General features: G+C 33.9%; 1 protein-coding gene, 1 long non-coding RNA gene, 1 other non-coding gene and 1 pseudogene across 16 annotated transcripts; 2 read left to right on the forward strand and 2 right to left on the reverse strand.

Moving 5' to 3' along the window:
• The first annotated feature begins 226 nt into the window (after positions 1-226).
• On the forward strand, positions 227-34,522 carry LOC143253284 (protein GVQW3 pseudogene; annotated as a pseudogene). 3 transcript variants are annotated; one of them, XR_013029488.1, is made up of 3 exons: positions 227-388; positions 25,671-25,861; positions 28,508-30,848. The product of XR_013029488.1 is annotated as a protein GVQW3 pseudogene, transcript variant X1 (transcript). The 3 variants fall into 3 exon arrangements; XR_013029491.1 differs by lacking the exon at positions 28,508-30,848 and adding an exon at positions 34,045-34,522 and having other exon boundaries at positions 245-388; XR_013029489.1 differs by lacking the exon at positions 227-388 and adding an exon at positions 11,140-11,283.
• On the forward strand, positions 11,561-11,634 carry TRNAT-AGU (transfer RNA threonine (anticodon AGU)). Its single transcript has one exon. It is a non-coding gene; the product is annotated as a tRNA-Thr (tRNA).
• LOC143253293 (uncharacterized) lies at positions 12,737-27,449 on the reverse strand. The gene is made up of 3 exons (XR_013029494.1): positions 27,258-27,449; positions 18,238-18,403; positions 12,737-13,901 (listed from the first exon to the last, which is right to left on the reverse strand). It is a non-coding gene; the product is annotated as an uncharacterized LOC143253293 (long non-coding RNA).
• Positions 31,771-47,289, reverse strand: LOC143253249 (protein phosphatase 1 regulatory subunit 3C-B-like). Of its 11 annotated transcripts, none has more exons than XM_076506880.1 (5): positions 46,584-46,738; positions 45,442-45,526; positions 43,410-44,739; positions 38,662-38,758; positions 31,771-34,521 (listed from the first exon to the last, which is right to left on the reverse strand). In XM_076506880.1, the coding sequence occupies exon 3, from the start codon at positions 44,712-44,714 to the stop codon at positions 43,836-43,838; it is 879 nt and encodes a 292-aa protein (XP_076362995.1). In that variant the 5' UTR covers positions 44,715-44,739; positions 45,442-45,526; positions 46,584-46,738; the 3' UTR covers positions 31,771-34,521; positions 38,662-38,758; positions 43,410-43,835. The 11 variants fall into 11 exon arrangements, with proteins under 11 accessions (XP_076362995.1, XP_076362961.1, XP_076362942.1 ...); XM_076506846.1 differs by lacking the exon at positions 38,662-38,758 and having other exon boundaries at positions 31,771-31,873; positions 34,209-34,521; positions 43,410-44,722; positions 46,584-46,735; XM_076506827.1 differs by having other exon boundaries at positions 43,410-44,722; positions 46,584-46,735.
• Between the last annotated feature and the right edge of the window lie 3,805 nt (positions 47,290-51,094).

Genomic DNA, 51,094 nt, shown 5'->3' on the forward strand with positions numbered 1-51,094 from the left:
AAAATTAAATTAGAAAATGCAAAAGACATACGAAAAAAAACAATTTTGTCTGAACACAAAACAAAAATGACGATTCAATTCATGTAAAGAAAACTTAGAAAAACTACCCACAATATAATTTTGACCCTCCCTCATATTAATTAGCGTAATTTGGTGTACCACCCTTTAATGACAGAAGTATAATATAGTCTAGGTTCGAGATACCGGAAATGTGGGGGAGAGTCGGGTAAGTCAAATCCTCCCTTCCCACGACGCGCAATCCTCTCAGTTGTTCTATTGTTTTACATTCGGGAGGTCTTGTTTTGACACCTCTCCATTTAAGAACTGGAAGTTAGTGAAATCACTTTATCATTAGGGAAACTGTAATGGCATCAAGCGTTGTGTAAAGGTAGGATTCTGTTTTCAATTATATTTGTATGTTTATAAAATAAATAAAGGCTGAATCACTTGTTAGAAAATGCACGCATTTCCTAACTTCTCTTCTGAAACCCAATATATATATGAAATATAAATTTGGAAATAAAACGTAATAAATTTGATTCCCCCACCTAAAAGTTTGTTTGTTTTTTTGAATTTCGCACAAAGCTACTCGAAGGCTATCTGTGCTAGCCGTCCCTAATTTAGCAGTGTAAGACTAGAGGGAAGGAAACTAGTCATCACCACCCACTGCCAACTCTTGGGCTACTCTTTTACCAACGAATAGTGGATTGACCGTCACATTATAACGCCCCCACGGCTGAAAGGGCGAGCATGTTTGGCGCGACGGGGATGCGAACCCGCGACCCTCAGATTACGAGTCGCACGCCTTAACACGCTTGGCCATGCCGGGCCACCCATCTAAAAGTATTTACTCTGAAACCTGAATATAATAATTTCAAAACTATTTCTTTAGTGTGTAATCTGCCTGAGGTAGGTGGTAATAACAGTAAGATGACTACACCTTGCTCATAGGGGCACTAGCTAAACATACATAAAAAATAAAGGAAAAGTTTGATAAGTTTCACTTAAGCATACTGGAATAAAAATATAATCATATTCTGTTTAAACAATGGTATCTTACCAATTGCCACTAGCCACTCCACCCTTCATTTTATCAGGGCATTTCCAAAATTGAACTTTAAAATTCTATTTGAAGGCCGAATTGTGAAGACTAATTACCCAAGAAGAAATTTTAATAAATACTTCTTAGGTGACAAGCAAGTCACTACAACATTACAAATTAGGTAACAGAAGTATATGAGGCAAATTAAATAGGTTGGCAAGATTTATTTGGCTGAGCAAATTAAGTGAATATGCATCACAGGAGCAACCATTACAGCAGGATCCAGGACTTGCATAAGGACCCTGGAAGCTCTTGGGTTCTGGATGAAATTTATGTATTTTCCAGCTTTACCTGATAGTAGATATCTTTATTATTTTTTATACATTTTTACTGGGACAGAGCGAAAAGTGGGGTCACGCACTACCCTGTTTCTTTTGTTACTGAAAAACTGTAATGAACAATAAATCTCTACACTTTCAGCCAGTGTGGCATTATAATGTTATGGTCAATCTCATTATTTCTTAGTAAAAGAGTACACTAAGCATTAGCGGTAAGTGATGAAAACTTGTTTCCTTCTCTCTGGTCTTTCACTGCTAAATTAGGGATAACCAACACAGATAGCCCTCACATAGTTTTTCATGAAATTCACACCAGGCTAATTAAATCTTCAATAGCCAAAGTTAACAAAATAAAGAAAAAAGTTTATAAAAACTGGAATTGAACTTAGGGTATTATTCAAAAGTAAACATGGTAAAAAATTTAAAGCTTAGAATTACAACAATAATTTAAAATAGTAAGTGTGTTTATTTATATAAAAACCAAATTCAAGGTGATGAACAAACTAAAACATTTAAAATCTTAAACACAAGAAATATTACATAATAAATTAAAAAACCTAACAACAGAATGGTAAGTAAGTGAAAGTCAATACATTATACCAAAATTAAAAAGTTTAGAAATTCACAGAATTTAAATTCAAAATAAGCACAACTTGGCTCATATTTAAAGAATACATTAAATGTGTTGAGACAAAGAGTAACTAGATTATCTTGTTATTTAATGTTATTTAATGGTATCCCACAACTCAAAGTTACCTATGTCAAAAGTCATGCTTATATTATATGCAAGGGAAGATAATTTTCCTACACGTACTGATCAGTGAAGAATACTGTACAACACCTAAATAACTAAATGCATAAAAATTTAAACTCAAGATATGTATACAGCCAAAGATTTTGCATCACTTCTATAAAGCAACATTAGACAATTCCAAAATGATACATGGAATACACTGCAAATAAAACAGTACTGTTATTATGGCTTCTGGTAGACTTTCACAATATAATTTTGCAGTTTATTTGATTAAATCATCTTAAGTAAAATATATTAATGATATCCATATGTATATATTTCTTTCAGTATACCTTAATCCTAAAAATTCTGAGATGATACAAAACTTTTGGTCATTGCTCTACAGAATGAAACTAAACATAGAAAAAAAAAACTAAATATAATGAGGTACAAAATAACAATTACAATAAACGTTTATATAAATAAGTATAAAACTCAAGAGATAAATAAAGGAAATCTGAGACAAAACATTGAATAATAAAACAGAATTTATATAAAATAAACACTAAAATTGAAAGAAAATTTACCATTACATTAAATACCTTCAACATGTAGACATTTAAACATAAATTTAAAGATCTCAAAGTACATAAAACAAGTAACTCTTCACATATATGTAATTGAACACCAGTGAACTTATGGAAAACAGTTGCATTTAATGTAATATCTGGCCAAATCCAGAAATGTATTAAGTACATAACAAAACACAACACAAAATTAGTTAATTAAACTGATGCTACTCTAGCCAAGAGAGACAAAACATAAAAATAAGATTAAATGCACCATAAAAGATTCCCTATCATAATACAGTAGAACCAAACCAAATCAAAGTGATATAATAAAAAACTGAACTGTCAAATTCATTAAATTGCATATAAATAATTTTGAGAGAGAAACTGAAGTAGTATAATGCAAACAACTTAAAACCTTAGGTAAACACCCAATTCATGAGGACTGCAGATAGTTATTGAAAGATTCTTTGGATAATCATTGTTTGGTGTGTTTTATTAGGAGTTTCAAAGGAAATCCTACATTTTCTATTTTTCTCTGCTATGCAGCAAAGATACTTGGTGCTATAAGAAGCAGTTCTTTGCTGCTAGTTGCCAGACCATTGTGTTGCTCCATCCTTGGTACTGATCCAGTTCTCACTAGCAAACTGGATGGTCATGGATCCAGGCATGAGATACACCATGATCAAGAATTAGTTTTTATAACAAATCATTGTAATCCACATTTCCAGATTCTTGAAGTTCATCACCCATTATACTGATGTACAGTCCACTTTAATACTGAACTTTCCAGCTTACAGATAACTGCAATAATGTTGAAAACCCACAACTCTGTTATGGAGTATTAGCACTCAGTGGCTATTAACTGAGACTAGCATGCTACACACCTTCATGCATTTGAAACAGTACTGCACCTATTTCATTATCACTGATATTGGTATTCCAGATGTATGGAACATGTCAGAAATAAGCCAACAATGGAGCATTATATAAAGCACAGTACGTTGACTGAAATGTTTGATCAGAGTCTTCAAGCAACTTCAGTAATACACAGCTACCTTGGAGAAGTTGGCCACAAACCAGTATTAATATGCTTTGAAATCTTAAAAGTCACACAAACGCATCAGTAAAGCCCAGTAAAGTTAGCCTCAGACTGTTAGCACAGTCTTCTACTAGTTCTTTCAGATGTTTAGTAAAATGTGCACAATGTTTAGACATTGTGCAGATTTGGTGATGCTATCTACACAGTTGACCTCCACAAACATTTACTTCCATTAAGAGTTAATAACTATTCTACTAAAATATGACTAGGCGAGTACAGTTACAGGTCAGTACCATAATAATGCTACCCCTCAGAAGGTAACCACTCGTACAACATAGTTTCTGAAAGGAAAACAGCGCGTTTATTATATTAGTTATCTTACCACAAAAGATATCAACAGTTTAACCAAATTTAGCAGCAGTTATCTTTGTTTGTCAAGAAACAATTATGTGCGAGATATAATTAAAAGTAAGATATGGACGTTCAAACTGAAGTACACTTGTCAATGTACAGTGTCTTATACGCACCAACTGTTCCGCGAAGCCATGTAATTACCAGATATACTTGAAGTCTGTATGTCGATTACATACATTTTAACCCTGGCACGTGGAAGAACACACAAAGTTAGGTGATAGAAGTAATGACTCATCTAACCAAAGTCATCAATAACTCCTTACACAACGTCCACGTCTTTAAATTTATGAAAAAAGTATACATTATTATAAGCATACCGTCAGGATAACGAATTTCAGTCTGAAATTTTCAGAAGCTGAATTTCTATTAAATATTGAGGCATATAATACAAAAATGTCTCAATTACAATTTGTACGACAGCAACAGAGTTTCTCGATCTTTATGACTGACCTTGAGATATATAAACAATCTTCAGTAGTATGCATCACGACCAACATGTGCAGTTGAATGACACAGTCATGTGATGCACAAAAAGAAAAGATATATAGTTAAATAACTTGTCTAAAGGCATGCAGCAGATATAACATAGTCTCACACATCGAGAATTAATAATTTAGCATTTTTCAAGATCACACTTAATAGAGTGATCAATAGACATTCATAATTACAGTTAAAAATAAGAGATAGGAACAATCTTATTTCGCTTTTTATAATACCACAATATAAAACTGTTAAACATTCAATAACATTATAGGTTCATAAAGCGTATTTTCTGATTAAGACGTTAGAAATAAAATCGTAGCACAAAAACAATCTTAAAAACAACAACAAATAAATAAAAGGTCACAGTTACATAAGCCTGACTAAATTACTTATTGTTATCACTCTGCTCTGAGAAAGATTGTTATACACGCGCTCACGCAACATGATATAGCTTAATTCACCTTGCTTATAATACTTGCTGAATTAAGAAATTAAGAACGAATTGAAACACTAAACTGTTTTCTTACAGAGTTTGGGTGGGATGGTTTTATTTCCAGTTGTTGGCCAACCGGATGGTGTCACTGCAAATTTCCTGTTATAACAAATGAAACTAGATTATAATTGCATGCTTAAATTTTGCTTCTAAAAATGTCACATGTAATTTAACAGAAGAGTTCACATACGTAAAATCTTGCTTTTTAAACCAAGCATGTTAAGCCTAACTTCCTGTAAATTAACACTTGCCGATTGATTATATTGGATATTGCTTGTCTGAAGTAATGTTTGTATGACTTCCCGCAAGTATACAGGTGGGTAGTCGAGGGGGTTCAGCCGAACCTCCTATTTTTGTGATATAAAACATTATGATTATATAGTTACTGTGCAGTTGATTCAGGTATCTACCTTTTACACACTCTACATTCTTATGATGAAGTATTATCAACTTTTAGCTTGAAATAATTACATGCCCCAAGATCCAACGTGTGTTGGCTCTTACTTTACAAATTTGACCCCCCCCTTCTGACATTCTGCGTTCGTGCCTGGACTTCAACAATGAATGAAAATTAATAGAATTATTCATCAACTGTTAAGATACATATGTAACTTATCGTGATACATGCGCAGGTCAAAAATGCGCGTACGTTAAGTTTTTAGATGAATTTTATCCAAACCATTACCTGTCGAAGGTGTGTGTTTGTATTCACTTTATAACTGGTTAACCGCTGACCAACTGCCACCGTAACTGGCATGTACTGTTAGGACATCCGGGACGAAGGAGGGATCTACATTGGGTTCTGGCCTCTATGTCACCACTGAGGGCTCCCGTTACTGAAGATGTTTATCATCTTTTCTGGTAGGATGTATGTATATACATAATCGAGCATATACATCAACTAGTTATCGTACTCAGTCTCAAAGAACTGTTTCATACGTGATTGCATTTACTACAAAACCACTAATTTCATGGTAAATGGATTATTGTAATTAGTCATCTCAGTTTATTTGTACAGGTTTATTTATATGCAACATTCAGATATCCATGAACATTTTGGTGACTTTTGCGGTACTATACAATATTGAAGTACTACATATATCTTAGATGGATGGAATATTTCCTTCATATTCTGATGTTAGTATCGTCTGATGGCTGCGACCCATGAAGTATTTCAGTAACGTGCTTAATTTATCTAAATCCTGTCATTTTACTTTGTCCACATTCATGAAAATAAACTAAACTGCGTTTATTAACTTTAAGTGTATTAAAATAATTCTTATTAGAAAAGCCATTTTTATGTATATGTAAAATATATACTTACTAATTTTTTTTGGAATTTATTATTTTACCTTACAATCTTATCGGTTTAAGAGTTATTTTGAAAAGCAATCGGAGATAAAGACAAAGCCATAGGATACATATTGTCGTCCAGTGGGAAAGCGGAAATTTATAGACTTACACTATAATCCGAGGTCCGATTCCCTGCGGTGAACACGGGATATAATTTAATAATGGTTTACTCCGAGAAACAACCAGCGGTACTTACATATATTTATTAATAACTTTCACCATAACTTCACATATACGTTTTTGTATCGCTAATTTGTTTGATAAATAAATTTTAATTGTCGTTTATTCTGCAACTTAACAGTATTTTCTCTTTCTGGAACAAACCAATGATTTATTTGGAATAATTAAGTGCAGCCTACCTACCACCCACCTCCCCTCAAGTACCACACAGAGTCAATGTACAGTAGCTTTGCTCTACAAGAAACAAACCAATACGGTGAATGATGCTAATATGTCTACTTTTAATATATCGTTGATTATGGTTCTGATTGGGAAGCACAGTGACTGATGCTGATATGTCTATAACGCTAAAAACGAGTTTCGATACCCACGGTTGGCACAATACATCCATTTTGTAGCTTTGTGCTTAATAACAAACAATTAAAATTAAAGGCAACTTACTTGATGGGTATAGTGTCACGTGACTAGTTCACTTACTTTAGTACATCTATAATGTAGGCGAGTATTGATAGTGCAGTTTGCAATAAAACAGTACCCTATCAAATGGAACACTTGTAAATTGTTCATATGTACTATTACTTTAACTTACAACAAAAGTAACTTACAGTGTAACTTCCTAGACTTCCCAAACATGTATTTCCAAGTACTGACATAATTACAAATTTATGCCTCAATCTGTTCACCACTTGCTATTTTTTGAGTGAGTAAATGAAGGTTAAAAAAATAATCTCAGTACTGGTGTATTTAGTACTAATAAAAGGCGCCTTGCGGCTCAGCGGCAAATCTGACAACGTTAAAAGCATGTTTCGATACCAGTGAGGGGGGAGGGGCACGGTACAAATAATCCATCGTTTAGCTTTGCGTTTAACAACAAACAATTGGTTTATGGAGTTGAAATTTATTAAATCGATACTTTTAGTTTCATTTTATAACTGCGTTCTTCATTAGTCCGTCTTTTCTGTGAATATTAATTTTTCACGATTGGTATAACTGTCAAGAAGACTAGTTTCTAGTATTGTAAATGCTATTACTTATTTTAATCAAGCTCAGATATCTGGCCACCCAACAAATGTTGAAAATATTGCTGTTTAATGAAACAATGCTTAATACCTCTACAAACTAAAATTGATGTTACATCGAGAGCATTTGGAACAAGTTTTTGTTTTTGGAAAGAACGGTTAGAAAACTGATTTCCATAGATCCATCCACGACTACTCTATAATTGGTTAGTGTAGGATGGGCTAGGAGCCGTTGTCATCATTGTCTCTCCAATAGGATGAGCTATAATGCTACAAATTATTTTCAAAAGTTCCAACAGCCAAATAATATATATGCTTGTGGTCCACTTATCTGAACATTAAAAACGTTTCTCTGTTTCATTTTGATTATTCTTATTGGATACTGTGTTTGTAGTTGTTTTATTTAGTAAAATTCTATATACGGTAGATACACATACATGTTTTCAAAACACTGAATACGTAATCAAATCGATAACAATAGTGCAATTAACACTATAAAACTACGCATTTATTTTCTAATTATTACTCATACTTACAAAAGTGGTTGTGCTTAACACTTCTTTTCTGCTAATAGCTATAAACATAAATACATTCAAATAAATGTATTCGAATGTATCTTTTTCAAAGTTTTGGATGAAAGATCTAAAATAGAGATTAGAAGAATATATATGAAACGACAAGGTGACCCCTTTACTACCTAAGATGCTGTTGGCATCAGAAAGTTATTTAACCGGGTTTTTTTCAAAACGACCATGGACTTTAAGCCCATATTACTGCCTTCCGTATAAGGTAGCAACAACGAGTGCCACCTCTTGGCTCTCTTTCCGACAATAAGCGTGACTCCGATATTAGGGCACAAATAATAGGTTTAAAAATCAGAGAAAAATATATTAATTGTATCGAAGTAGTCTACTTCTTTTTTCCTTCAGCACTCGGAACTTGGATGATAATTTTCTTTCGTTGCTTAAAGTACTTGATAAAATATTGTATAAACATTGTATTTTAAAAATTAATGCAATACTAAACAAAAAAGTTAAAATCGTCAACGTGTCAATTGTTAACGATATTAGGAAAGCACCAAAAGAAAATACTCAAAATAATATCCACTAAATAAAACCAAAATCTTTACTTGAAGATATACCCATATCCTTTGACTTACGAAAGGGATACGTTCTTCGAGAACGTAACGAGTAACGAAAAAATATAAATCTAAAACGCTTTTCCCATTATTTTAAACTTAAAGGTAAAAATGGGGAATACATTACTGATCCAAACTTTTTGGCCACATTAGCGTAACATTTTCTTTCACAATAACAGAAAAATACTGTTATAATTAACACAAACAAAAACCTGAACTAAAAAGACTTTTCAAAAATAAAATAAAAAAGGTAGTTCTTGATGACAAGAAACCCACTTGAATTAAAAATGTACCTGAAGATGACCTCGGAAGGTCGAAACATTGTTCTCTCCTTACCAGTAAATGTGTTAATACCCATACCAACCGTTCTGAGATACATTTTAAAAAAGGTAGTATACTGTACTTGTCAAGATGTAGTTGTTACTTTGCTTGGCGAGATGGCAGGGAGTAGCGCGCTGTTAAAAATTTCGTCTATAGCGATCTAGTGAATTTGAAATATTATACATGGCCTTATGAATAAGGTCGAAAGAAGTATTCATAATGCAAACTGTTAATTCAGCATTATCGTCTACTGTAACAAAACCAAACAACTATACAGAAGAAGAAGAGGTAAAAAATGTACCTGACCCCTTCCCTCCCAAATGTTGCAACCGAATGCTGATGCAGACCTTTGATTTGAATGATTTTAATTTGGATTTCGTAGTAGTGAAAAGTAGCTCAGTAACTAAAGGTATTTCAATATCATATCAGAGTAAAATAGGTTTTTAGTTATTTAAAATTCCTAATAGTGAAAAATTTATTCTTAACTTAAAACTTTTTCAATTACTTTTACGTAAATTTTCTTCATATAAAAAATCTGCGAATGCATATAATAAAAGATGCCTATAAAGTTAATTACGTTATAGCAGAATAAGATTAACTGAACATCCGTAAATCGAGGAATAGCTTGTTTGTTTTTTGAATTTCGCATAAAGCTACTCGAGGGCTATCTGTGCTAGCCGTCCCTAATTTAGCAGTGTAAGACCAGAGGGAAGGCAGCTAGTCATCACCATCCACCGCAAACTCTTGGGCTACTCTTTTACCAACGAATAGTGGGATTGACCGTAACATTATAACGCCCCCACGGCTGAAAGGGCGAACATGTTTGGCGCGACGGGGATGCGAACCCGCGACCCTCAGATTAGGAGTCGCACGCCTTAACACGCTTGGCTATGCCGGGCCCCGAGGAATAGATAAACTTCGTAGATTAATCGCCACATATTATTTAGATTTGATACTAATGAAGTATTTGGCGTTACATGATATGGTAGGTGGTATACGGACAATGTTTTACCAGGTTTTGGAAAACAAGAACAATGTCTCACCCAAATGATTTTTATCTAGTCTATCTTTTTATTTATTTTTTAAAGACATCTTGAAAGTCTGCATGTTTGCAATTTAGGTTTATATGTTTCAAAGTGAGAACTTAATTGTGTCAGGAAAACTACTTAAAAAGAGTGTTTGTTTCCCAGTGAGAATCTAATTTGATAGGCAATTTAGTAATTATAGCTTGTATTTTTCTATTCAAAAATTCGGCACCTTGTTGCATAAAAATGGCATCTCATTAGAAAGAAATGGTTGTGTTTCAATAAAATAAACGTCAAACATATTTTTCAGCTGAATACAACATTAAAATTTTTAAAATTTGGTCAAAAATATAAAAGACATATTTATACGAGAAAAAAAAACAATTTTATCTGAACACACAACAAAACTACAACAATTCAATTAATGTGAAAAAAAAAAAAAACTTAAGGGGAATTGCCCACAATTGAAACATCGTTCAAAAACTTCTTGTGTATTCATAAACATTAGAGAAATTTTGGCGGTCACCCTCATTTGATTACCGCATTCAAATCTTATAGCTAAAATTTTTTACAAAGTACACATTTTAGGCTTTATCAAAATAATGCGAAATGTTTGCAACAAACTGCCAAATCTTTACAAAATTGTATTGATGAATTGGAATGCAACATGAACATGTTATTTTGTTTTAAGCGAGAGTCAGTAATCTTTGAAGTTTGTTTGTTTTTTGAATTTCGCGCAAAGCTACTTGAGGGCTATTTGCGTTAGCTGTTCCTAATTTAGCAGTGTAAGACTAGAGGGAAGGCAGCTAGTTATCACCACCCACCGCCAACTCTTGGGCTACTCTTTTACCAACGAATAGGGGAATTGACTGTCACATTATTATAATGCCCCCACGGTTGAAAGGGGGAGTATGTTTGGTGCGATCGGAATTAGAACCCGCGACCCTCGGATTACGAATCAAACTCTTAACACGCTTGGCTATGCCGGGCCGTCTTGGAAGTGAGGCATTGTAAATCTGAAGATGACCTAAGAAGATCAAACTTTGTTCTCTGCTATATTTTGGTAAAAAGTTTTAATACTCATACCAGCTGAGATGCATTTTTACTTCAAGTGGGTCTTTTGTTATCACCAGGTAAGACATTGTCCGTTATCTGTGGAAGGCGACGAAATGCATTCAACATCTCGAATATAGCGAGTATAACTGTTAAGTTCACTATAGGTTATTAGGCCAAGAACACGAGTAATTATACGAAAATGAGATGAAAGAAAACAATTTTATACGCTATAACTAAGAGGTAAATAAAATGCTTGGATGAAATTATTTATTTCAAAATCAAATATCAGAACATTATGACATATTAATATTCATATTTATAGTACATTAGTATTAAGTAACGACCTGTAAAAATGGCGCCGTGGCTTAGTTGGTTAAAGCGCCTGTCTAGTAAACAGGAGATCATGGGTTCGAATCCCATCGGTGCCTAATATTTCTGATTTATATTTAAAGTATTAGAACAAGCAACAAAAGTGTTTTAAAAGTCTTTAACAATGATTAACCACAATTTTGTATTATTCTCAATTATGATACATCAGTTAATAGACGTAATTAAGTATAGCAATTATTTAAATGAACGGTTTGAAAAGTGATTTTAGCGTAAAATCTCTTTATCAAATTTCTAGTACACAATTCATTTTTGGACTACAATACTTATTTTGGAGGGTAACTAGTCGTTCACTCCTTTGAAGAGACTTGCGTTCTTTGCCATTTTGTAAATTATTGCATATCTCGTCCTAGTGCTTAGCTGCACATGTACGTTAAACTCACTTTCTGATGTTTCTGTAAGTGTGAAAAATGTGAGTTATTATTTGTTATGCGTGACCTAGGAATTTTAAGAAGAAAATGCAAACATAAAGTGTATATTTCGGGCTCTTTACTCTTTAATAGCCCTATAAATACCGCTTAAGTTATTTTAGTTGCTTCACACTAATATTTCGAATAACCTTTATTATCTGGTTGTATATTTTGAAGTTGCTTACGGCAATATCGAAGTTTAACTAATTACTTGAATACCACATTAGAAGACTGAATTGTCTTGAAAAAACCAACAAAAAACACACACACACACACACACACACACAATAAACTCTTTACCACTAGATGGTGCCACATAGTCTGATTAAAGAAATGTGAGTATGCTGAATCTATTTCGATTTAAAAGTAGTGTCCTCCAGACGGTTCTTATACTTATTTTTATTTTATTGTATAATATTTATGTTTAATTTATAACAACGCAATATAAACATTAGGTTTTTGTGCTTTATACTTTTGTATTTATTTAGATCTCGAACTATTAGTTTTTGATTATTTAAGTAAAAAGCATAATATTAAGAAAATAATCCTAAATAATACGAATTATTCCCAAAAAGTAATTTCAAATTTGTTCTATCGTTGGAAACAAATAACAATTGCCCATTTTCGTTGCTTGTTATTATTTATATTTAGTTAAAACTGAAGTAAACGTTACAAATAATTCGAGACAGAGATTACACACACACACATATAGTAAATAAAACAATCGTTATTCTTTTTGTTTTTCTCCATTTTTAATTTTAATTTTCTTCACATACAAATGTTTAATAGCATAGCTTTAAAATACAGGTGTCTGTGTCTTGTCGAAGAAGCTATTATTATATGAAAAAGAAAAGTGAACTTCCACTTAGTTTACTTGGAAATAATATCTGACTACACGATAAAAATATACATATTAATAATAAAATAGTTCGGTTAATATCTTTCTTATCTAAACCATATAAAAAACAATACTAAACGTTTGAGTAAACATTATATGCCCCTTCAAATACTTATGCCTCTATGCAGAGTTATTTCAAAAACTACTGAAAGGGTTACATTCTTCTTCCCATCCTCTGATGCTTCTCAGCGGACCTGTTGATACTCAATAAGTTGGGTATGTTTACATCCACAATAAATGAAGTTATACAATATATAAGTACAACAAAAGCAGAAGTTACAGGTCATAATGGCATCCATGTTATTCACGAAAAGGGCACTCAACAATTGTTTGAGCATCTAACTACTCTCTATAATTTATCAATAAACTCTGCATCAACCTCAATTTCTTGGAAGCAAGCACATGTCCTAATGTTCCTTAATGAAGGTAAGCCATAAAATAAGCCAAATAGTTGCCATCCTATCAGTCAGTCCAGTGTTTAGCCAAAATTGTCGAGAGCCTCCAGTGACACAGTTGTATGTCTGCTTGAAACCAAATTTTGATGTAGGCAGACGATGACGAAACCCTGGCAGGAGTTTAGTTTAGAGAGGGAGAAGTATGACGAATTCTCCCCCTAACAGGGGTGTTCAAGAACGTTATAGTTCCTCTTTGTCCCCACTCATGGAAGATTATTTATCTGTACGTGAGAGTTTTCCTGTATTTTAATTTGGCTTGTTTGAGGCAATGAAGTGAGATGGGGCAGTATAAAAATGTCGGGTGAGAACGTTAAGCAAGACCAAGGCGGCAAAAAGGAAGTGGACAAGTCCGGAGCCCGCCAGCAGAAAAGAAGCAAGTCGCAGACCAACCCCGCGATAATAATCAGTGGAACGTCCTGTGATCAGGGCCACGGGATCTATAAATTCAAGTGCCTCAGAATTTGTTGTTGGGGGAAACGGGAGCCTCGAGAAAACCCACTTTCACAGGACAGGCGCCGAATATTGTACCTGACCTGTGCCCAGAGCTGAAAAAAATATATATATAAACATATATACACCTTATTATTGTTGTGTTATTGACTGAATGATTCGGTACTGTTGAAACATGTTGTATGGTGAGGTATATTTTGTAGGAGCGCTGGCTAATTTGTATAGCGACGCAGTTAGTTCATTTCTATGTTTTGCTTTTAAGTAATATTTGTATACTAAATCAATTAGCCTATTCTTAAGGGTGGGTAGATTACTGATTTTGTGTAAATAGCTGACAGGTGTGTATGTTGGTAGTCGGTTTTCTGCTCTTAGTATTTTATTTTGTTGTGTTTGGATTTTCGATAGTTTGTTGTTAAACATGTTGTATGTGACCTGATACCCATATTCTTTTAACGGGCGGATGTAGCCTTGATTATTTTAATGATGGTTTCAGGTAAGCAGCTAGAGTGCTTGCTAGCTATGGTCAGCAAACGTGAAATACGTTTTTGGATGGATAAATGCGTGTTGTTGATATGTTTTTCCACGTTAATCTGGTGTCGAATGTGATGCCGAGGAATTTAATGTGCTTGCTCATGTTAATAGGTTCGTTGCCCAGTGAGATGTTAACTTTTTTATAGTGTTTTTCTGTGCCTCTTTAATTTCCTGTAAAAAGTGATTGTTTGTAGGGTTTAAAACCACTCTCCACCTGTTGCTCCAGCTCACGACAGTATTTAGTGATTTCTGAACGCGAGACATGACCATTAGCGGGTTTTTAGAAATGCTCTAGATAGCAATGTCATCAGCGCATTGTGAATTGTTAGACTATGTTAGACTATGGAATGATACGTCCACTAACAAAAATAATTTAAAAGAGTGGCGAGAGGACGAATCCTTGTGGCACACCTGCAGTGATTTTGAAAGATTTTGCTTTTGGATTTTGGAATTTCACACAAAGTTACTCGAGGGCTATCTGTGCTAGCTGTCCTTAATTTAGGGTTTTGGATCGTCGTGAACCTGACGATGACCGAAGAAGGTCGAAACGTTGTTCGCTCTTCTATGTAAAATATTTTCTCAACCCAAACGAGCCGTTTTTGCATATAAATTTCTCAACAAGTGGGTTTCTCGACATCACTGATTATCTTGTTGACTCTTATTTGAGCTGTTCTATCTGTAAATAAGTTTGACATCCATCTGATAATAATGTGATTTACTTTCAAGTTGTTTAATTTATACTTGATGGTGTTATGCCAGACACGGTCAAATGCTTTTTTAACATCTAAAAATACACTTATAGTTAGTTACCTGGTTGTTATTAAAAGCTTTGTAGACAGATTCAGTGAGTCGTGTGAGGTGATCTATTGTTTGTTTGTTTTTCCTGGCCCGGCATGGCCAAGCGTGTTAAGGCGTACGACTCGTAATCTGAGGGTCGCGGGTTAGAATCCCCATCGCACCAAACATGCTCACCTTTTCAGCCATAGTGACGTTATAATGTGATGGTCAATCCCACTATTCGTTGGTAAAAGAGTAGCCCAAGAGTTGGCGGTGGGTGGTGATGACTAGCTGCCTTCCCTCTAGTCTTACACTGCTAAATTAGGGACGGCTAGTACAGATAGCCCTCGAGTAGCTTTGTGCGAAATTCAAAAAACAAACACACAAACTGTTTTTCCTGGAGGCATTTTGAAATTTCGGAAGAATATTATTTATTTCACGGAAGTGAAGAAGACGATTTGAGATAATTTTCTCCATCAGTTTGCCAAGGCAACTTAACAGACTGATGGGATGGAAGTTATCACGATTTGTCCTGTTTGTTTGTTTCTTTGGAATCGTGGTGATAATAGCTTTTTTCCAGTTGTTAGTAAGATGTTCATGATGTTTGTGAGATGTTGTAATAGGAGACTGGCGTCTTTTTTTAGAATAATATTAGGTATTTGATCATCTCCGGGGAAAGTGTTTTTCAAGTTTTTAATGTTAATTTTGAGTTCAGTGGTGTTGATTTTTCTGTTAATTGAACTGGAATGGATATTTAGAATGTTACCGGGAAAATGTGGTGTGAAAGAAGATTGATTTGTATGTTTGTAGTTGTTAACGTGTTGTTGGTGTTGTGTGTCAAAGTCAGGAGATTTTAGGTCGCTAAAGGAAGATTCGTAATAGTCGGCTAGTAAGTAGGTCGGCTTTCTCCGAGTCCGTCCTCGCGATTGTGTTGTTGTGTGTGATGTGTTGGAATAATTAATTTGTGTTTTTGTTCGAGGAAATGCTCATAAATTGTTTCCAAAGTTCTTTTGGGTTATTCTTGGTTTTTTTCTAAGTTTTTATAAAAGTTAAGCTAACTTATTTATTTTGCTTGTTTAATTTTTGCGTTTGTTCTGGTGATCTGTGTTTTGATGGTTGGGTCGCGTATATATGGTAAGCAGAGCACAGATAGCCTTTTGTGTAGCTGTATGCTTAAATGCATAACAAACAAAAATATTCGAGCAAATAATAAGCAATGAACTCTCCACATTCTTGAAGATTACTGCTAAATCACCAGAAGTACAAAATGGTTTTAGATAATTCAGACAAACTACAGACAATTCAGTTAGACTGAATCAATAGTTAACCGCTACAATAGCTTGTTTGGTATAATGATCTCAGGTTCCCTACGTCAGAATCAGAACTACCTCCCATACAGCATTATTCACTGGTTATCCAATTTTCTCAAAAATAGAAAACGTTGAGTCAATATAGAGGGCACTTACTTGAAGTACTTTACTACTGAAGTAGGTATACCTTAGGGAGGAGTAATTAGCTTTATATTTTCATCATGTGTGCGGAAAAATATGCCTCTAAACCAGTGGTTCCCAACAAGGGGTGCGAGATAACATATAACATTTCAGTTTGTTTTTTTTTGTTTGTTTATATTAAGGGTACTGTTCTATATATTCGAAAATTGTGCCATGCTTTGAAAAACTCGTAAGAAATAAACAGGAACAAAAGAGTCATTAAATTTAAATTGGCTTATGAACATTTGAACATTTCAAATTAAAAGAAATTTCATTTTATGCATGGATGAAAATTTATTTTTTTGTAGGCCATGTAGGGTTTATGCAACTTTTAGTTTGTTGTAATATTTTTTCTTTTCCAAATGTTTCGTTTTTGTTTATATATCATTAAAAACTAATTATAAAAATTTGTTTTGGCCACCTTCACCTTTATTCTCAAATAAATAATCACTGCGAGGCGTGCGAGAACATATTAAAATTTTTAGGGGTGCGGGGCATAAAAAAGGTTGGGAACCACTACTCTTAACGTTCTAAGTCGCAAATATGCATCACACTTTGCTGAACGTGTTTGCCACTTGGAAGAATGCACATACCTCAACAACAACAGCCATAGATCTACAACCACAAATTAACAGAATAGTTTATTATTGCCAAAAACATCACTTTAAAATAAATGTTCCTAAAAACCCTCTACTAGTCTTTACAAGATTACCAAAACTAAACAAATATTCTCTAAATGATAACGTTAGCTACATTCCTATGCTAAATATATGGTTCAAGTTAACATGAACTAAACATATAAATAACATAAAAGCAGTTTTTGGCAATGCATAAACTACGTTAGGCATCTAACATGCAAAATTACTAGAATATCTGCAAGAAATATAATAAAAGTATATAAAATATATATCTGCCCAGTGATAGAATATGCACACCTAGCGCGGATAAAAAAGAACCAACACATTTTAAAAATTACAAACAATACAACATGCATTACTTACAACAGCTTATAGAGTAATACGATCCATAACATCAGCCTTCTTACACGAATATGGAAACTTACACACACTGCCTGATAGATTCCTACATAGCTCACTAAATTACTTGCAAAAAAACTGGCATAACAATGAATTGTTTTGTGAACTAGACCTTTTTCAAATACATAATGAATACAAAAACATGGATCACTGTGTAGGTTAGTCATTGGAGTTTTACTTAATCCAGGTTACAATGTGCTTAAAATCCAGGTTTTACAGTCATGAGTGGAGTGCACAAATCACTAACTCAAGAAAGTTTACTGCTAGAATAAAAAAATTACTCAGATAATGAGATTCAAAGCACAACAACATTTGAATGCATTAGATTAGGATACTTGACTACATCAAGACTGCCGATGGTATGTATCTTGATATGTTTCTGTGTTAAAATTACTAAATTCTTCACCCTAACCACTCTAATTAAATTTTCAATAGCAACCATTTCATTGATTAATGCTACCAATATGTTATCAATTAACACACTGATTGAAAACTGCTCAGACATAACTTTCATTGATTTGATTAATATTAAACATTGTACATTAACTTTCTAACTATGTTATTTGACTCTGTGAGAGATAGTAATGGTTACTTACATGGAGCTTGAGCAGGAAATGTTAGGCATCTTCTCACATATACTTGGATCAGACTGCATCCATTTTCTCCAACCTGCAGTACATTGTTTGGCTTCTTCACATAAGCCAGGAGGTTGTAAAGATTTCATTTGACAAGTTGACAGAAGGACCAATGGCTTCTTCATACCTTTAGTCAAAAATATGGATTATAAAGTGACGGTCAATCCCACTATTCGTCTGTAAAAGAGTAGCCCAAGAGTTAACGATGGGTAGTATTGACTAGCTGCTTTCCCTCTAGTATTTGACTATTAAATTAGGGACGGTAGCGCAGATAGAGCCCTTGTGTAACTTTGTGTGAAATTAAAAACAAAACAAAACAGGTCTACTAAAACACCTAAAAATGGACCAGTAAAACTTCCTTCGCATTGCACTCCAACACACGAGTTTCTCATATAATTCCAGCTATTCCACAAATTAGCAATAAGTGTACACATCTTATAGTCGGTTTTGAGTGATCATTGACCAATAACACGTATCGTCGATCTCGAACTCCATCATAATAAACCAATAAGAAAAAGAAAATTAAAAAAAGCCAATTGGGGAAAGTACGCAAATTATGTAGATAATGTATTACCAAAAACGACAGTAAAAATTGAAGAAAAATAATCCAATATTGGAGATTACTCTCAAACAACCACTGAGTGCCTTACCGAAGCTGCAGAGAAGATAATACCTAAACAAAAACAATATACAGCTCAAAACAAATACACAAAGCATAAACATGATAAAAGAACACTGATACCTTAGAAAATTATATATGAATACTAGAGACTATTACATTAAAACTCGGATTAATAAGCTCACGAAAAAAAAAATACAAAACGAAATAAAACAAGACAACTGAAATAATTATCATTTGCAGTTAAAACGAATACACAGACCCAAAGAATTTTTGGACACCTTCGAAATAATTTAAGAACAACCAATATATTTATAAAAGATATCCGAACCTAAATCATAAAAATAAGCTAGTTTATACAAATGAACAAAAAGCAGAAGTTTCTTAACAAACAATGAAGAGAAACTTTTAAAACACCCAATGATTCTGACATAGATAATCAGTACCATAACACAGTAAATAAATACATTAAATAAAACAACTAAATTTACTCGACGAATTTCCCTGCCTCTTCAGTTAATCTCCAAAATCAACAAATAAGCAATAATCATTTTATGAACAGAATTACAAATATTTAATCAAATAGTAGAATATTGTCAAAAATACAGAATCAAAATTAACATTCCAAAAACAAATTTAGCTCTATTTTCAAAATCAATTAAAGCACCTAAAAATCCTCCAGTGATATATGGAGCTCTTCTAAATGTAGTCACATCAGCAAAATTCCTTGCAATTGCTTACGATTCATGACTAACTTCGAAAAATCATATTACAGGAATAAAGAATAAAGTAGGGCAAGGAGTAAACAAGGTTAAAATACCAACGGGTAAAAAATAGAAGAGCTACACCAGAAAACATTATCAAAATGTATAAACAATACATAACTCCAGTAATTGAATATGCATATCCTGCTTGGATAAACAAAGTGCCAACACACATCAAGAAACTACAAACAATACAAAATTCAATTATCACTACAGCCTAAGGAATACCTAGTTGTACAAGTATAAAATTCATGTACAAGTACACAAATACTAAACCCATCCAGGCAAACTCGTATATTGCTCATACAAATACTTTGATGAAAATTTATATAAAAATGATTTTCTATTAGAAATAAATCTATATATTACATGGTGATGATAGTTCTAAGGACTACTTTCCATTCAATTTCCATTATAAGAAAAAAATCCACCTATACTAGATCTTAGAACTTGCCACAAGTTTATTTAAAGGGGTATTTTATGTAAAATACGCGTCTGGTAATTATTTCGAGTGAAAAGTGATATTTTGCTACTGAACTGTTTGTGAGTGTATACAACAAATGAAGCGAAATATCAATGTAAACGGTTTGTGTTTGCTTGTTTTCTAATTTCGCGCAAAGCTACACGAGGGCTATCTGCGCTAGCCGTCTCTAATTTAGCAGTGTAAAACTAGAGGGAAGGCAGCAACTCATCACCACCCAACGCCAACTCTTGGGCTACTCTTTTACCAACGAATAGTGGGATTGATCGTCACGTTATAACACCCCCATGGCTGAAAGGGCGAGCATGTTTGATGTAACGGTGATTCGAACCCGCGACCCTCAGATTACGAGTCGAGCACCAAAATTACCTCCCAATGCTGGGCCTCCGAAACCGAGATGACAAACAAGTTAGGGACGGGTAGCGAAGATAGCCCTCGTGGACTCTGGTTGATTTGCACTTGTTACGTCTAAAAAACAAAGAAAACTTTCTCAAAATACAAATAAACAAAATACTGACACACTGCCCCTAGAAATGAGAAACAAATCACATACACAACCACTCAAACTCTCTTATTATCATACAGTATAGGACATTTCTGGCAAATACAAAATGAACCACAGTTGGTAACAGAAATCAAGCATTGTAAACCTAACAATAGATTCACTGCTATAAAATGTCTAGTTAAAGGCATAGTACAAGTCAAAGGGACAGAAACTGCTGACCTAGAGTCTCCCCAAACTTCGGCCTGAAAACGCCTTTCATGTAGAACATATATCAAAACATCTACCTGGAAGTAAATCAAACACAAAGCATTCATAATCAAAGAAATTCACTGCAGACAGTGAACACATCCAGGAAGAACTTCCAAAAAACAAAATCTAATATACGAAAGTCAAACGTATCATCACCAGCGGGACACAAAATCAAACATGAGTAAAGTACACCCAGGTGATATGCAAAGTATAATCACCAACAGTACAACTATAACTCTCCGACTTCACAGATTTCTTGTAGAAGAATCTAAAACCCTCGCTGATAAATTGTTTTGATTGCCAACAATAGCATAGGCCTGGCATGGCCAAGCGCGTAAGGCGTGCGACTCGTAATCCGCGGGTTCGCGCCCGCGTCGCGCTAAACATGCTCGCCCTCCCAGCCGTGGGGGTGTATAATGTTACGGTCAATCCCACTATTCGTTGGTAAAAGAGTAGCCCAAGAGTTGGCGGTGGGTGGTGATGACTAGCTGCCTTCCCTCTAGTCTTTCACTGCTAAATTAGGGACGGCTAGCACAGATAGCCCTCGAGTAGCTTTGTGCGAAATTCCAAAACAAACAAACAAGCCAACAATAGAGCACGTGTTATCTGTCTGTAAGTCATTTCACAAGTCTGCGTGCTGAAAGGAAAAAAAAAAAATCCACAATGTTGCAACCGTAAGCAACAGCACACTCCTAACTACAAAGAGTGTTCAAAGTATGGGGAGATCAAAACACGAATCTACAACATACACAGTAGTAACCAAATAACAGAAACTGATATGCAACACGTGAAATCAATCTACATACAACAATAAGTACCAAAAAATGCCATTTCGAAAGATACCAACAACCCAGTTTGTACCCACACACAGCACTTTCGGCACAACCACGAAGTACAAAAATACACCAGTCAAACAAGCAAATACAGTCACAAAACAAACACAACCACAAACAAAAGAAATTACAGAACTACAATCTAACATTACAACCGACCAAATGAATGCTTAATCATAAAATATTACGCACTCATATACTCAAAACAGCGATCAGTGTCTTCACAAACACAGATGAAGTAGTAGAAGCTGTCAAAAATGCTCTTTTTGACGTTAACCGTAAATGTCAAAACCAACAAGACCGTATCACTTTACTTTTCACGACAGTCAAAGAACATTTCGCACCTATCAACCTTTATGTACTATAACAATTAAAAGAGTTTACTTATCGCCTACAAAATAAACGATACAAAATAACACCTAGACTTGCGATACTAAACAGGCCATATGTGACTTAGACATCACCTAGATTGTGACATCAAAAGTATATTTGTAGAGTATTTATGTGAAATACCTGCATGATAACATTATCTAGTGAAAGGTGACGATTTACTAATGAACTGTTTGTCAAGGGTAGAGCTAATACTCGACCACACTAACAACCAAATACTATACATTACATTAATCGACGCAGCCCTGAAGAATTGTTTGTTTAAAATTAAACACAAAGCTACACAATAGGATATCTGTGCTCTGCACACCACGGTTTTCAAAAACCGGATTTTAGCGGTGTGATCCACAGACATATCGCTGTGGAGCGGCCCTGAAGAATGAAGTAGTAACAACACGTCTCACCCACGAAATGTTTAGAACGCTGATTTCGTGAAGGTAATTTTATAGCATTTAATTGTTAAATGAAAATTGAGTGCTACCGTCGAGAAGGAGGGCGGAAGGGGTCTCGTTCGAAAGCACTTGACTTTCCTTACAACACGACCAAACACCGATCTGATCCGACTTGTAGCTATATAGTTTACTACCTTTTATTTTGATTACTGTGGGAAACAAATCAAAATGGAAAAAGTTTATTTACTATGTTTCACTCGTATATTTTGTTGCGGCGTGAGTTTTTTGGTTTTTTCAAACCTAATTACCTACAATAGCTACCACAGTAACGATATATGGTTTATTCAAAAAAATATGTATTTCAATTTTTTAACATATGGGATAGTTTATTGTGAATTCGGTTTGTTTTTGGACTAATTTGTTAGCATGCTAAGTGTGGGAAGGATTGGTCAACTCGTTAGGATGAGATGTGTCCGCAAACAGACAGATAATTTTCCTTGATATCGCAATTTGTAGAGCTTGGCATGTACAGCGCATATGTAAAAAAGGCTTGTACACCGATTTTTTTTATATCTTTTCACTTAAACTATACCATTTTATTACTTGTACACGTGCGCTGTTCAATAATGCCTGAATCTTTACACACACGCGCGCGCCAGGTGACTCGGTAGTGTGAGCATTTTTACATTCAAACCCAAAACATATGTTACTCACTTACTGATATTCCATATCATTACATTACAATGTATCGCTCTACACTACAGATCTAATTACACCCCCACTTTACATGAACACTCCTGATTTCATCATCAGCTCTCTTGACTAAACGTATCATAATAACCATCTGAAACCATTGTGACTCAGTATTAATGTATCATGACACCACTCTGTGGACCAGAGATCAGAGTCCACGCCACGCTACTCCTTATTCTTCTGTACCACTCAGACGGGAATATTACAGATACCTGCACAGAACTATTATTTGAAGCGAATAATAATCACTAAACTTACATCACTCAAAAATTTATTTAAAATTAAACTGGCGTTACAATTTTTGCTTGCTAAAGTCATGAAAATAATACCCACTGCCTCTTTCAGAAAAAAAAAAAAAAAATAGGCGTGTGTGTGTGTGTACAGTTTTCTTTTGCCGTTAATAAAACTTTTGGTCGGTTAAATAGATATAATGATAAAGATTTTCACAAATAATTATCTGTTTCGAGGAGGGACTACGATGAGCATAAGATATTGGATCAACTATGAAATTATGGAATTAATGGTGTATTAACTATTCACTTTCAACACAGCCTGTTAAGAAGTGTTTCCTTAAAGTTCACTGTGGTGGTCAATAGCTGAGATGAGTGACTTGTAAGTTTCTGTGTAAATTCATGGTTGAAATGATTGTTAAATATTTCTTCAATGACGAGTTACGTCATAACCTACTTTTTATAGTTGCACATGTTGCATCTTTATTTATAACTTCTTAAGACAACATGTCATCAAAATTCCTCAGTCAAATATTTAAACTGATAAAAAATAACATGCTTGTATAACAGTTCAAAGGGCGAACATGTATACGCAATGTCATTTTTTGTTTGTTTTTACAGATAAATCCTGATTCGTTTCTGTAGTAAAAAATATATAAAAAATGTTGTTTTTGAAGTGCAAAGCTGCAAAATTGGCTATCAGTAGCTTGTCCACCGGGGAGAATCAAACCTCAGATTTAAACATTATAATCCTCATAAACTTACCGCCGACCCACCAGGGGGCTACTAATAAAAAATATATACCTATTAAAAAAACAAGATTTCGTTTGGCGATGTCTTAGAGGTAATGTGCTCAGATCATTAAAACTAGTTAGTTTCCCTAGAAGTACTATTACAGAGTTTTTCGGCAGTAAAACAGCTTAATTTAGTTTTTATAGTCCAGTGTTGTGGTTCGTTTATCCCTTAAAACTGAAAATTTATCATACTAAAAATCGGTTTTGATAACCGCGGTGGGCAAAACACTGACAGATTTTATACATTTTTATGTATAAAAATAGTCAAATAAACGTACATGACTATTTGCTATATTTTGTTAAAACTAAAATAAAACTATATACAAACCATTTCAAATTTGAGCTTATTTTAACCTGTGGGCCCGGCATTGCCAAGCGTGTTAAGGCGTGCAACTCGTAATCCGAGGGTCGCGGGTTCGCATCCCAGTCGCGCCAAACATGCTCGCCCTTTCAGCCGTGGGGACGTTATAATGTGACGGTTAATCCCATATTCGTTGGTAAAAGAGTAGCCCAAGAGTTGGCGGTGGGTGGTGATGACTAGCTGCCTTCCCTCTAGTCTTACACTGCTAAATTAGGGACGGCTGGCACAGATAGCCCTCGAGTAGCTTTGTGCGAAATTCCAAAACAAACAAACATTTTAACCTGTACAACCTGAAGAGTTTTCGTACAACGGTACTAATAATATTTTTATACGAATGTTTCATGTATCGAAAACACGTTACAATTTTACAATTATATAATATGCATGTGCTATATTTGTATATTACTTTTCGTCATGAGGTCTATTAAATTTAATGTCACATTTAATATCTCTAGTTAGTTTTAGTTTTTGGTCAGCATCCACAACTACACTTTGGCACAGCGTTATGTTTGCGGACTCATTGTGTAGCTTTGTGCTTAATTCTAAACATACAAACAAAACATTTTAAAAATAATTTATCCTCATGACATAAAATATGTTCTAAGATTTCGTTATCGTGTTTCTCCATATATAAGTGATATTATTTTAAATCAAACTTTCATTGAATTTATTTGGGATTTAAATTAATTTTAATCTGTATGGTCAATAAATTTGAACTTTTCTCTATTCTAGAAATAAATACATATAAAAATTATACTTAAGCTTGAAATCTAACATACTAATAGAAAAATTTGGAAGGAGAGATATAAATGCAGAGAAGTATCAGACAGCAAATAATTGTCAATCGTTTGAGAAGTAAGTGCACTTTGTTGTCTTATTTTGTAATAATATTTATAAAAAAAAATAAAAACTTTTCTAAATTTTTAAATTTTATCTAAAACTTTTAATTTGTTTATAAGTTAATTATATGTTATTCTAAAATAAAATAAAATTTATATATAAAATATTTTTCTTGTATTTAAGGATGGATCGTTGGCTTAAAAAAGAGAGATAAGGAGACTCGCTTTCTCAACCACAACTGGACCGTCTGCATCCAAAGATGCTGAAAAAGATGGAACTGTCATATCAGAAAGCTCTCCGACTCACAAAAGAGAGAAATCTACTCCAAAGAAACTGGACAAAGCTGTAAATGAGAAATGAAAATGTGACTAAAGGTATCTTTTGCGACAGAAAATTTTCGAATAGTATTATGCTCACGTAGTATGACGACTATGTCAATGAATCCGTTAAATTCCAGGCTTTGTATTGATTGCAAATTTAATGACAGTCGGCCTCAGAAGTATATATATATATATATAGTAAATTAGAGAATATAAGAGGTAAACGTGGTAAGTAGTTTCTGAATTTTCTCTGTCTGCTCTTTTGCCCCATAAAACTGAATAATATAAAAATATAGCTTCAGAACATCAATAATGAAATTATAGATAATATTCTGCGTTAACTTTCGTAGTTTCCTAAGAGGAGGGGTGGACATAAAATTCCAGAAGAGGAGACAACTCAAGAACAAATATCTATATTCTCACACTAGGGGAACTTGAATTCTTTTTAAACATCTCCTTATATAATTAAAACCTACATGATATTCAAATTTGATTTATTAAATATGGTTTCATGTGAAGTTTATCCATATACCAAAGTAATTTAGTTTAAGTAAATTTTGAATGTAACTCACTAAAACGTCGAGGACATGCGCAGTTTGACCTGACTGCATGCTAAGGATTAATCACGCACGCGGGTTCGAATTCTGGTCGCACCAAACATGCTCGCCCTTTCAGCCGTGGGGGCGTTATTATAATGTGACAGTCTATCCCATTATTCGTTGGTAAAAGAGTAGCCCAAGAGTTGGCGGTGGGTAGTGATGACTAGCTGCCTTCCCTCTAGTCTTACACTGCTAAATTAAGAACGGCTAGCACAGATAGCCCTCGAGTAGCTTTGGGCTACTCTTTTACCAACGAATAGTGGGATTGACCGTCACATTACAACGTCTTCACGGCTGAAAGGGCGAACATGTTTGGTGTGATGGGGATTCGAACCCGCGACTCTCGGATTACGAGTCGAGTGCCTTAACCATCTGGCCGTGCTGGTCCCATCAACAACTGTAAAATTCACTTATAAAACCCTTTTCGGTTTCATGTATTGACTTGCGCAATAACATTCCTTAATTAGGATTACTACAAGAACTACAGATATTTGTATTTTATCCAAATCGGCATAACAGAATTGGTGCAAAAGTTATTTGTTTCCACACTAAGTTATTTTGAAGTAACTAAATTATGAAGTGATGGCAGTAATTTACATAGTTAATCCTGCAGTTTTTGTGTGTGCAATTAGTATTCACAAAAAAACGCCAAAAATTTCTTGAAATGACGTACATTTTTTTATTTCAGCTCATAACTGTAAGGACATCACTTTAAATTGGAATTAAAAAGTTGCTCATTTATTTCGTTATTTATTGTTACTGTGTTGCTTTGCAAAAAATTTAAATTCCAGTTCGGTTGAAAACTTAATTTGATAGTGCATACACGACCAAAAATGTTTCAAATTACTTACCCGTATATATTTTTTTCTCCTCCAGCTCGTACAAACCTAAGTTTTTGTAACCTTGCAGTCAATAGAATCTTGTAAACATTTCACTAAAACGATTTCTTAATTATTACAGAAAAACTGCTTCGTTGTTATAAAACGTAACATGTCTGTTGATACTAGTTTTTGCAATATAAATAATTGACCTTTATATGTGGTTACGCGTTATCTGTGTATACATACATACGTAAACACGCTCATATATATATAGAAAGAGATGTGTATATAAACTAAAAATAATAATCATTCTAGTTTCCTTTTGACATCCTATACGTCACATGAAGTTGGAAGCATATCCAGGGACAATCAAGCGTAAATTGAAAGCAGTTAATCCAACTGTTTTTTAGTTAATGGATTTTGATGTAGTTCATGAACAATAATTTTAACGTATTTTGCCACTATAAGTGCAGTACGGGAAACCTGTATTTATTCCTAAAACCTCTTCTTGTTGAATTAATATGATTGTCCCTTATTTTCGTGCATGTCTTGTTTTGTTGCAATAATTAAAATTAAACTAAAGCTACTGTAAAATTAAGAAGTCGTTGAATGCCTCTTTAAATTGATTAGTTAAAATAAACCAGTACAATATTCATATAAATACATGCTTAATTTTAGTATTTTTCGAGACTGGTAACGTATTTGCATGAACTCAGTACACTGAACACGTAAATGTGTTCGTATTTCTAAGAAAATTCGTAAACCACTTTTCACTACCGAAATTTCTAGTTTTACTAAATTATTCAATGATTAACGATAGTTTAACATTTATCAAGCCCAAACTTGTATGTTTTTATCTTTAAGTCCTTTTCAATTCTAATAAACGTATGTGCACTTCGTTATATTTAAAAATAACAGTTTTTATTCGTTGTTACTTTAAAGTTAATTTCATTATTTAGCCTTAATAACTCGTTTGACAGTCCACATTGTTTTCGAAACGGAGGTATTTAACATATCAAAATGCCTCTTGGTGGCTCAACGGTAAGTTTTCAGTGTTACGACGCTAAAATCCAGGTTTTGATACCAGATAGCTTATTGTGTAGCTTTGCACTCAATATTAACCAATGCATAGTGATTTTTCCAGTTAATGTTGATTATATATAACATAACCCAAGACATAATTAATCAATAAACAGATTTTTCATGAGTGAAGGTACTTAATTCCTTAAACACTTAAGTCATATCAGTGAAAGACCTTCTGTCTGTCTGTCTATGAACAGCCTGCTATCATTACAAGTCCCCGTGAGTGAGGTTGAACAAATCCCCCTTCCCCATTGTTGAAGAGAACCACTACTATAAGCCTTTCCAGCTGGTCACTGTCTAGAAACGGGGTCAACTGATAATCAGTATGATGCCTGATGGTGAATATGGATGTTTCAGTGTTCATCTCAATCGTACATTTGGATGAGAAGAAATATGTTGGCAGCACTTGACTAACAGAGTCACACATGCAACATTCATGAAGGAATAACAAGAAAATGCTATCACCAGCTAATGCACTTACGTTATTCTCCTGATCTTTACTGTGTTACCAGCAATCAGGACAGTCACCCGATTCCAAGATCACCAACTTACAACTAGTGGAATTCCTTATTTTCTGAGCTATCAAGTGAAGTGTAAACACCACATGAGTAATTGTCATTTGTTATTTCATTGTTAGAATGGTTTATTGATTGTAAACGCAATGGAACTGAAGAGACATCAAAGAACCTTGCTTTCCAAGTCGAAAAGCACCTTTCAGTGACATTTGTTAGACATCATCTATAATAACGGTATGTCTGCAAACCACACTGTAAAACACTTTCTGGATTCATAAATAGAGCAGCTGATGTTATTAGTTGTATTTCTAAAAACATTTACAGTGAGCAGGACTGTAGGTAATTGTTAGTAGTGTTAACACATCTGACAGCAATTAAAATTATTTTCTTTATTAAATGTTATCATTGTTAATATAAGGTTTCTTCATTACCGACATTCTGGTTTAACTAAAACTGTTTCTTCCATTGATGACTATTACCACAGTATGCATGTCACTATTAAAGTATGACCTGAGAATGTCATCAAAATTAATTATTGTTGACAGAACGTTTTATGTATTTCATTATTGTAAATCTTAATCTTATCCGCGGGTGGTGTGTTTTACATTTTACATGGTTTATATTTTTCTTTCTTTTGTAGTTAAGCACAAAGCTACATGATGGGGCTAACTTGCTAACGTATGTCTAACTCTTGCGGTTTACAATTCTTACTGTAACATGGAAACAGTATGTTTATTTTTAAGCACTACGAGGGCTGTTCAATAAATACGCGGACTGTTTGAATTGCGCGGCTCCAGTTGATTCCAGGGGAATCCGCTTGGTGTCGCTAGGTTTGCACAGATCAGCTGATTACGACGCCATTTCCCGATTGCAGATATCTTCATTTGTGTATTAGTTACGTGGTTTTAAGTGAAGCGCGATTTTTTCGTTTGGCGGAATTCAGAATGAATGACCTGAAGGAGCAACGACTTGCTGTGAAATTTTGTGTTAAACTTGGAAAATCTGCGACTGAAACTTTTGCTATGCTTAACACGGCTTACGGTGATGTTGCTATGAATCGTGCGGCATGTTTCAAGTGGCATGAACGTTTTAAGGATGGTCGACAGTCCATTGAAGATGATGAGCGTCCTGGACGTCCTTCCACGTCAACTGACGACCCGCACGTCGACAAAATCAACACCCTGGTGCGGGCAAATCGACGTCTGACTGTCAGGGAGCTTGCTGAAGAGTGTGGGATATCGTTACGAGATTTTGACCGAAAAATTGAAGATGCACCGCGTTGCTGCGAAATTCAGCCCTCAGAACTCGTGAGTTTTTGGCCAAACACTCGATCACTGTTCTTCCCCACCCCACCTTGCTCCTTGCGATTGTTTCTTGTTTCCCAAACTCAAAAGACCCTTGAAAGGAAGAAGATTTGAGACGATTCCCTAGATTAAGGCAAATGCGACGAAGGAGCTGGAGGACATTACAAAAGAAGCGTACCAGGACTGTTTTAACAAGTGGAAACACTGTTGGGATAAGTGTGTGCGTTGGGGAGGAGAGTACTTTGAAGGGGTCCCAGACCTGTAACTTCTAAATAAAGTAAGTTTTGTTTTATGACGTCAATCCGCGTATTTTTTGAACAGACCTCGTATGTTGTACAAGGGACTGTCTGCACTGTCGTTGTTCCTTGTATTCCTCTTCGATTTTTGGTATTAAAAGCCCTAAAGCTTACCGCTACCATGAAAAAAACAACGACACGGAATACTGTGTATCTGAAAATACTACAGTAATACATAATAATATATTAATATTTTTTAATTCCCCAATGATATCATCGTTAGCAAATTTAGTGGTACGTTTACAAGTGTGGACCCAACAGCTAGCTCAATCTGGCTTTACTGTAAAACAACCAATCATTTATTAACATAAACCAATGGCATTGGAAATTGATTGAATAAATCTTGTTGTACATATGACGTGAGCAGGAGATTTACAGACACGCATACCCAGGAAATTTTAATAAAGTAAATAATTTAAGGCCTCTTCGTTTTTAATAGTTTTTATAAACGTCAGTTCGACCCTCAGAAATATTTTTGTTTATATCATAGTTTACTTATGAAAGGAATAAAAATATTGCTATGTTATTTTACACTTAATAAAACTACATATAGTTAAATATAAAAGCCAACATCATGTATTAAGAAAGATGTACTCATAGGATACACTTAAGTTTTACTTTTTAATGCCTTTTCTCGTTAACCATGGTAATTCAGCAATACCTTTCTCAATTTATCTTCTTTTTGTTTCCCGACTAGTTGTGAAACGCGATCCTGTTATAGATCTCTTATGTTTAATAGGTTTAAATCACTTAATTTGCAGTTCTTCCAGTTAATCTAGCGACACATGGTAACCACGTTTATTGCCATAGCAACATGCTTCAATCCTTGTTTTCCTGTTGATCTTGCTAACAATGATACCAGAATGAGAGCATTAAAACAGAAGTATGAGTAAAAATAATAGTTTACATGTGATAGACTCCAGATCAATAAAAAAACGTAAAGCAGTTGGAATACACGAGGAAGTATCTCTTCAAACATAGACACTGGTTTTTTTTAGAATTGTTTTTGTTGACTATCATTTCGTGATAAGTTTCACAGGGTTCATTATTAGTGTTTATAATAAATTACTCATATCATACACACACAAAAATAATTAGAATTAACATAAATATGAAATAGGAAGTGTTTATTATCCCCAACAAAGTTAAAACTCACGAATGTCTAAGGTTTCGTCTCCTGCATTATGGTGACTCTTTGGAGTGGTCCCCAAACCCTTAGCTAGAATGTATTCACCCCTCCCCAGATAAGTTATCACGATCTGTGTTTGGATGCAAGTAGAACCCCTTAAGTAGGGCTAAGTATCCATTCCAAAGTAAACTAATTTCTAAAATGAAATAACCTAAGTCGCTTCTCAAAAATTTTATTATTTCTATTCAACAACGATATAGGTACAGCCTAAGTAATGAAAGTACACTATCTTCATCTAAACATCGAAGTATTAGAGCATCTGGAAGTATATTAAAATATAAAAATTAATAATTACAACTGCACTATACAACGTATTTCAAATAGTTCAAGAAATATTTACACAACGTAGATTGATTAAAATAAAAATTTTAAATTTATTCGTCATGCATTAGAAATGCAAAAACGTGTCACAAAATGTGACGAACTACCTCTCTCCTCCGACAACCTAGTATTTGTAACCGACGAAAAAGCTGCATCTAAAAAAACAGCCAAAAATATCAAAATATACATCACAAAATTACAAATATGTACAAATAATGCTACACTCACGCACTTCATTAATTTGTGAACTGAAACTAAACTTGAAAATATCGAACAAGAAAGCAGTATGCTAGTTCAATTATCATTTTAACATTCAAGGTAACAACGTATAAAATTCCCTTAACTATGAAAACAAAACTTGGGCAAAACGAAATGAAATAAGACTTCACATCACACTGACGTACAAATAGGAACTGTTATAAACATCTCTTTTCTTGGGTACCGTCGACACTGTGGCTATAAATTATTCACAATATTTTAAAAAGTAGGACAAACCAGTTTATTTTTGGTAATCAGATAATATTGGATATAATAATAATAATAAAGACTTCGTGCTTTTTCTTCGTTGTTTTTGTGTCTCAAAGATTCATGAATTCTTATCGATCACACCCATAACAATACATTATTTACGGTTAGCATGGAAAACTACTACTGAACGTTTGCCCACATTTACGTCTAGGGATTAATTGGAATCCCCCCTTTCACTATGTAACATCACAAAGAAAAGAAACCTTCAATGACGTGGGTTTGTTTGATTTGTAGTCGCCTTTACGATTCCTTCAGAACGTTTGTAACAAAACCATCAAGGTTGTGGTTCCTGACTGACTATAACGAAGACAAGCCCAGAGTGCTTATACTAGAAAAATAATCCTCGTAAACTGCGGTTATAAAATCCCACTCTATGACTTAAGTTTCAGTATAAAGGACCCATTAATGGTAGATTAAAGACTGGAATTATATTACATAACAAAATGGTGGGAGGAATAATATTTGTGTGCTTCAAAATTATTCAAAAAGATATTTACCAACGTGTGACAAATAGTCGAAATGTTTTCAGAAAACGTACAAGTATGAAATGTGTACATCAATCTTCATATAAAACCATCCTGTTTGAAGTTCTCACTGTTATTTATAGAATACTACTGCGAGAAAGTCATGCAGTATTTGGAGGAAAATGAAATTACAAAAATAAAAATTTGACCATGTTAACTAAAATGCAAAATACTGTGCATGTTAACTAAAGTAGCGAAAAACCAAACAAACAGTTTTGGAGCAGAATGTTATAGATTATGAAACTAGTTTCGATACTTTCATATCTTCTCTTCGGTGCAGAATGTTGTACTGAAATGGCATATTAAAATTTAAAGCTAATTTTCATAGTTTTGTATTAACATGTTCAAAAAGTGTTGTTTTGATATTGCTGTTCAGAAGTTGATTTGGGTACAAGTTAATCAAGTACGTTCTGCAGCTTGTTCGTGTTTGTGAACTCCCGAGATTTCGGTTTTTAAGCACTAGAATAACATTCCACATGCTCGACTTGACTGATGTATTTTAAATTGAACTTTGATTTTAATATATAAAGTGGCGTTCCTTAAACTGTGAAAAAAAATTGATTAAAAACTAGTAAATTATTAACTAAAAGAAAACTTATAAAACTAACTTCTAATAAAATGAAATTAAGTCAAATTAGAAGTATATAAAACAAGTAAAACTATTAGAGTTCAGCAAGATTCATTTAAAATTTATAAACACGTTCAGCTAAAATATACAAAAAGCACTGGTTGTGGATTAAAGAAAAACGTATACCCTTTTGAATATTTCAACAAAACCTGCACTGCATATATTAGAAGTGTTTAATGAATTGTAATCATCTATAAAAAGTCATTTTTACTTCTAGAATGGTAATCATTTCTGACCCTATCTTTCTCTTGTAAAAGGTTGTTTTTCCTAAATATGGCTGATGATTCTCACTTTTAAGTACAATTAACGAGTTCTTACAACGTTATACAAAATACAGTTAAGTATTTTTCCTAATCAACTGTTAAAGAAATTTAAAAAAAAAAACAATAAAACTGGCCCTCCCTCTAATACCATGTTGTTGTTTTTCAGTTTATAAGTACGTGAAGAGTTCACAACCAACACCTACAGAAGAGACGGAGCATCATACTTATAACAAACACTTACAGAAGAGATGGAGCACCACATACTTATAACAAACACCTACAGAAGAGATGGAGCATCATATACTTATTTTTATGACGTTATTTTCTTACTTTTCAAACACATTTTTCGCAATTAGCTGTTATCAAGGAGACGGAGTATGAACAAAATGTTTTTCCTTCGTACTGTTCTTTGTCCTTTCACGTGCAGTTCAAGAGTTCAGTTGATCTCAAGATGAACTATTAATCATTAGAACTGTCGTCTCTAGATACTAATTTCCATCCGTCTATCTACCGTAAGAAACCTCTCACGTGACCGTTATCAAAGAAAATGATGAATCCTCGATACACTCATAACAGAAGAATTCTAAGAATCACTGTAGAGTAAAGGAAGTTAAAATCGCCGCTTCTTCGCTTTCTCTAAAACCTGCAAAAATAAATAATCCTTCAAAATCTGTTCCACACGATGAAATAAAATATGTAATTCTACTCTCACAAACTAGGTGTACTTGGACACTTCAAATTCACAAGGCATTTCCTAAAAAAAAAATATCACACGCCCTAATTATAAATTTGTTAGATACAAATTTTAATGTGTAACGCTCTTAGGGACTTAAATGCTATTATTCACTAACATGCAAGCAAATGTCTACCCATACTAATTGTAAAAAAAAATGAACCTTCGTTTCTAATTGTATTTCAGTGCAACTCTCTTCAATGCTTATATACCTCCTTAAAGACTGATCGAAAGTATTGATGCAATTACCATTCAAATTAACCGATGCTCTCAACATACACGAATAACGAATATTTACATAGGTAGAGTATCTCAATATCATTGATAAAGTATTTAAACTAGCATAATCGTCACTACCAATCCGTATATAAAATTGTACTTATTTTTCTGATAAATTTTCAAATGAAAATTTTACCATCTTAATTTCTCCTAAATTTTCTAAAGTCTTGGCAAATTTTCTCTCCGAGGTCTAATAAATTATCCCAGAAAACAACCATCACCACGACTAAAACTGATACTATTCGACTGAAAAGCTCGTTGACGCTGGATATGATGGGTGTAGTGCGGTTAACACATTAGTGTCTTTTGTTTTCACTCAAGGATTCTAGGGTTGAATTTCGCATAAAATATTTAAAACTACAAATCTAATATCAAATGATATTTTAAATACTGGCAAAAATCCCTTTCAAAATTTTAACTGGATGTGAAAACTATCTTTCTAAACTCAATTATTATTATTATTATTATTTAACTTAACGTTTATATGGAAATATCTTCATTAATCTGGACTTTTATACCTTTATTACAACGAATTATCACAAGTATTATGCATTTTCCTTTAATATCTTAAGTCTAATAAAAAGTTTCAAATCGCAAGTTATATACATACATATATACACACAAATTATATATTAATTGAATCAACGTACTGTAACTACAAGTTTCTGTGGTAGTTATGCCTTAATCTTAATCACCATTAAAATTAAATATTAGTATTAAACTGAATAATTAAGTTGTTTATACTCCACCAATCCACGTCGCTGTTGCAAACCGATCGTAGTAGGACGGAAGTAGTTGAAACAGTTATATTGATATGTATGACAATAAAAACTGGTTACACCATTGGTTCTCAACCTTTTCTGACTTGCGCACACTACGACAATCTGAAAATTTTGGCGCCACACCTGGAAAGCCTTAACGATTCTTTTAGGTACACGTTATACGGCAAACGTTAAAAGCAAGCGATATTGATGTCATCTGCACATTGACAATACTATCGCTTGCTTTGGCCGTGAGTATCGTTCTACGGCTTCTTAACGATTTTGTGGCATAGCAGAAAAATCAAAACTTTTTAATTTTACACATGTTTTCAATGTGACGCTTGTGTCTGCTTCCGAGAGCAAATCAAATTGAAGCGAGGCTTAACGTAGACAAACAAGCTCGCATTTCATCATCGACTTCGCAAAACCATGAAGATGCAAATGAAAGCAGAACTTCAACTGCTTTTGAACTGATTGCAGGATATGAATTTTTAATGGAGATCCAAAACTCATCGAAGCTCTTTTCGGGAAACAATGACTTAAAATTTATCGTTTCGTAAATCAATGAGCTGTTCTTCCTCCTCAGTTGTAAGACTTGTTGTCTCGTTGATTCCGAATGGATAAGTCACCCAGTTATATTCGTCGACACCAAGTGACGGGAAGTAATGTTTTAGTGCGGACTGTAGGTTGCTTAATGTGTTCAAAATTTGAGGGACAATTTTCTTCTTTGACGGACATTCGTTAACAGAAGGAAAACAATCAAGGACTCCTTTTGGGATCTTATTCTTCCACAGCGTCACCTTTTCATCGAAGGCCTTCAGTTTGGACGTTGCAGTAATAATGTTTTCAGATGGCCCTTGGAGACTTAAGTTCAGAGAATTTAATTTGTCAAACAAGTCGGAGAGAAATTGAACCTTCAGCCACCAGATCTCATCATGAAAAGAAAATTCAAAACCTGCTTCCTCAACCTCCAAGAAAGAAATTACTTGTCTCTAGTTGAACAAGACGCTTTAACATCTTTCTTTTCGAAAGCCATCGAACTTCAGTGTGATACAGTAGCTTTTTGTATTCTGAATCCATCGCCTCACAGAGAAGAGAGTAAACTCGAGATTGAAGTGGCCGAGACTTGATGAAATTCACCACTTCAATAACTTGATTCATAGCAGACTGCAAATCTTTCGGCAAAGATTTGGAGGCAAGCACCTCTGTGAATCATGCAGTGAACAGTTCTAATGTTTGAATTTTGTTGGCGCACCAGAGTGAAGAATCCCTTCTTTTTTCCTTACATTGAAGGACAGTCATCGGTGCAAACGCTGACAGTTATTCCAATGTAATTTGAAGAGCAAAATGTTTTCATTCACCAACTCGAAAATGCCTTGACCTTTCGCTGTACTTTTTAAATCTTTGCAAAATAAGTATTCGTTTACGATTTTTCCATCTTTTATGAATCGAACAAAAGCCAGAGCTTGAGCTTTTCCACTAACGTCAGTAGTTTCATTAACTTGAAGAGACCATAGCAGAGACAATTCATCTTAAAGCGCTTCGAAGTATTTGCAAACTTGATCCTTCAAATCCGACGACAAGTCTGCAATTCTGCGCGAAATTGTGTCATTGGACAGTGGAACTTACTTAATCTTTTTGGCGGCATCTGTTCCAAGCACAGTTTTAACGATGATTGGTAACGCTGGCGCAATAACTGATTCGGCCTCCGTATGCGCTTTCTTGCGTTTTGCCAACAATTGATCAACCTTATAACTTGCAATGAATCCTTTTTCGGGCAGCTTCATGTAGTTCACAAGCTTCCTTGATTGTTCTTGTTGTTGAGCCGCGAGATTCTCGAAGTATTCTTTTGGTTTATTCTTCACAGCTAAATGTTTTGTTTCCAAATGTCTCTTCAGTTTCCTAGGAACAAGCGCCTCGTTCGATAAAGCTGCATTGCAGAGTTAGCAGGATGGTAATTGAGAATGTTCCGATTCTAAAGCAATAAAACCATATTCGATGTATTCGTTTTGGTACTTTCGTTTGATTCCTTGCTTTTGATTCAACACATTCTCCTTTGCAGCACCAGGCTTACTTAAATATTTTTCCACGGATAAATGATAAAGCTAATTCATACACGATAAGCATGAAGTTCTGCAGTTGATATAAAATTCCTACCTACAGCTTAGTAGCTGTAGCTTACCGCAAAATGAGACCGTGTTCCAGAAAGCAGTTTGATTGTTTGATGCATCATTTATGACGTACGAAGCGCTTGTTGCGTCACAATTAAACTAACAGTCGAACCGTTGCAGTCGAAATTTAAGTATGAACTTCTCAGTGCTCGAGTTCAATGAAAACCATCGAATGTTTTGGAAGGTTTTAAAGTGTCTCTATAGTATCTTTTATTAACTGATGTGTTCGACTTGCTTGTAAAATCCCAAGAAAGTTGAATGCGTTTCAAAAACCCTGCAGCACACCTGCCAATTTCTCGCGGCACACAGGTTGAGAATCACTGGGTTAGACTATCATAGCAAAAATGGAAAAAATTAAACGCAAACCGTTATTAACTTAATTAAAAAAATATTACTGTTAAAAGTATTACTAACCCAATGCAAAATACTATGTAACAAAATATTTAAGCCACTTTAAAACTGTTATTAGCAATAAAATCGTTTACACAGCAACTATGTATAAAATAAAATCCGATAGTTTTAAAAGTATCGAACCAAACAATGTTTAAAGAAAATCATTGGTATCCCTCCTTTTTTGGCTTTCTTTTTTGCATACAGATGGACAAGTATGAGAAATTGAAAAATTTTATCATCATTAAGTTTTCACTTATAATTAAAAAGAAAATTAGCTTATTACAAATTCGTTTCAAATATTACAATCAATTTATATTAAATATATCTTTATATATTAAGACAGTTTTGCAATGAATCACTTTCACTTTATTAAGAACAAGAACTTTTACAGGAGCTTATCCTTATTTTTAACATCAATCACAGGATCTATAGAAAACCGTCCTTACTGCAGTATAATCGATGGGGGGGGGGGTATAATATCACACGGATTCAAACCCAGCTCGCCAGATCCAATACTCGCATTTCTATCACAGGAGAAACAACCTAGAGTAAAATACCTATATTTATAACAAAATAAGCTTGAAGTAAAGCATCCTTTTATTTAAAAAACAGGTCAGAAGATTCTAGTGCAACACCTTTAGTAATTTAACAAGTTCAGAGATTTTGCGCTACAACGTCATTCTTTATTAGAATTGCTCACCCTTATTACTTTTTTACAACACAACGAACTATGAGGCTTATTTGCAACTGTTGTAAACATAGCGAGTTACAACTTTATATTATGCTTATGAAAATTAAGTGATTCCATTAATTTTGTACTGTATTTTCAAATATTACGTACACAAGAATGGGAAGTATTTTCTATATGTCATGGCTCTGACCTTCATAAGTTAAGATGTAGAACATTCTAGTACTGTATATTCAACATCCATTTATCGTATATTGAAATATGTCTACAAGGTTTAGCAAGATATTCTATGTACTTTTCCCCAAGAATTTCAAAAGTTAACCAGATATGAAACTTGGGTAATATCCATTGCATAAGTTTGATCAAAATCAATTCATCTAACCTTTAAAATATCCTGACATTAAGATCGTGACAGGGTTAAACCAATGTGCTATTCTACTTCGAAGTGGGGACATAAAAAAAGGGTAAATATAAATTATAACAAACAGTTCTTTAGATGGCACGTTTTCTTGGCTGGGAAATACAAATGTTTTGAGAACATATTTATTACGTGTCAATCAACTTGAAGAAAGTTGAAGTATCGCATTTCTCACTGGAACATGAGAAACCAGCTGTACCCTAACAATGCTTAAATTTTATTACAAAAAGTTACCCATTTTACAGAAATATTCTAAAAACATCCTGGAGGTCAGCAGGTGTCTGCACCACGATAATGAAACCTTTTCACTTCTGGAGTTAATTTTTTTTTCTCAACGGAAAAGCTCCTCTACTCCTGATGGAGTTATTTCGAACCTGCACACCCTTATGATAATGATAGCTGAAAAATAGGAGCTTACTCCTCTGTGTATTAACGTATCTTAAAATATGTTTAAATGTAAATAACGAAATTCAGTTTATGTAAGTAAGCCGTAATCATCCAGAGCGTCGCATTCAAATTTCGCTCCGAAATAGATTGTCCCCCCCCCCCAACTGGAATAAGTTCTGTACATGTCCATGATTGTAGATTAAATTACCTTAAAGTTAATGTTTAAAGTTTGGTTTATGTAAGCGTAATTTAGTATGATATAAATCACCAATACTGAACATGTTACTGCTTCGTGTATCATTAGGCTTGGTTAAGTCATATTAGGCACCATTATTTTAGTTTCTGGTTTACTTTTGTTTACTTAGTTTTGTTGTTACCAACAATTTGCATGGTTACTACAATGAAATTCTACAATGCTTCTGTGATCTAAGATTTGATAATTTCATAAACAGTTGTTGCAACAGTAAAACGTGCAAGTAGCAATACACTTCACAGGCAAGAAAGCATTTTCAATAACACTAAATAAATAATCAAATTCCAATACTTAAAGTGGCGTGCAAATATTACAAAAATAGATCAAATATTAGCCTTAAGAAAGAAAACCGGATCTTATGTGCGAGAACTGTATGACACTAGTCAGCCTATTAACCAACACTAACAGGTTCGTTTATAAGCTCCAAGGTTATAGCAATGCCTATCAGTATCAGATTAACACATAGGCTACCTAGGCCCAGGCTTAAGGTCCCGGCAAGACACCTAAGTAGAAAAAGCATGGTTCGTAAGACTAGCAGAATAAAAGGCAGTAGTGAATTGTTAATTTCATTTTCAAATATTATCTAGGCTTAGGCCCCCCCCCTCCCAAAACCTTATTCAGCCATGCTGTTAGCCTATACGTTTTTCACAAAAGATGTCCACATATCTAAAGACATTAAGATACCAATAAGACGCCTTAAGTAACAATTTTGGTGTTAAAACACCTTAGTTAAAATCTGTATCCTTGCGCTAGAAATAAATTAACTGAAACAGCGAATTTCTTCAGATATTAAATGCTCTTAAGAATACGAAATTCCCGAATAAAATTCTGAAGAAATTCCCAAAGTTAAGATACCTCTATTGAACAGTTTGAGGAATGTTAGCCACAATATTTAATAACATTCATTACACTTAACCAAATTATATATCTATTAATATATAAATAACTAACTAAATACAATATACGGTTAAGAAAATCAGAATTTTTACTCATGTTTTCACTTGACAAACGGCAATGAAAGTTTTTCACAGATAAATGAATTGGTTCTTTAGTTTTCAATATTTAAACTACAGTAGAAATAAAAGCATTTTGAAAACGTTATGCAGAATTTAATAAAACATCAATGACCATTTAATGACAGTATATTCAAACTGAATACCTGAATGTTTGAACCCCCCACCCCACTGCCATAATTTTTTTTTTACTTATTACAAAACTTAAAACTTTTCTAGAACTACAGATGCAAGAACTGTAGTGAGAACTACTCACTACAGATGCAAGCTTTATTTACATAAAAGTCTAACCAGACTTATAGAGTCGTTAAATTCCTCCAATCTTTGATCACTAAGTTAAAACCTTGCTTCGGAGAAATTGCATAACGGAAACCAAGTAGAGAACTGCACAACTTGACGGAATGAAGCTCAAGGTCACACGTGTTGCTGTTCAGTTACATCTACACAAACTGTTTTATTTGCACATGCACGCACCCATTGGTGTAACTATGGCCAGTCTAAACAAATATTCCTTTAACAGACTTTTGGATCGGTCGGTCGTTTTATTTCCCGTAACTTCACGCACCTGTATGTTTATATTTCTATTTTTAGACTAACATAAAAATCACCTATAAAATGTCTAAATGGCCTATACAGATCAGTGACATAAACTCAAACTTCGCAAGTTGTTATAAACTGAATGGATTTATTAAACATCGTTAAATACTATTACAATATATATTAAAGGTGAGTTTATGTAATGATGGAACATCACTGTGGTCATTTTTCAGAATCAGATTGCTCGCGATTCCCTCACGTGTCTTAATACTCATGGCTATATTTCCTCAATTATTTATTTTAAAACAGGAAAATAATTCTGAATCCCCCTGTATACCAGGTATGGCAGTTTAAGTTAAGATTTAAGTACACAAGCATTTTCCATTGTGTTTCACACAACAATTAAAAGATTGAACTTAATTATACAAATTAAAAAACACAAATGACTTGTTATACTTTCATATAATTTCTGATTTGTAGCAACTTCGGTTTAGTAAAGAACACCGCTCATATTGAGTTCATATATTCAGCAAAATCCAGTGGCGTGTACAAACACTACCCCACAACTGCTGGGGGGAAAGAAAAAAAGGGGGCCCAAAGCGCCAGACAAATTTAAGAATTGCTGACGAAATGAATAAATGCATGAGTACCCACTTCCTTGTTGTGCATCATTCGAAATAAGAGATTTTGCTCATTCGTTCCCTGTTTTATTCAGCTAATTTGTTTGTCAGTTTTTTAATTTCGCGCAAAGCTACTCAAGGGCTATCTGCACTAGCCGTCCCTAATTTAGCAGTGTAAGACTAGAAGGAAGGCAGCTAGTCATCATCACCCACCGTCAACTCTTGGGCTACTCTTACCAACGAATAGTGAGATTGACCGTCACATTACAACGCCCCCACGGCTGAAAGGGTGAGCATGTTTGGTGCGATTGGGATTCGAACCCGCGACTCTCAGATTACGAGTCGAGTGTTTTGTACATCCTGACTTAGAATGCGGTGAAAAGGCAATTCAAGTCACCTTTCAAGTACGTACGTACTTTTGTTTACGATTTCACTTTTGCGTAGTTTTTACTAAAAATGCTGATTAAATAACTACTTCGAGACCGATGAAATAAGTGAAAACTTTATCTTGAAAGTACAGACAAATCCATTTTAATTAAATTCCATAATTTAATCATTCAACAATGGTTTCCCGTCGTTTTTGATAGGCTTTATACTAGTTTGAAATATATTTTACGTCATTTAGTACGTTTTCCATACTTCATAGTTTCATTCCACAACAGGAATAACCGGGTAAGGGGAATATTTCACTGTTTTTTGTTAAACATATCTACGGTCATTCAAGTATGATGAACTTGACCAGAATATTACTTTTAACCTCTTTGGCTCTGGAAAGAAAAGCAAAATTAAGTTATTGGGCAGACGTGGTAAAAGCAGTTACCGCGAAACAGAAATTACAACACATTTGGAAAACCTGAGAAAAGTTTATATTGTAGTATAGTATCTTTTCAATAAGGTATTCAGGTATAATAAAAAATAATACCGTTTTCTCTTTATTTTCTTTTGCTTAAAAAACAATAGCTTAAACACGTTACAGAGGTTAACAAAACATGATGCCAGCCTTTCGTGGAGATTAACAAATTTGTTTTCCATAACTATTGAAAGAAAGTGAATTCGGTGAAAAATAAATACTTAGAAGATAACATTAACAATATTTAATAGGGCCTGGACTCCACTAATAAACTGGTGATTATTATGACACTAATACATCTTGATTTACATCTCAGAAATGCTTTGTTTTAAAGTGCATAAAAGAATAAAATTTAAATTACTTCAACCACCGTTTTTCCCTTTGTAAATAGTTTCAAACGTAAACATGAAAATTCAAATCATACTTACAGTAGAGCAGATTCCAGTAATTCTTTATATAAATCCAAGGAAAGGCTTGACTGAAATAAATCGCATTGAGTTACAGCTATGAATGTTTCTAGCTGTTTTCAACGGCTTAATGCAGTACGGCACCAACGTGTATTTACATATACAGATTTAGTTAGTCAACAAATCTGGAAGTACTCGGTAAGAATAATTCCGCAAGATTCTCACAATGTCTTCGACAGAAACTTCAAAAGCATTAGGAACATGTATTTTATGATTTGCTCTGTACTTGAAATCTGAACTTATAAATGCAAAACGCAGAAAATAAAGTTCAGGGAAAACGTCAAAGCGTTTAATGGTAATATTTGCTTCTAGTACACATGCAAAACTTACATATTTCCTCCGAATGGTTTTACAAAAATTTTATACAATGACGTTCCGGTCTTCTTTTCACCAATATGGCCCTTGAGACACCAAGTGATTCCAGCTAGCGAAATTAGCCCAAGAATCAAATTCGGCTTTGAAAGCGTCAACGAATCTTCGCATATCAAGCAATTCCTCAGTTTCCTTTTTCTTCCTAATCAGTTGATAATTAGAACCACCGTTATTGTCCCAGAACTCACGATTATGACTTTTGAAACACACGCAAAATTCTACCATTTCAAAGTTAACTGCTGATGAAGGAATAGTAAGCAAGAATGAAAATGTATCATATAATGACGAACACTCCATTCCATTAGGAACAAATATTGCTGGCAAGTCTTGGTAATTCTGCCAGAGATCAAAAGTCACCCGAACAAACACTTCTTTCTCAAAAGACAGGTTTTTCACTTTAATAGTACCAGTAAGTTGGTCATCATCTTTAACAATCACATTTTCCAAGGACAGGCAATTACTTTCCAGCTTATTTCTAAATTCCATATAATCGGAAGCTGGTTGGGAGAAAGTTACTTCCCATGTGCTATCCTCTACAAGTTGTGGTTTCACTCCCCGAGTTATGTGCTCTAAAAAATCATCGGTCCAATTGGGTGGACAATCTGATGGTTCTGTCATGAATCGAACGTGCGTTAAGGCTAATCCCTTATCATCAGCAAACCACACGCGTTTCTTGCCTCTAACAGTGGTTTTAGATTCCATTGTAATTCCGTCATCTTGTATTGTGGAACATGAATGAGTTGGGCACATTGTGGAAGAGTTCTGATACGAATACAAATCTTTAACAGGAGGTAGCACATGATGGTTGTGGAACGAAGGTTTAGTGTTGAAACCATGAAAACCATTATGGTTAAAGAGTGGAGGGCTGGCAGATAGATAGATATCGAGGTCCATTGGTCTACCTGAAAGATGTCCAATTCTGAAGTCAAGATAAAACTATCTGTCCTAGAATTCTAAACAGTAATACAAGTTACTATAGATACAGAAAGGTATCCAGTGTAGTTGTAATAGCACAATATTGTTTGAATTTCATATACTGGTTAAATAAAATATGCGAACCAAATAAGTTGGTATATCTGTCCTTCTGAAATTCTAAACAGTAATACGTGTTTACTAAACATACAGAAAGGTATTCAGTGTAACTGTACTAAAACAGTATCGTTTGAATTTCATATATTGATTAAATTTTAAAAAAAGAAGTCAAACAAACAATTTAATCCAGCAAATCAACTTAGTTTGTTATTTTCCTTTAATGATATTAATGCACTAATAACCTACATGTGTGTCTTATGTACTATGTTTATAAATAAGTAGTTTTTTTTTATATATACTGATTTGGTTTAAACTAACTGGTATAATACAAAATTCAAATTTTCTTTTTAAATACCCACTACTTCATATTTGTATCTCAAACAATATTAAAATTTTCTAGAAAATTAGTGCCTGACCAATGCAGCTCACTTATATCAAAAATAATCCAGTGTTTCTGCGAATGTTGAATATATTTACAAAAGGGCATTTATCAGATTTAGAGAGTATACAACATTTACAGCACATTCATTTACGAACAAAGTCATATGGATTCAACACACTCCTACTACGTGAACGATATAATGCCTACCTCTCAAGAAGAAATGTTAAAATTCCAATAACAGTAACTTGTTAATTTGATCATGCAGCCAACTTTCATCCAACATGGTATGGCCCTAAAGAAGAAATAAAACTAGTAAAATTATTCCGTACCTCTTTCACAGCAGTTTCCTTCTGTAATCCATCTACCGGCTTATCGCCCCTTAAAGTAACTCTTTCTCACGTGCTTAGGAACTGAGAACCAATAGCATTTCGCTCGTGTAACGTACCTTTTCACAAGCATACAAACTCAATTCAGACGACCCAAGCCATCAGACTTAATTGAAATAAACCTTTTAATAGCTTTACCATGTAACTCGTTTAACTAAAATCTCTGTAGATGATATCAGAAATATTACTTAGCTATGTAACTGATTTTAAAAAAAACAAAGTATTCTCAGCAACATTTCTAGTGATATTTTCCATTTTCTTAATTAGTCAATCATTAATTAAAGCTGTTTGAATATTGTTTCAAAAGTTGCAAAACAAACTGTAGTTTTACTGCAATCAAAAACACTTGTGGATAAATCTACTTTTAAGTCATTTTTTTCTGATAACATGAACACGAAACCCTTGGTTACATTACTGTTAATCGTAAAAGTAATTAATAAATGTTATTTTTCTCAAATAGAAGGCCTGTAATATTATGCCTATGTCCAGTGGTGATACAAGTACTCTGATTCGCGCATAAATTAAATTAGCTGCGACGTAATAAAGTACACATGAAGCTGATTTAACAGCGAAAAGAAAACTATTTATTGACATATGTATCATCATATTCAATATGACCGAGTTTGTTAATAAAGTTTGTCAAAAAGTAATACCAGCATCATAAGTATGTTCATAAAACGTTGTACTCGTAGCGACCAAAGAGAGAAATTATTTTTTTATATATATATATATTCACTCTTATTAATACTCGTCACTACTTCAAGTAATGGTATAACTTAACCAAATTTTAAAAGTTACTAGAATCAATTCTTTCGATTTCCTCCTCTAGAAAGAGACCAATAACTTTGTATTATTGTTACATTTAAAGAACACTTAGTGAGCCATTAATTTCTGTATGATCTTTCAGAAAAATAGTATCCAAATGTCAATACCAAAATATTTAAAGTTAAAAGAAAATAGTACCTCGTATCTCGCCAGTTCAAACTACTAATCTTACACGATGAGTCAGGTTTTTCTTCTCACTCTAATCTCCTCAACAGATTGTTAACAACAATACAAACGTTCGATATGAAATTATCTTACAGCATTGAACTTTCAAACGTCACAGTTCAGTAAAAGTTATGATTGGCTACCTTCTTGGAAGACGGGAACGTTTGAAAAATCATACCAAGTTTTACATGTGAATATGTAAATAAAGAGTAAAATAGTATTATACTTAGTTACACAAAAGTAGATTTCTTCGAGTACTGTATCTTTTGAAACATCATGATTGAGACAGAAATATAAAACACACGTACCTTTAAGCATTTCATTTTAAATAGAATAACATGCATTACATCAATATGATTTGTTCCAGCATATATAAATTAAATAAAACAAATATGCTAATATTCTTATTATTATCGGCAGTTACTTGTTCAAGTTACTGCTTTTTTACGTAACATAGACACTAAGAGTTTTGTGCATATAAAATTTTATATTTGTAACGTTTACCAAATTAACACATTAAAACACTATTATCTTAACCCATAACAATGCACGAGGTACAGCCTAATGATATTTGCAATCTTAGAGAAAACTTAGCACTCGCACTTACCTATAATTTACAAACTTACATATTTAGTTGAGTACTATCCAACCCCCAACTGTGATTATGACTAGATGAACCACAGTGTAATATCATTTAGGGGAAAATAAAACAACAATAAAACTAATTGTAATCGGTTATGCCATCTACCGGATTATATTGTTAATAAAATATCACAACTATAACATATATAAACAATTTGGTTTTGGTTTTTGGTTTTTTTGGAATTTCGCACAAAGCTACTCGAGGGCTATCTGCGCTAGCCGTTCCTAATTTAGCAGTGTAAGACTAGAGGGAAGGCAGCTAGTCATCACCACCCACCGCCAACTGTTGGGCTACTCTTTTACCAACGAATAGTGGGATTGACCGTCACATTATAACGCCCCCACGGCTGGGAGGGCGAGCATGTTTGGCGCGACTCGGGCGCGAACCCGCGACCCTCAGATTACGAAGCGCACGCCTTAACGCGCTAGGCCATGCCAGGCCCAAAAAGCAATTGTTCACGAAATAATGTTTTCGATGGTTTGTTTGTTTGGTTTGTTTTGAATTTCGCACAAAGCTACTCGAGGGCTATCTGTGCTAGCCATCCCTAATTTAGCAGTGTAAGACTAGATGGAAGGCAGTTAGTCATCACCACCCACCGCCAACTGTGGGGCTACTCTTTTATCAACGAATAGTGAGATTGACCGTCACATTATAACGCCTCCACGGCTGAAAGGGCAAGCATGTTTGGTGTGACCGGGATTCGAACCCACAACCCTCAGATTACGAACCGCACGCCTTAACGCGCTAGGCCATGCCAGGCCCAAACAATTTGGAAATAGTATGAAAAGATAACTCCACCTGTATTTATTTTCAGTTTTATTTCTGTATATGTACAGTTATTCACAGCTTTATCTTTTCGAAGTTTATCTAAACTAATAACAATAAAAATAAAATATTCTAATTTACAAATTGAATTGAAATAAAAAATAAATATGGCATTATCCAATATAAATAACAAATAAAATAAAAGATATTTTTAACAAAAGCAATATAAAAGTTTTCAATCAATAAATTACTATAAAAGAAATTACCAAAAAATTAACTAAAATAGATTAATTACACCGAAATCAAAATCGTAATTGGTGGTAGTTATTATTTCAAGAACGGATAATATAGAATATTAATATAGAGGTTCTTCACATTCACCTGAAGTATTTAAAATACAATTAAACAAATGTAAATCATATTCAAGAAAATTATAAATAGGGCACATCATGATTTGGGTTGAAAATTAAGGGGGTACGTAAAATAATAATACAAATGTGATTAAATGTTTCTTTGAAACGAATGAAATTCACCAACAATTAGGAGTAAAGTTGTTTATTTTCTCCGATTACCGTTACAGACCAAATACTTTCTTTCAGTTACCAAGGCCGTTGTAAATAACTGTTTTACGATTTATGCTGATTCTAGTTTCGAAGTCTTCTAAGAGAGAAATTTCTTTACAAATAAAGAAAATCCAACCATATATATTATTCTTTAACTAGCAATAAATGTTATGATGGGAGTAAGTCTTTCAATTTCTTCTATGGTCAAATAAAAATGTCCACGAATTTGTTTCGTCAAATACACTTACTATATGATGTATCGAGCTGCTTCAAAAGACAGCAAAAAAGCTCCCAGAGTTTTGAAGACCGTTTAACAGGTGTGTATAGTCATTTCTGTTTAGTTCTAGACGTTAAATGGTTTCATAGGAATTACAAAAGTCTTCCCCGGTGAGTAAACGGTAAGTTTGCAGATTTACAATATTAAAACCTGGAATTTAATTCTCTACGGTGAAAAGAATGTATATATAGTTCATTGTGTAATTTTGTGCTAAAGAAAAAAAAACCACTGCAAAATTCAAAGATTCTGGCTCATGGTCAGCTCAGACGGTTGTTGGTGAAGCGGTATATATAAGTTGCTTGACTAGTAAGTTTCTTTGCAATTATCTTTCAAGTGACTTGTCTTTGAACATCTTACACTTCCAGTAGGCTTGTTCTTTCATTGGGCATTCTCAATACATTTAAATGCTGTTTTCAATTAAGAACAAAGCTACACAATGGACTTTTCTGTGCTCTGTCCACCACGGGTATCGAAACCCGGTTTCTAATGTTGTAAGTCTGTAAACATAGTTCTGTGTCACTGGGGGACATCAATTTAAAATTTTTCTTTCTAATTGACATTCCAATCTTCCACAGACAATGCGCAAAATTAAAGAAACTAATCAAAGCGTTTATTGCCAACTTCATGAATGTTAGTATCGGGTAGTGACATTTATCACTAATGGTGAGAAAAGAGTATTTGCTTTGAACAAAGTATATTTAAGTATTTTAGCAGTGTTCATACTGACAGACCTTAAAACAAATGATGTAAATGTTAACCGTGGATACATCGCCAGTAACCATTCATCATTCAGAATATTCTACAAAGAAATCATGTGCGATATATATAATAGAATTTACAATTTGATGACCCATTCTTCAAGCGTGTCGAGATAGTAAGCCATATTAATGCTCAGAATTTAGAGCAAAGCTTGAAACATTGTGAAAAAAAAAAAAGTTGCTCTTTCAGAATAAAATTTCAAAGCATTGTTGAACTTCTCAAGACGAACATAAATGTAGTTACTTGTACCAGGGGCGTAGATTTTTTACACCCGATGGAGGGATGATTTTTGCAACCACTTATGTGGACCATTCAATTTGCAAATTGGTAATCTCTGATTACGTGAACTTGAAAGCTGTAAACATGCAGTCACAGAATAATCTTATTGCCACGATACTTGCATGTATACTTAGACCTACTGACTGATACTTACGAACTATCGCTTAGATCGAAAAACTTAGAAGCACGCCTATATTAAAGATGTACATTTCGGCTATTGAAAAAGCCTACATCTAGGCCTAAATTATGTAATTCGATTGGTAAGAATACGAGAATCACAAGAACAAACACACAATTTGTAGGCCTGTGATGCAATAAAGCAATTCAACAGACCAAACTGTAGGGGAGAATGATTGTATGCACCATATCCCCCACCTGAAATGAAGGGGGGATGTGTACCCTCCATCCTCCCAGGACATACGCCTCTGACTTGTACTAAATACTAACATATTCTCTCCTTCCGCGTTCCTACTAGTACATTGCTGTTTCCCAATTAACCAAAGCTAATAAGAATGTTTTCTTTTCCATTGGCAACCAATCTGACTGAATGCTTGTTCAACACTTTAAAAGAAATAAAAAAGAACATTTGATATTAAAACAACCATCGAGTATTGTTATAGATTAAAAAGTTTTAAAATATCTACACATGCTCTCGAGTTGAATGCTTATATAACAAATTATTAAAACATATAAATGCAAATACCGCAGTCAATGAGTCCATCAATATCCCTTTATTTTCAAAATTTAAATAAAAGTTTGATGTATTTTTTAATTTCTTATTAATTTGTGGTCTCATATAAAATGTTTTATTTTTTGTCTTTTTGAAGAAACAAAGTTTATTGAATCTTTATTTATTTTAATGCAAGGTAAGACTGGATTTTCTGCTTAGATATGTCACACTTCGAGCTGGAGCTGATTGTGGCATTTACAATTTAACCGGCTATTTTATGCATACTTTATAAATTTCATTAAATTTTTAAAATCCATATTTAATTATAAAAGTGAACCAAATGGGTTTTACTTGTAGTAAAACAAATAAAATGTTCCACATATACCCACAATAAAAATGGTTTGAATAAATTATAATTATATCAGGACTCATTTCAGGATTACTGACAGGTTTACTGCTATTTTTATACACAGCATTCAGATTTGAAAATCCCTTTGGTTTTTTTAACCTGCAAATGTTGAGATCAAA

Source organism: Tachypleus tridentatus, chromosome 1 (genome assembly GCF_004210375.1).
Source record: "Tachypleus tridentatus isolate NWPU-2018 chromosome 1, ASM421037v1, whole genome shotgun sequence".
NCBI lineage: Eukaryota > Metazoa > Arthropoda > Merostomata > Xiphosura > Limulidae > Tachypleus > Tachypleus tridentatus.

Excerpts from the sequence above, each read along its gene's own strand:
- LOC143253249 (XM_076506802.1), bottom strand. The coding sequence starts at position 44,714 with ATGGACCTCGATATCTATCTATCTGCCAGCCCTCCACTCTTTAACCAT.